This window comes from Panthera uncia, assembly GCF_023721935.1.
Source record: "Panthera uncia isolate 11264 chromosome E2 unlocalized genomic scaffold, Puncia_PCG_1.0 HiC_scaffold_19, whole genome shotgun sequence".
Lineage (NCBI taxonomy): Eukaryota > Metazoa > Chordata > Mammalia > Carnivora > Felidae > Panthera > Panthera uncia.
The window spans coordinates 30,611,440-30,671,374 of NW_026057588.1; the positions used below are offsets into that span (position 1 = coordinate 30,611,440).

A 59,935-nucleotide genomic window follows, 5' to 3' on the forward strand; every position below is an offset into this window, starting at 1 on the left:
GAGTTAGGGGTAAATGAATGAGTGGAGAAATGAATGAAGCCCGATAGAACGAGGGTCAGAACTGCAAATCTGGGCTAGCCTGCCCGTAACAGAGATGTAGGAGTAAGGGTTGGGGCGTGACCTTTCAACCCTGAGCCGGCCAACTGGCCGGCCATCGCGTTTGCCTGTTTGCCGACGGCGGCAATGCGCTGAGCAGAACATTCCCACTTCGTTGACGGAGAAACTCTGGCAGGGTAAGTTTCAATGGCCTGCGGCAGATGACAGAGCCCGTGCTGACTCGGGTCGTTTGCTCTCCCGGCCCCCTCTCAGACGCGACTCTGACCCCAGTTCTGGGCGTCTCGCTCTCTTCCCGCGGTGGGAAGCCAGAGCCCGGTGGCCCCCGGGAGCTGCGCCTGGCGCGCCGGTGCGTGCTGGAAAGGGAGCGGGCACCCGGGTCCCCGAGTCGCCCCCCGAGCCCGCGCCGCGCCCCCGCCCCTGCCCGGCCCCGGCCACGCTGTCAGTCTCCATTAGCGCTAACAGGCTCCAGACGGAGCGGGCCCGGCGCGGGCTTAATGCAATCGGCGCGTTACCTGGGGCGCAGGCTACATTACCAGCCCGGCCCCCGCCCGGCGCGGCCAGAAGCAGCCAGCGCGCGCCCCGCCGGCCGCCCCGCGCCTCCCGCGCTCCTCGGGCCGCGCCCGAGCGCCACGCGGCGGAGCCCAGCCCCGGCCGGCGCCCCACAGCCCGTCGCGGCCAGGCGGGGCACCCGGGACCGCGGCGCTGCCGGACACGTGAGTGCGCCCTGCGCGCCGCCCGGCCGAGGTGTGCCGGAGACCCCGGCTGCGTGCGCAGAGCGAGAGCGGTAGCGACTTTGAAGTGCGGAGGGGTAAGTGTCGGGAGGCTCCTGGGGCTGCCGGAGGTGGCACAGATCCCGAGCTGGGGGACAGGGGGCAGCCAACGGCACGGGCAGGGTCACCGCCCTGGGAAACCTCCGCCTCCGCGTGTCCCAACCCAGCCATTTGGGGGCGAGAGGGAGCGGGCGAATGAGGGAAGCGCTGTGGGGTCCGGGACCAGACCCACAGGGCCGGCAGGGTTGGTCTCCAACTCTAAGTTCCGTCTCAGTTCCGCGCCACTACCGCTCTTTCCAAATTTTACCAACAGACGCGCGCGAGTCTGGGGGAACCCTGCGTCCGCTCGGTGCGCGCGCTGGCCGCTCTATCCCCGCGCTCCCGGGAGGTCTCGGGAGGCGCATGGAGGGCGGGATGGCCTAGTGACCACATCTTTTCCTTTTATCCAAGCAGAGCCTCGGCGCGCTCCCAGTACGGCTGACGTTCCCCTCGCCAACCGCACCCATGCTTCTGGCGCGGATGAAGCCGCAGGTGCAGCCCGAGAACGGCGGGGCGGACCCGGGGCCGGAGCAGCCGGTGCAAGGGCGCAAAGCCGCGGAGCTGTTGGTGGTGAAAGAGCGCAACGGCGTCCAGTGTCTCCTGGCGTCCCGCGATGGCGACGAGCAGCCCCGGGAGACCTGGGGCAAGAAGATCGACTTCCTGCTGTCAGTGATCGGCTTCGCGGTGGACCTGGCCAACGTGTGGCGCTTCCCCTACCTCTGCTACAAGAATGGTGGCGGTGAGCCCCCTGATGGGCTGGGGTTTGGACTTGGGAGGCTACCTGACCGCAGCAGTGGCCAGGACCGGGGCCGGGATGGAGGAGCTGGGATGCGCGGGAGAAGAGGAAGCACGCGAGCGAGTCTGGAGCGCAGAAGGGTCTGCACGGGGCTCACGGAAACAGAATTGGAGTCCTCAGTGGAAAGGGGAAGTGGAGGCTTGCCCCTGGACAGTGATAGGTGCATGAGGAATGTAGGTGATCTTTTGATGGTTCGCAAGAAGATTTGGAGAGCTCTGCAAGGGGTGCCAGAAGTGCACAGGATGTGACAGCCAGGCACACAGTGATCCTAACTCCAGCACTTTGAGTCTTGGGGCAGGGACCTCTGGGCCAGAAGGGGAGAGAGGATGTGGGTTCCCTGAAGGCACTTGGGAGGCCTTGCACTCTTGGGGACAGAGACTCTGGAACTGAGACCCACAAAGAGAAGCTAATGTCAGAGAGCTCCACTGTCGTGTTGGTGCTTGTTTTGATGGAGGGGCCGGAGTGCACAGTCTAGGTAGGAATGGGTCTTTAGGGACGAAGAACTGGCCCGATGCTTGAGGCAGGTGAAGCCTTTGCCCCCTGCAGCCGCCTGGGGTCCTTGGCTCCGATGCAGGGTGGAGTAGGAGAGGGGCCTGGAGAAAACTCCAGTGGAAGTAGCGAGGCTCTCTCCCCTTTCCCGTGCAGGGTGACACGATACCCACTTGCCTGGGATGCAAGTCTAGAGACCAACTATAGCCCAACCAAATGGCAGAGCCTTGGAAGAAGCAGCTTGGGGGGACAGGACACAAGGTCCTAAGACCCTAGCTCCTTCTTGAGGGCCTTTGCTCGTGGGTGCCTAAACCACACCAGTCCTGCGCTCCTTTGCTAGAGTTCAGGGGTGCCCTGAAGAGAGCCTGGAAAAATGACAGGAAGGAAGAAGTTGGCACACGGGGGCTCAGCTCTGGAAACTTCTCTCTATTCCCTGGGCCATCCCGCCTGGCAGTAACTGTAGCTCAGGACTCCAGGGGCTCAGAGGGAGGCAGGGCAGATGTTTCCTTACCTGGAACCAGGTAAAGGGAAAGCTTGTGATCTGCCCCATAGGGTCTGGGACCCAGCTGTTTGCTTCAGTGTTTGCTCTGGACACTTGCTTTGGTGGAGAAATGGGAAACGTGACCCAGAGGTGACACTCTTCCGTGTTTGGCTGCTGTGGCCTCTCAAGAGTCTCTGGTCAGGTGTAAGAATTCTGGCCCTTTGGACCCAGGAAGGGAGGAGATGCAGCTTCCGTGTATTTTTAGCAGGTGGGGAGGTGATGAATGGAAGACAGACTGAGAGACCCTGAGATGTGCCATCCAGCATGACCTCAGTGACCATCTGAGACCGTGTGTCCCCAGACAGCAGAAGCCTCTATCAGTAATCAGCAATATTTACAAGTTCCCCCCTGGTGTGAGGCACAGTGCTGGGCTCTGCCGGGATCACCTAGATAGATTCATCACCACACCTGCCTGCCAGGAGCTTCAGTCACCTGAAGTGTCATACGCCATCCCCACGCCACTGCCACTGTTATAAGCGTTGGGTGAAACTCCAAGGATCCCAGATGGCCAGCCACACACATCAGCTAGATGGATATTCTGGGGCCCCGCAGACACCGTGTGCTCACTTGGTCATTGCCACCAATTGTGACCACCTGCTGCCTGCAAGGTGATATACCAGGGGCTCAGGGCACAAACATAGCCGATTTGTCACAGGTTCCAATTTGTAGGTAAATTTGGCCAGAAGCTCCCTCTCTTGGGTCTGCTAGCCCTGTATATCACCCACCTGCGTTGTTCGGTCATTTATTGCTTTGTGTATCTGTCACCCACACAGACTGGGGCACATTGAGGGCATAGACTGTCACTTCTTCCTCCATTTCTAATGCCCAAAGTAAAGTCTAGATCCTAGGAATGCGATAGAAGGTACCCAACAAACTTCTGTTGAGTGAATAAATGAATGAAAATGGTCCAAGTCCTCAGAGACCTAATGCCTATCCAGAAACACTGACTAACCCAGAGAGGCAGCATGCGCTGGGAGGGGTGGGGCCAGCAATCTAGAAGTTAGGGGCCTTGGCCGTGGAGTCCCGGGTTCCAACTTCTGGCAGTGTGATTTGGGGCAGCCTCTGAAGCCTCAGTGTCCTCATCTGTCAAATGGAAAGAATGGCTTTCAGCTCAGAGGATAAGGACGTGATGATATGATAATGCCGGTGGAGAGCCAGGCAGAGAGCATGGCCTTAGTAAAGGTAGCTGCTGCTTTTCCTTAACAACATTTTGATGACGTGTGACATGGGTGGGAGAGGTGACAGGCGCTCTAAAGGCCCGAAGAGGGGCTGCTTGGGAAAGATTCGGAGGTGGACTGTGCTTGGAGCACCGCCCCAAGGAAGGGAAGGGAGGTGCATGGACAAGCCTTGAGAAGAAGATAGGAGGCATTTTATTCGAGAATGCACGTGCGATCATCGCAGAGACTAGGAGTGCGGGCTGGCGGGAGGGCAAGCCATCAGCGATAAGGGCGGAGAGACAAGTTGGGGCCCGGCCCCGGAGACCTTGAATGCCAGGCTAAGGGGTGGAGAAGTTGTCCCAGTGAATTTCCATTTCTGGCTGGGGTGGCCATGGATGACACAGGGGAGCGAGGCAGCCTCCCATTTCCGTCGCAGACTCGAAGGCAGATCCTTTTCTCCTCACCCCTCTGGGGGAGCTCAGCTGGCCCCTTCTGAGCTTGATCTCTGCGGAGACCCCCTGGCTGCTCCTTGGGGATCAATTCTTAAATGTAATTCTAAAGTCAGCCCCTGAGATGGGCAAGCAGGTTGGCAAGCAGCCAAAAGACCCAAGTTTGAATCCCAGCTCTGTTTCTGTGGGCACAGCCCAGCCCGTCGCTACGCCCGAGTTCCCCACTACAGCTGGAGGTGAGCATAGGTGACCCCCAAGACCTGTCCCTCTCCAAAGACCTGGCTCGGCTCTGCACTTAAGCCCGGACTCACCCGCCCTGTTTATTTCATGGCCTGTGTTCTCCTCTGGTGCCAGTTTACCAAAGTAACCTCCGCGCCTGGCTGCTCACGCTGGCCCATACTGGAGGGTGTTTTGAAATGGTAAAAGTGCCAGGAGTTTAGGCCCCCGGCTAATACTTTCTGAGTTAATTCCTGGGAAAGATGAGCCTGCCTGAACATCTTCGCATAGGCCAGCTGCTGGGACGCACAGATACGGGAAGCTGCCGATGGGGAATGCCTTGAAATTTCCAGGGTTCGGAACCTTCTCAAACGGAGTGCCGGGCAGTGGGGCTATTTTCAGGGTGCTAGATACTCCCCCTGCACCGGTGGTGGTCTTGGGCCTGGCCGCGCTGATGTCCGGGGAGGCGTAGGCAGATCGACCGGGTCCCCATGTCTGCCTCCCTGCCAGGGAAGGGGTCTCGGCAACGGCCGCTTCAGTTTGAGACAAGTCCTGTGCCGTCAGACACATGGTCTCTAGGTTCAGACAGACTCACGTTTGCATCTGAGCCTGACACTTCCCGGAAATGTAGTCTTGGACTCCTCCTCTCTGGGCGTCAGTTTTCTTGTGCAGAGAAGGGGAAAGAGTATACTTTCTCATCAGCAGGGTGATGACGTGTGCAACATAGTGGGGGTTCAATAAATGGACCCGCACCTATTATTGTTATCATTTGGTGATTTTTAACCGCAGGCTAGACCCAGTGGCGTCCTGGTTTCGGAGGGAGCAGAACTAATTCTAAGGAAGAACTGAGGAAGGGGAATAAGGCTGGAAATTAGGCACGTCTGGGTCACGGGAAAGCAAGAGGCAAGACCTAGGCTTTGTTCCAGGTCCTGGCAGTCCAGCCTCGCCCCACTGCACTTTCCTCACCTGGAAAAGGGGGATTAACAGTCCCGCACCAGGTCCCGTGAGATGTGGTTCTGGTCCCGGATAGGGTTCTCCTCCTTTCCTGAGTAAGCTGAGCATCTCAGGTATGCACAGCCCGTGGGGGGCAACCCTCTCGGCCAAAATATCTGGACTTCTGGAGGCTGGGTGTGAAGCGTGGCTGGTACAGAGGTCAGAGGTTTGCAGACTCAATGCCCTCACCTCCGGCCTGGCTGTAGGAGGCCGTCTACACCCTGAGCTTGCCAAGCCTGACCCTGACGCTGACGGTTCGGCTCAGGTACACATGAGCCGGCCAGCTGGCGTGGCCCTCCGCTGACGAGTTTGCAGGAATGAGGTGCTCATCGGGGGCTAGAGCTGAGACTTTAAACCGGGGTCATCAGCAGGAGGGGGCTCACTGCTCTGAGCTGGCCGTAAAAGATCTAGAGAAGCTGTTTCCAACAAGATGGGATTTCGTGGGGATAAATGCTACACCCTGTCCTGTGGTCCCAGACCCAGCTGCCTAACTAAGGATTAGGTCACCATGCAAGTAGAGGAAGGCCCTGGGGATTTCATTAGCTGCATCCTCCCTGTGACTCCCTTCTGGGAACCATTTATTTAACCAGAAAACATTTCCGATGTGCTCATCATATGCCAGGAACGTGGAGATGAGCAAAAGGCAATCCCCATCTTGAGAGAACTCTTAGTCTATTGTAAACATCCTTAAAAGCTAACGTCATTTGGGGTTCTGTGATTGGAAGTATTATATCCCAGATGAGGGGGATGAGGTTCTACTGATCTTTGTGAGTTGTGTTGCCTTCCAAAATACAGTTCTGAGCATCCCAAACGCCCTCTTATTTGTTCATTTTGAAGAGACCAGAATGGAGATAGGAAACGAGAACCTTCAAGGAGCTATATGGAAAGCCCCAGAATTCTTAATAAATATCAGGTCAGACCCTGCAAAGTTGACAGCAGAGAGAGAATCGCCCCATGCAGAGGGGAGCCCCAATGCTAGTCTCCCTGCTTTTAACCCCCTTTGCCCTCCTTAAGGGAGCAGGGGTGTTAATCCGTCAGGAAGTGGGCATTTCTCCTTGCTGGGGATGTTCCCGGGTCTCAGATTGAAGGCCCGGAGGTCAGCGGGAAGCCCCTAAAGTGACCGTGCTGCTCGTTTTGTGTGGAACTTCCTCCCGGAGCAGCAGGCATTTCTGCAGAGGGGTGCACCCGTGCTCCTGGCCAATCTCAGTAAAAGTCAGGAGGACTCAAGAGCTGCGAGGCTCCACTTGGGCTGAGGTTAAAGGGATCCTGGGGCCAGTGGGCAGGGGCAGATGAGTCTCGGGGAGGAGGAAACATGAGTGGTCACCGCATGGTTCCAATACCCTACCCTGGGCAGAATCTGTGTTGACAAACACGAATGATCTGGGCTTCGTTTATTGTAAGAAGCGGAGTGTTTCTCTAAAGAAATGGCCGTGTGAAGCCAGCTGTTTAACTGGCAGAGACTTGGGGGTGGGGGTGGCGGGTGGCCCTATGCCCGACACCCAGCGTGCACAGCATTGCTTTGGACAAGACTGATCTGTTCCATTCTCCATGGTGCGAAGGACAAAAAGAAGGTGGAAAGTGAAGGCTGCGGGGGAGGGATTTGGGGAAGGCGAAAAAGCAGTGCCGGCCAGAGGGACAGGTCGGCTGCCAGGTTCAGCAGAGCCTCAGCTGGCCGTGGGCACCTCTGAAAGGGGGACGGCCACAGGGGGAGTAACCGGCCTCACTCGGGATAGGGACATGAAGGGTCCGGGGGACCGCCTCCACGTCCTCCTGTGCTGGTGAGCCTCCAGCAGGCATTCGGCGCTGTGCTCCGTGCAGGACCCGGCCACCGTCCCCTGCACAGGCACTTGTCAACTTGGCGATTTCCAGTTTACAAAGTTGCACTGTGCGCGCTCTGCGGTGTGACGGTGGGATGTGATTCCCGTTTACAGAGCGCCTGCTAAGCGCCAGGTAGTTACTTCTCCTCCATCGTCTCCAATTATCACAGCAAACCAGAGATGCACTGGCCAATTCTCCGGCTCCCCAGACCCCAGCGGGGTGTCCTACAATTCAGTCCTGACACTGGCGACCGGGAGTTGGCAGACCCCTCAGGTTAAGGACTCAGTCCCGCAAGACTGCCCCCACTTCAGATGCCACCCATGGGTCTCAAGCTGTCACCTGTGCTTCTGACCACCTGGCTATAAGTCAGGGGTTTCCATGATCCTCTCTTCAGGTCAGTAATGTGCCACAGCAGCTCATAGAACTCAGGGAAGCACTAACTTACATTTTCCAGTTTGTTATAAAGGGTATGGTAAAGGATACCAATGAGGAGGTGTATGGGGCAAGTTCTGGACGAGTCCTGAGTGCGGGAGCTTCTGTCCTCATGGAGTTGGGCTGTGCCACCCTCCTGGCATGTGCTGATGTTCACCAACCTGGAGGTTTTCCAGGTTCCGTAGTGCAGAGATTTTTATGGAAGCTTCATCACGCGGGCGTAATCGATATTAGCTTTATTTGTCTCCAGCCCTTCTTTCTTTCCTGGAGGTTGGAACCTGGGGCCGAAAGTTCCAAGCTTCTAATCAGGGCTTGGCTCTTCTGGTGACCAGCCCCCGTCCAGGAGCTCACCGGGAATTGTCTCATTAGAATGAAAGATACTCGTATCACCCAGAAAACTCCAAGGGACTTAGGAGCCCTGTGTAAGACATTCCTATCACCCCCACTCAGAAAATTACAAGGGTTTGGGGCACCTGGGTTGCTCAGTCGGTTGGGCATCTGACTCGTGATTTGGGCTCAGGTCATGGTCTCACACTTGGTGAGATGGAGCCCAGTGTGGGGCTGTGCACTGACAGAGGCGTGGAGCTGCGTGGGATTTTCTCTCTGCTCCTCCCCTGCTCGTGTGTTCGTGTTCTCTCTCCCTCTCTGCCTCTCTCTCTCTCTCTCTCTCTCTCTCTCTCTCAGAATAAATGAATAAACATTAAAAGAGAAGAAGAAAATCACAAGGGGTTTTTAAGAGCTCTGTCTCAGAAACCCAGAGCAGAGACCAGATATAGTAAAACCTTGGATGGCGAGTAACTTGTTTTTCGAGTGTTTCCGCAAGACGAGGCACACATTTCTAAAAAATTTTAACTTGATAAAGCAATGATGTCTTGCAATACGAGTGGTACGTGACGTTGAATGTCACATGATCACAACGGAGCCAATGATTCGGAGCCAATCGTTCTTCTCTCTCTCTCTCTCTCTCTCTCTCTCTCACTGCGGGATTATAGGTAATCGTCTCCTAGGCTCAGGTGCTCCGTCTCAGGCCGCAGTGTTTGGCAGAAATCAGTGACTTTTCCAGAACGTTGGAAGGTGCCCATGACTGGCAGTAGTGTATTTTTGTCCCTTCAAAGCACCGATGGACAGTCCTTTGCTTTTCTATACAAGAGGAAGCTTAGGAATGCTTGGCTTCCTTCTAGGTCATTGGATAAGCTCCTGGTTAAAGTCGTGCGAAAAGAAAAAGATTCCATTGAGCCGATAGATAGCAGAGATTCTGTTAGGGATAGTGAAAGTCGTCCTACACAGTAACCCTCCTCTCTCCCGTCTCCCTTACACCAGCCACGAAGGTTTTCCAAGGTAAGCGCAGGTTAATCTGTTTATTTTTCTTTATGTTTTGAATTTTCTTTCTTATTTTGCGTCCTATTACCATATTGTAATCATTTTTATATGAATATTTTGGGGCTGTGGAATGAATCATCTGAGTTTCCCTTATTTCTTATGGGGAAATCCGCGTTGATATACAAGTGCTTTGGATTTGGACACATGTTTCTGGAATGAATTATGCTTGCAAACCAAGGTTTTACTGTATCCATATTCCATACTGTGTCACAGGGGGTCTTCCCCGGGCCCTGTGCTTTAGACAGCCCTGCTCCGCCCTCTTTCCCTTCTCACCGAGGCCTGCCCACCGAGAACACTGCCCCCCCCACCCCCGCCACCACTCCAGATACCGGTTCCCAGTCATTCCCTGTGCAAACGCCCCAACCTCCTTCTGGGTCTGAACGGGCCTCTCGCTTCATTCCTTCTGTAATGTGCACAGGCCGCAGGCCCCAGGGGAGGCCAGAGGCCTGTGGTCTGCAGGGGTGTGGACAGAGCTTAGACATGTGTGTGCAATAGTCCATACATACGTGCAAAAGGCCTTGCGTGTCCCTGGACAGAGCTGAGGTGGGGCTCCCCCCTTCACCGCCCCGTTGTGGCACAGGGCTCTCAGAGGCGAGGGCTCCAAAACGGAACCTTATGATAGAACAGTTATGAACGTGCACTTGTCGAGGCACGAAGATAGAGCATGTTTGATTTAAAAGGTGCAGGCTGATGGGTCATGTGGAAAACCGTGGCCATGTGCGGTGTCCAATGCCAGGGCCACCTTGCCCCCCGGCCCCACCCGCGTGCCTGCCGCGAGCAGCACCGGCTCTCATGCAGATGTCACCCTCTCTTGTGCCCGCCCTTATGTCTACTATGCCTTCAGGGTGTTCAGGGCGAGGGCACAAATCTGGCTACTCTCGGCATTGACCGAGGTTTTCTTGGAACTCTGGCGAAAGCCGCAGCCACTGCCCATCCACAGCTGAGCCACGGGCACCGAGGGAACAGTCCCACGAGTCTTCACTTCTTGATATATCAGGCTGTGGCCAGAAGGCACAGCTGGAGGCATCTGGCCCTCAGCAGACTGGGAAGTGGGTTCCCTGAGGGACCCAGCTCTCCTTCCTGCAGCCCCTCCCTGGTCACACTCTCTCCAGCTCACCCCAGATTCCCAGTGGGCCTCCGCCCTTCTGCCTCCTGCTGAGGGCCCTGCAGACATTCCCTCCCCTTTCCTGAGCTCCTCTCATTTGCCCTCCTCATCTGCCCCAGCGCATCCCACTCGGAACTTGGTGCCCCTGGGCTTCACTTCCTGAGGGCTTGGCATTTGTACAGAAGATTCCAGAACCCCTCTCTGACCAGTGCGGTGCCTCTTTAATGGTGAGGTTGCAGGCAGTGTGCCCTGGGCTAGCAGTGATGGGACGGATGCTTTCCTTACTAAATTCATCCGAAGGCCATTTGTCAGAGTCTCTTACGGCCCACAGGTCTTTCCTCGGGTGTTCGTGTGTGTCACTGTGCAGAAGGGTCACGAGTGTGCACGGGTGTGCATCTGTGTGCGTGCATTTGTGTGAAGAATGCCAGGAGCTGAGAGCCTCAGGAGATATGCCCTGTGGGTGCTTCTCTGGGTCTGTACACCAGGACCTGCGTAACCAGAGAGAGCCTTCCAGAATCAAGACAGGATTGTGGGCTGTGGCGTCTGAGGTTCTCAGCTCTCAGACCCTGTGCAAGGCCGGTTTGCAGCTGGTACTGCCACGTAGCAGGGCCTTGGGGATGTGGTGGTTATGGGCCTTGCAGGGCAGTAGCTTCTGGAAAGTTTGCAGTCCAGCCTCAGTTTCCCAGGAGCTGCTGCGGGGCTGTTTCTAAGCGAGGCCTCCTCGGCTGACCTCAGGCATCCCTGAAACCCCTTTCTGGCTCTCCAGCCCTGCTCCAGCTTCCTCCAGATCTTTCTGCAAGGGGGCTTGGCCCAGCCAGCTGGTCAGTGTCTTCTTTCGGAATAAGGCACTGGCCCCTGGGCAGCTTTCTGGTTTTTATGCACACTCAGCTGCTCCATCATTCTGGAGTGTTCTTGGGCTGTTTCCTCCTGAAGCAGTGGCTGGGCTCACATCACAGGCGCTCACAGAGAAGAGCCTCGGGCTCGTGCAGACCTGTCATCCTCCCTCCTAATCTCCTCTGCTGGCACTCCCAGCCAAGCACAAGAGGAGACGAATGTCCAACTGGGCAATTTACCTACCTGTTGTAAACCTGTTGTAAACCTCCGGCCACCCGGAGGTTTGGAGTGGGGGACATTGGCCCGAGTGAGACGCCTGGTTAGTTGGCTGACATTGCTCTTTCCCTTCGCTGTGGAAAGGAACGCCAGTGCCAACATCTGAGCCGTGAGCCCCGCTCTTTCCTTCCCCGCCGTCCCTCGGGCCACCGACCTCAGTCTTCAGACCTATTCAACAGTCAGATGCGTCTGTTTCCCCTACTCTCTGGCTCCCGTCTCCCGAGGGCAGTAGCAAGGCGGTGGGAGACGGAGTGGGGCTCAAAGGGATGTCCAGATTATTCTAGTCTGGACAAGCAGCTTAACCTTTCTTAGCCTCAGTTTCCTCATCTGTTGAGTGGAAGTAGCGGTAATTACGTCTCAGGGATGATTTCAAATGAAGAATTACATAAAAGCTCAGTGTGTGGCTCGTCATATAACAGATGTTCACCAATGTCACCATCACCACCACCACCAACTACCTCTGTCACATTACCAGCGTCCGTTCCATCGCCACCACCACTACTGCCAGCACCGTGGACAGACGAGAGCTCAGGTACCAGGTCGGCCCTCTCTGCGTGTGGGAGAGGGAGAAGGACAAGGTGGAGTCTGAAAGCAAGAAATGAGGAGGGGACGAGAGAGGGTGGCACGTGGGCATTCAAAGAGGTCCAGCAGGGAGCAGGGGATGGGGTATTGGACCAGTATATATGACCAACTGACGAGATGGCTAAGCTGGCCCCAGATCCCCAGTTCCAGGACAGCCTCCCCTCTGAGACCCTGTTCAGCCTCACGTCCCTCACTGAAGCTGGAATATTCTGGCGTCTACAAATTATGTTGGGAATGGCTCTGGAGCTCTGGAGGCAGGCAGACCTAGGGCCAAACCCCAGATCCATCACTTACTGGCTGGGTGACCTTGGTCAAGTCACTGGATTTCTCCAAGCCTCAGTTTCCCCCTCCGAGAAATGGGCATAGCAGTTGCTACCTCAGACTTAGGGTCGATGGGATCACGGATGTCCAGGGCCCAGTGCCTACATGATACGTAGGAGGGACTCACTTCCTGCTAGTGTCTTTCCTGTGCCCACAGTGCTGGTCCTTCTCTTGCTTCGGAAGGGACTGGATCCCAGAGCACTGGGGCCGACACTTCACGCTTTGTCCTTAAGATCCCTGGGCTTCCCGAGGAGCAGCCCTGGGAAGAAAGTGGGGGCTCAGCCTGAGTAAGTGAGACTGGGTGAGTTTGAACCTGGGGTGCCGCGTGACTTTGCCATAATTCCTCGCTAGCTTGGAGCCTCAGTTTCCACGTCTGGAAAATGGAGATAGCAATCATCGCTGCATCTTAGGGTCACTGTGAAGGTCGAAGGAGACCTTGCATGGAAAGCACCTGGAACACGGCACAGGATGTTATATTCCTCCTGCTACTGTCATTAAATATTTCCCGGCTTCTGCACTTTCCTGGTGTGGGCGGGCCAGAGAGTGTTTGGTTTCCAAGGCTACTGCATCTCCGCCAAAGGCCAGAGGCGGGGACGAGTGTGGATCTGGCCTGGCCACCTCCAGCTGCGTCAGGAAAAGGAGCTGGCATTTTGCTTCGGTCACGCTGGCAGCCTGGGCTGACATGGCACGTATCCCAGTGAGTCACCTAACGGCGTCAGAGCCCGGTAAGCTCGCCCCAGGCTGCCGGACACGCTGAGCATCATCTCTGAGACTCACACACGTCTCATCCCAGCAGGAATTCTCTTGGGGATGAGTTGCTGCCCATGGCCAGGGGCTCTCACTGGTGTCTGCGATGCTCTGGGTGGGTTTCTTCCCTGGTCAAACGCTCGCTCTAGGGATTATTTGCCTTCAGTCGCCTGTAGCAGGGGGAGCCTGATGCGTTCGAAGACCTGAATGTGAATCCTGCTTCTGTCCCTTACCAGTAGCAAGAACAGGCCTGATTCAACTCCCTTCCCTGCCCTCAGTTTCCCCCGGAGGTGGGGGACATAATGACCCTGTCTGATCATGTCTCTGAGCAGCTGTGAAACTAATAATCCAGTGAGATTGTGTTTGGGAAAGCCCCATGTGACCTGAAAATGAGACAAATATAAGCAAAGTTAGAAACTCAATCGTGTGAGGCTTTGGGCACTGTCTCTCCCTCACTGATGTCAGTTTTCTGACCTTTAAAAGGAGGGTTTGGGGCAACTGGCATTCCCCAGAGTGGTGATCCATGAAAGAAAAGGTTCTGCATTTAAATGAAGTTGGTAAAGACTATACCTCTAAGCGTCTTCATGGTGCTTCATAGTGTGTGCCTATGTGTATCCAAGGCCAGAAGAATCCTGCCAGGAACAAGCTCGTTCAGCTTTGATTAACCCAGATTTTACTGATTTGACCACACAACCTCATTATCATAGTGATGGTTTTTCCTGGTCCCACAACAATTACTGTTACTGTTACTGTTACTGTTAGGATTATTTGTCTTGAGTGCTCTGTGTTAAATCTATTTCCCTACCACAAAACACCCCTTGGGAAGTGGCCGGGGAGCAGATAACTGAGGACACTTAGGCTCTGGTAGACATTGATCCAAGCAGGTGCAGGGGGCAGACGCAAGGCTGGCCAGGGGTCCAGGGAGTCACGCTCTGCCTCTGTGTCCTCCAGGTGCCTTTCTGATCCCGTACACCCTGTTCCTTATCATTGCTGGGATGCCCCTGTTCTACATGGAGTTGGCTCTGGGCCAGTACAACCGAGAAGGGGCAGCCACAGTGTGGAAGATCTGCCCATTTTTCAAAGGTAAAGGATGGGTGCAGGGGAGTCAAGCAGTGTCCAAAAGATTTCCTTGGTGCCCCTGGAGAAACTGCTCCAAAGCTGGGATCCGAGGGGTAGACCAGCTCTCTTGTGGGATTCGTAGGTATTGGCAAGGTCAAAAGCATCCACCATTGCAAGCTACACGGAGAGCCCTTGGTGTGTCAAGGCCAGCTTAGCCTAGAAAGTCTGGGAGCCTGGGTACCAGTCCAGCCTCCGCTGCTGACTGACCAGAGGGTGTCTGTTTCCTGTATGGGAAATATTTACAAAAGTGCTAGAAGTACTCAACACATGCCTCTACTCTCCCCTCTTGCTCCCATGGCAGACATGATAAATAGATCGTAGACCTTTCTGGGCTCAGCTAGGAAATTGTCTCACAGTCCTGAATACAGCAGCCACGACTAATCGATCACATCTGGGACAGGTGATGAAGCCTGCTTGCATTTGGGACTTGGAGCACATCTGGGAAAAAATAGCCATAGCAACTGCCATTTCTTGGCCCCCATATGTCTACGAGAAGGGTATGGAATCAGAATTTGTGTCTCCCAAGCACTGCTTAGTGAACTGGGCCCGGGTGGCACTGAGGGCCAGTATGATCCTTATGAGCCTCTTCTCAGCTGGCACCTGTCTCCCGACTGCCTTCTACTCAGTCGTGTAGTAGACAGAGGCTGGTAAGAGGCTTATAAGACGTGTGTATTGGTTAGGACTTTTTAGTTTAACTTCCAGAAATCCCGCTCAAAGTGGCTTTCATGTAAAAAGAATTTTTGGCTTATGATATGGTTAAGTCCAAGAGTTTCTGCTAGCTTCGGGTACAGCTTGATCCAGGTCCTTGAACAGTATTATCTGGAATCTCTCTCCACCTCTCTCCGTCTGAAGTCGGTGTTAGCATCCGTCTCAGGCATATTCTTCTCAGGTGCTAGCAAAACCGGCCATTAACAACAAGATTAAATCCTACCAAGTTTACCAGTGACAGAATAAATCGAAAACACCTTTTTATCATCAGTAAAGATCCCAGAGAAGACTCTCCTTGGTTTAACTTGAGTCGTATGTTTACCTATCAACCAATCCCTATGGCTGTGGGGAAGCAGAACTCTGGTTGGCCAGGCCTGAGTCGTGTGTCTACAGCCAGATCAAGGAAGTGAGGGATTAGCCTCACCCAAACCTCACATGCTAAGAACACTTAAGGCTACTCCCTTAATCAATATTGCACAGGCCAAAAAAAAAAAAAAAAAAAAAAATGTCTACTGTAGACAAAAGCCCTAGAACTGGCTAGCCCAAGAAGAGCTTCCGGCATATTCAGGAAGATGAGATTGGTCCACGCATGGAGCAGATGGTTGAAAGGAGGGCCCAGAGAACACCCAGGACTGAAGTGCTAATCAGGGACTGCTTGTTTGGGGTTTCCCAGAAGCACGTCCTGAGACAAGGATTTGTGGAGGGAGTTATTTGGGGAGTCGATTCTAGGAAAGACTGTGAGGGACAGAGGGGAGGGTGTCAGCCAATAAAAGGTGTGTCAATCAAGCCTGTTCCACCATGGAGCAGGGGCCCATCCCCCTGGGAGAGACTGTTAGCATGCCTCCCGCTTACTCGGCCCAGGGGGTGAGGGGTCTGGGATACTCACACTCTGGTGCCTCCATACACTCCGGTACATATGCTCTGGCTGCTCCCTGGGGACATTGGGGTCCTGACCCTTCTGGCCTGCCTGAGGAGTGGGCAAGAGAGACAAGAGAGAGCACTCAGGCGAAGGGGTCGTGGGCTCCCAGGGCATGGAGGTGAAGCTCTGACAACCTGCTGCAGAGAAAGAGGGGCGTAGGGGTTGGGTCGTGCCATGGTTGGAGCTGGCTCCCCGAGAGAGGTGGCTCTGGGGCTGGGCCCGGGGAAGCCCGCGCCTGATCCCTCTCTGCCCCCGCCCAGGAGTTGGCTACGCTGTGATCCTCATCGCCATCTACGTTGGCTTCTACTATAACGTCATCATCGCCTGGTCTCTCTACTACCTCTTCTCCTCCTTCACCCTCAAGCTGCCTTGGACCGACTGCGGCCATGCCTGGAACAGCCCCAACTGCACCGACCCCAAGCTCCTCAACAGCTCTGTGCTGGGCAACCACACCAAGTACTCCAAGTACAAGTTCACGCCGGCAGCAGAGTTTTACGAGTAAGTCATCGACCTTGTCCTATTCACTCGGGCGCACCGAGACCTGTGCGGGGCAGGACCTGGGCCGACCACTAAGGGAAACCACCCCGGTCGGCATTTGTAGGGGGCACTGAGAAGCCACCACAGGCCTGACCCTGGGCTGGGAGCTGAGGATACAGCCCTGGCCAGGGCAGTGGAGGACCCTGTGTTCCGGCCCGGGAGAGTGGGGGTGCGGGGAAATACCCTAGTAAACATGTAAGGAAGCAAGAACGTTTCTCTAGAGAGTCGACGTGCTCTTCAGGAAATAAAACACATTTTAGGGAGTGTAGGTGCTCTTAAAGAACGAAAACCAGGTATATGGGGGGAAAGGACCATTAGCTCGGGTGGCCAGGGAGGGCTTGTCTGAGGAGGTGACATGAACACTGATGAAGCCAGCCAAGGGAACATCTAGGGGCTCAGCCAGCAGCTGATGGAACTGGAGCTTGAACCCAAATGGAACTGGTCCTGAAGCTGCCATGTGGCCCACCTGCGCTGCTGTCCCTCTGGGGCTTCCAGGTTGAAGGTTGTCGGTGAAATTCAGAAAGCGAGAAGCAGGCCAGCTATGTGCGGCTCGGGGGAAGTATGTGGACCATGTGTGCCTGAGAGGCACTGACTGGTGGTAGAAGACAGAATGTCTTTTTTAAAAAGACACGTTTTATGTTGAAATCATTGTAGATACAGAAAAGTTGGGTAAGTAACATGTAGAGCTCTTGTACACCCTGCATTCAGTCTCGTCTGTCGACACCTTATATAACCCTAGTGCAGTGATTGAAATCTGAAAATTAACGTTCATATACTGTTAACTAACCTGCTAAAGGCCTTTTTTCAAATTCGTCTGTTTTCCCACTAACGTCCTTTTCTGGTCCAGGATTCAGCCCAGAGTGCCACATGGCATTTAGCTGTCCCTTCCCCTTAGTCCCCAGTCTGTGAGAGTTCTCTGGTCTTTCCTTGGGTGTCATGACCTTGACACTTTTGAAGAGTACTGGTCAGTTATTCTGTGAATTTGGCCTCAGTGTGGGTTGGTTTGCTATCTTCTCCCGATTAAACTGAGGTTAGGCATTTTTGATAAGAATACCATAGAGATGATGCTGTGTCCTTCTCAGTGCGCCGTATCAGGAGGGACACGATGCCTCTTATGGGAACCTTGGGGATGGGAACCTTGAGCGCTTGGCTAAGACGGTACCTGCCAGCTTCCTTCTGTGTGGAGAGACCATTATTCCCTTTGTAATTAACAAGTGTCTTCTGCGGGAACCTCTCGAGGTTATGTAAATATCTTGTTTCTCATCATCCTTACCCCACATCCTCAGCATCCTTCAATGATTCTTGCCAGCAAAGATTATTATCATAGCGTTTGCTAATTGTGATTTTCTGTTCCCATCATTCCCTCTAGATGAATTGATTGGGATTCTTTTGTAAGGAAGAGTTGTCCCTTTCCCCCTATTTATTCCTTCATTCTATCATTTACTGATGCATTTTTTTATTGAGATATAATTGATGTATAACTTCATACTAGCTTCAGGTATACAATAATTTGACACATGTATATATTGCAAAATGATTCCTACAATAAGTTTAGTTAGCATTCATCACTACCCACAGTTACAAATTTTTTTTCCTTGTGATGAGAACTTTCAAGATCTGCCCTCTTAGCAACTTTCAAATATACAGTAGGATTGTTAACTGGACTCACCACGCTGTACATTACATCCCCATGATTTCTTTATTTTATAGCTTCTGGAAGTTTGTACCTTTTTACCACCTTCACCCAGTTTGACCACTCCCACCGCCTGCCTCTGGCAACTACCAGTTCGTTTTCTTTATCTTTGTAAAAAATTTTTTAGTTTCCACGTATAAGTGGGATCCTATGGTATATGTCTTTCTCTGTCTGACTTATTTCGCTTTGCATAACGCCCTCCAGGGCTGTCCATGTCGTCACAAATGGAAGGATATCCATTTTTTTCACGTGAATATTTTATGTATATAGATAAATTATATATTTTATATACACTTACATAAATTTTATATAAGTATAAAAATATTGTATATTACATATATATTTTGTATTGTGTGTATATATATATATATAATACATATATACACAATACATATATACAATACACCATAGTTTGTATGTGTGTGTGTGTGTGTACGTGTGTGTGTATACATATGTGTATATCACACTTTGTCTCTCTGTACACACACACACACACACACACACACTCCATCGTTTTTATACATTCATGCATCCATGGATATCTTGTTTCCATGTCTTGGCTATTATAAATAATGCTGTGAACACAGGGGTGCAGACATCTTTTTGAGTTAGTGTTTCCACTTCCTTCGGATAAATACCCAGCCGTGAAATTGCTGGATCAGCTAGCAGTTGTATTCGTAACTCTCTGAGGAGCCTCCATACTCTTTCCCACAGCGGCTGCACCCGTTTGCATTCCCGCCAACGGTGCACGAGGGTTCCTTTTCTCCACATCCTCACCAGCTCTTGTTACCTCTTGTTTTTTTGATGGTGGTCATTCTAACAGGTGTGAGGTTCTGATATCTCATGGTGGCTTTGATTTGCATCTCCTCCGTCGTTCATTGACATCTGTACGGGCTCGCGGAGAGTTGTTTTACTCTGTGGTTTTCATCCAGAACCGTCAATGTTTATTTGTGGTTCCCCTGTCATCCTCAACTCCATCCTTTTTTTTTTTTTTTAATTTTTTTTTTTAACGTTTTATTTATTTTTGAGGCAGAGAGAGACAGAGCATGAACAGGGGAGGGTCAGCGAGAGGGAGACACAGAATCTGAAACAGGCTCCAGGCTCTGAGCTGTCAGCACAGAGCCCGACGCGGGGCTCGAACTCACGGACCGCGAGATCATGACCTGAGCCGAAGTCGGCCGCCCAACCGACTGAGCCACCCAGGCGCCCCCTCAACTCCATCCTTTTATGTCTTGAGGTCAACTTGGTTTTGGTCACCTAATGTGAAAATGTTTGCACGTCGGGCTCTTCAGAATGCAGCTTGTGTTGTCTTTTTTCCTCGGGCGGGGACAAGCCCCGTTTTAACAATCGAGACACAAGTGTTCACAGATAAGCAGGAAGTCCTGTTACAGCTGTGGGGTGGGACAGGGAAATCTCACCGGGACCTCACTCGTGAGGCGTACGGGGTCTGGAGTAGGCTGTGACAAGCTGCTCTGTAAAAACCAGAGAGCAAATATTTGAGGCCTTGAGGAGCATGTATGTCTCTCGCATATTCTGCTTTGTTTCATTTTATCCTTTCCAAAGACAAAGACCATTCTTAGCTCACAGGCTATGGCCTGGACTTGGCTTGGGGGCCACGGCTCGCCGACTCCTGGTCTAGAGCAGTGCTGCCCTGCGGTGATAGGAATGTTCTCTATCTGTGCAGCTCAAGAGGGGGCCACGTGTGGCCAGTGGAGCCATCGAAACATGGCCAGTGTGACTGAAGAGTTAAGTTTTTAAATTTTATTTAATCTTCATCAATTTACCTTTAAATAGCCACATGTGGCCCGTGGCTACCACGTTGGATAGTTCTGGTCCAGAGGATGAGAAAAGACAGATTCATAAAAGACAACATGCGAGGACCAGCTTCCTTCAGTGCTATGGATTCTCTACTCCAAGGCCCTGGGGATGCGTCCTGATTGTCTGGAGACTGGGCTTATCCTAGGCCAGTTTCCATCCCTTCCATCTCAGGGCAGGAGGGCCAAAGAGATACAGTTTGGTTAAAAGTGGCCTCTGGAGAGCCTTGTGCCTCCTGGGGCTTGGGAAATTAGGCGCTCAGGGCCTAGGAGCTGCCCTCAACGAGCCAGTGCCGAGAACTTGCCGGTCCCTGACCTGCATGTCCCCTCCACTGTCTGTGTTTCCTGTGGGCTTCCAGCAGACATGTGCGAAATGACATAGGTGTGGGACTTGGAGGGGAGAGGGTCCAAAGTTGTCATCAAATGCAGATTGAAGCACATCTGAAACCCCTCGAGGACTGAGGCGTTGCCGTTGCTTAAAGCAAACATCCGTTTTGCATTAACAGTGTTATCCCTGTCTCCCTCCCCATCACGCACGTGTGTCCAGCTTTCTGCTGACTTCTTTGCATGTGTTATTTCAATTTAAGCCTCACCCCAACCCCACGAGGTTTCTGTAACTACCCCCTGCCTCCCCAAGTGCACGCACGAGGAGGCTGTGAATATAAGCACTGCCCCAGGGCCCCAGGGCCCCACGGCCAGTACTGCACAGAGCCAAGATTTGGGCCCAGGCAGCTTGTGCTTATAGGACAATGGGCCCAGGCAGCTTGTGCTATAGGCCGTGAGTGAACACCTGCCCCTGCTTTGCCCCTGGGACCCTCCCTCTCCCCACCCTAGCCCCTGCTTTGCCAGGCAGTGACATCCAGAGCCTGCAGTCCTAACCTCTGGGTCGTATTGGATTCGAGCCTTTATAAATGGCCATGACTACTCAGAAACATTGCCACAGTCACAGCTAACCTTTGTCCAGCCTAGATTATGTCCCAGTCACTATGCACAGTGCCTTTTCACCCTGACCACCGTGGCCAGTCTAGAACTATCATCGTGTCACGAAGGAGGAAACAGGCGCAAGCAGGAAACGACTTGTCCAGGGTCATGTAGTTTAGAAGTGACATTTGGAATGGGTTTGAACCCAGGAAGTCTGGGTGGAAAAGCCAGGCTCCCAGCCCAGCGATTCAGAACCACCCAGAAACATACGAATGCCTGGACCCTGCACCCAGAGACGCCAATTTCATCGGTCTGGGTGCAGCCAGAACATGGGGGGTTTGGCTCCTCTGGTGCACCAGCTCCTCTGGTGATTCTACTGTTCGGCCGAGGGTGACAACCACTGTCCTGACCACTGTGCTCTTCGGTCTCAGACAGAGCAAGATTTTTCCTGCTTCAGGCTGACATCCCAGCAGTGTCCTGTTGTGGGGCCATCTTCACTTTTATTTATTTATTTTTTTAATTTTTTTATGTTTTATTTATTTTTGTGAGAGAGACAGAGCGTGAGCAGGGGAGGGGCAGAGAGAGAGAGAGAGGGAGACACAGAATCCGAAGCAGGCTCCAGGCTCCGAGCCGTCTGCACAGAGCCCGACGCGGGGCTCGAACTCGTGAACCACGAGATCATGACCTGGGCCAAAATCAGACGCCCAACCGCCTGAGCCACCCAGGCGCCCCTCCTTCACTCTGCTTCTGAGGAGCGGGGCCTCAGAAAACCCCAGAACCTTTGGGGAGCTTGCGGATGGAAGTTTTAGGCCTCCTGACTTTATGAGTGTGGTTTTGGACCAGGAGGCGGCAAAGGAGCCGGGACAGAGGGTGCTGCTGATACGTTTAATTGGTTCTGTGCTCCCCCCTTCATCATCTCGTGCTAGAGGAAAAAAACATGACTTTTCTTTCTGCTCTGGGCAACCCTTGTCCTTGTAAATTAAAACGGAAAACGATAGCGTTGATCGTCTCTAGTCTAGTCATTATTTGGTTCCTCTTCTGACGTCCTCACGGCCGGCAGGTCTGCCCCGGCAGGAGAGAGAGAGGCCAGTTGGGTTTTGAGACACGGGTCACTTCAGTTACAGCCCTGAACTCCCTCCTGGCTCAGATGTGAGCAGAATGTGGTGGACAAAGACACCGGTCTTCCGTGCGGGACCTGGGGACTTGGGGCATGCGGCGGGGAGCGGCATCCGGGGCGTATTTCAGCAGCCCCGTGCTCCGCAGGGCTCGCCGCCTCCCCCGCCCCCCACAAGCCTCACAGCACCATGAGCTGGGCACCCCGGATCTCTTTCCACCCAAGACCCGTTTCGTTTTCGGAGGTGGCGGGGTTGGAAATGACTCCTCTCTCGCAGATAAGAAGGTGGCGGGTCGGGTTTTCGGCAAGTGGCAGGGCTGGGATCCGAAGCCAGGTCGTCTGGATCAGGGCTCTCACCCCACACCCAGGCTTCTCCGGTCTTCCTCCTCCCGCCCGACGAGAGTCTTGGGGCCGTGGGCCGGGGACCCGAGTGCAGGCGTCTCTGCAGGTAGACGGCAGCCCATTTCGCGCACCTCTTTCTCACCCTGAGCTTGCTGTCGTGTGCTTTGCAGTCCGTAAGTCATGAACTGCAAGTGGATTTTTCTTAATGGCGCATGGCCCTGGTATCTAGATGTTTCTGCTTTAAGAGAGTCACCCCGTCTCAGTCTGGGGAGCCAGCAAGTGGGACCCCCGGTGCCAGCCCTGAGGAAGGCTAGGTCGTTTCTTCTCTTCCCTCAGAGCCCGCTGGCCGGGGTCATTGCCATCTTGTACTCATTTAGGCTGATGGATTGGAAAAACCATCCAAGGGAACAAAACCACTATTCTCCCCAGGCTCTGGGCCTGAAGCCAGACAACCCGCAGCTAAAAGAAACCCTGACGCTCTCTGGAACTTTCCAAAGGGCACCCTTGGTGAACATGCTCCGGAGACAGAAAACTTCTACCCCCTGCCTGTTCCTGGTGGGACAGAGACGCTCCCTCCTCCCCGGCACCAACCCTCTGTGCTCAAATGTCAAGTAAGAAACTGAGCCCGTTTGGCCCGCGGACTTTGGAAAGCCTGGACCAGATACTTCCCGATGATTCATTTTCATTAAACTGCTGGAAGAGTCCAACAAACCCAAGTTACTTGTACTAAACCCCTGAGGCTCGGGGCCTGCTGGGGAGAGGCTGGGGTCACATTTCTTTTCCTGGGAATCAGCTCAGGAGTCTGGCCTTTACACTGGCGAACTCTCTAGACAAAGCCTGCGAGCCTGACCATGGATTTCACACGCGCGTGGGGGCATTTCAGCCATCCGGTTGGACACGCACTCACGTCATTTTAGCAACTTTCAGGACAAGTACAGCTGGTCCGGTGCCTTTTTCTCATGCTTTTAATAGTCAAATTGGCCAAATGGTTATTGACACCATTCAATATTTGGCCCATGAAACAATGAGGAAGGAGAATTAAGAGTCAGGTGGGTTCAAGACCTGATTCTAGTTCTCTGTCAATTTTTGGATGCACCCACCTGCTTTCTGTCCTTTCCCTTCCCTTTCCTTGAGCTGTTTCTCCTCTCCCCACACCTACCCCCCCTCCTTCTCCCCTTCCTCTCCCTCCCCTCCCCCTCTCTCCTCCTCCCTGTCTCTCTCTCAGGACATAAGAGAGGAAACTAAGTCAGGACATGATTTTGAGTTGAGACCAGCAAGGGGAGAAGTTTGCCAGGCAGACAAATTGGGCTGGGAAGTGTGTTCTAGGTGGAAAGGAACAGGAAGTTCTAAGGCCCAGAGCAACCAGAGCCTCATATGCTTGAGAAGTGACAGTGGCTCGCTGGGGCCAGAAGCCCAAGGCAGGGTGTGGTGAGACAGGGGAGACGCTGGGCAGGGGACAATTATGAAAAGTCTCAGGTTCTGAAACGTTTATGTTTTTATCCTTTAGACCAGGATTTCCTAACCTCCGCACTTTTAGCATTATGGGCTGGGCAATTCTACATTGGGGCAGGGCTGTCCTGTGCATTTGGGATGTTCGGTGACATCTCTGGCCTCTGCCCATGAGATACGGGCAGCGTCTCCTCCACTCCAGATACGAGAGCCCAGACATTGCCAAACAGCCCTGGGGAGGCAGTGGGAGCCACTGTTCCAGGTGATAAGGAGCCCTGGAAGACTTAGGGGCAGGAGACTGACAGATTAGAAGGGCAGATCAGACAGATGGATTTAAGGGGCCGTGGCATGGGGAGATGGGGAGACTTCTATAGCAGCAAGGGAGAGAATGTGGGTCTGGCCTGGGACAGGGCAGCAAGGGTGGGGGGTGGTAGCAGGCCAGGAGGCGGGATTAGGACGGGCTAGACACTAAAACCGATTGCATGGGGGAGGGGGGAGGGTGCTGATGCTAGGTGAGTCCTTTAAAGCCATGACGTCTGGCCTGGGGGCCGCAGGGATAGGGGCCATCTGGGGAGGGGACATATGGGCCTTTGTGGACCACACAGCTCTGCCCATTCGTTCACACTTGCTCACTTGCAGATAGATGCATGTGCCCGCCCACACCCCCTCTGTCCATCTCTCCTTCTGCCACACCTGTGCACCTCCTCTCAGCTCACCTGTCCTCCCGCACTCTGCAGAGAAGGCACCGGCCACCCCTCAGTGAACCCGCCAGCTGACTCCCTCGGACTAACCTAACTCCCCGGTCATTTTGGGGGCACTCCTTAGCTCCTTTGGGGACACTCCTGCTCCTGGAAGGCTGGGACTGGATCATGATCATTAGAGTTACCATTTGTTGAGCATTTCCTGAGTTCTAGGCATTGTCTACATTCTGGAATTTAATCCGCACGAGAGCATTTTGCTGAAAAGGAACAAGGCTCAACAGGGGGAAAGTCGACACCGGGTTTTGTCGCCCGCTACCCCGTAGGAGCTCCACGTGGCTTGTCTGCGGCCGTGTCACGGGCCCCCAACCCTCTCCGGCTCACAGAAGATGCGCAGAATGAGTTTGCGGAATCAGTGAGAGGGTTCGGGCCACCCCATCACTGGTGGCAGGGCCAGGGTGGGATCCCAGGTCTGTCTGATCCCAGTTCTGTTCCAGGTTCTTCTATTTGCTTTCACGTTCTTGCAAATAATAGACATCGGTCTTGAATGGATGAGTAAATGATCAAATGAGTGAATGAAACACGCCTCCACAAATTTAAATGGTGGTGGCCTCCACAGATTTAAACTCCTGCCCAAGGATAAGCTAACCGAGTTTCCAGACTCAGGGTACGGGTTTCCCCACCAGGGTAGCATCTTCCGGTGCCTCTGCTCCCAGCGAGTGCGGCCATCTATCTGCCTCTGATTCTGTGGGCTCCTCTGAGACCCAGGTGTCCAAACTATTCCAAGCCTGCATTTTTTAAGCTGCTCTGGAGCCTTTTCTTCCCCTTAGGCACAGAAAGCCAATTTTATTTTGCCAGGAAAGTAAAGGAAAACCTGTAACTCAGGTTTGTTGAGGGGGCCTGTTGTTCAAGGGGTCTCAGCTTTGGCTGCCCAGTAGAATCACCTGGAGAATTTAAAAGATGCTGGTGCCCAGGCCCGTTCCCCATGGGTTCTAATTCAGTTGGTTGAGAGGGGGGCCCAGACGTCAGTAATTGTCACAAAGCTTCTCTGTGTGATTTTTTTAAAGGTTTATTTATTTATTTTCAGAGAGAGAGAGAGAGCAAGAGAAAGAGAGGGAGTTCACGAGTGGGTGAGGGGCAGAGAGAGGAGAGACAGAATTCCAAGTGGGACTGGAACTCACAAACTGTGAGAACACGACCTGAGCCGAAATCAAGGGTCTGGACGCTTAACCGACTGAGCCCCCCAGGGGCCCCTCTGCGTGATTCTCATGAGCAGGTTGAGAACCCTGTTTTGTTGATGGGCCTGCAGGTTACATTCTCTGTACCTCGTATTTCTCTTCTGGAGGGAGGGAGTGAGGAGAAAAAAGAGGGAACGGAAGAGGGGTGAGGAGGGGTGGGAGAGAGAGAGAGAGAGAGAGAGAGAGAGACAGAGATACAGACAGGCAGAGAGATGGTCGACTACAGCTGGTTTATACACTGTGGGCGTGTGAACTTTTGCCTTTAGTGTGACCTTCTTTTGCGTGAAGGCACTACTGTGGGGAAGGACGGATGGCGAAGCTGCCTCTGGCCTGTATCGCTGGTGTGCGCGTATCAATCAGCCACTTTCTGAAAGGACCGCTGGCCGAGAGCAAAAGGCCCTGCAGGACGAGACAAAGGGAAGTTAGGTTCCCGCGTGGAAAGTGGCTGGTTGCCCTGGACGGTGTCAAAGGGTGAGGACTCCCCCAGGTCGGAGGAGGAGCTGCTGAGAGGTGGAGTGAGGGCGCGGGGGAGGCTGACCCTCTGTCCTTCCCGGGTCCTCTTGCTTTAGAAGCTGGATTATTGAATTTAGCAAGTGAGGTGGTGAGCACGTGTCCCTGATCCAACAGTCTGCTCTGAGCTAACCAGGCCTGAGTGCCAGGCCCAGGCTTAGCACTGCAGACCCGGGACCCAGGATGGCTCGTCCACCCTCTCACCCTGGGAGAACCTTGCATGCGGTCAGCCCTAACGCCTCAGGGGCAGGCATGGCCTGGGGAATGAGCCAGGAGCCGCAGGAACTGGGAGGGTTGAAAGGCCCGTGCCGGGGGTGATCACGGAGGCCTCCCAGAAGAGGTGACATTGGGGCTGGGCCTTGAAGGGTGTTGACAGTTTGCAGCCTCTGAGTGTGGAGTGCTGTGGAGGGCAGGCAGGGACCAGTTCTGGGTGCCCCTGAAGCTCCCTCCGCTCCCGATGCTTGTCACACTTTATTGGGACTGTGCATTCAATGCTGCCTCGGTTGCTACACTGTAAGCCCCCCACACCAGGCACCAGGTGCAAGGAGTCCGCACTGTGCTGCTGAGGCCCGGGATGAGGCTGTTTACAGCAGGCACTCACTAAGGAATGAATGACCGGGGTGCAGATGGCTCTGCCTTACCAAGCTGTTCCCTCTTCCACAGAAACAATTCTGCTTTCTTTGTCTTCCCCGGTCTGCGGTTTCATCGGTTGGTCTTCCTTGACGTTTGGTTAGACCCTAATGACGTTGATTAGCCGTGAGCAGCCGGTCATTTTGCGTGCGATTCTGTTTACCGTTTCTTCACCGTAGATTGTGTGAGAGACCCCGCCCTTCTCAAACCTCATCTGTGTTTTATTTGTTTTCCTTACTCTAACCCCGCTATTCTCAAACCTCATTTGTATTTTATTTGTTTTCCTTACTCTAAAATAGGATATGCCATATTGTAGGGGAGTGCATGTCAGTAAGGGACGGTTCCAGAATGTCACAAGCTGAACACAGCCATGTTCCCAAGCACCCAGACACATAACTGACCGGCGTCCCAGAAACTCCTCCTGTGTCCCCTCCCGTTCAGTACCCGCATCCCCACCCTGGCTGCACCCTTCCTGACTTCTAACACCTTAGGTTACTTTGGCCCGTTATGGTTTGTGCGAGCGGAATCAGACAGAAAGTCCTGACTTCCTCAGGTTCGGCGTTCACTTCTTTCTCGTAGGATTGTACGTGAGGGGCTCATCCACAGACAGCCGGTGGTTTTGTAATATTCCATTTTATGAACATATCATGATCGATCCGTGCTGCTATTGATGGATATATGAGTATTCTCCAATTTGAGATTATTGTGATTAATGCTGCTGGGAACATTCTAGAACATGTGATTTGGTGAACATACGTACACATGTCTACTGAGTGAATACCCAGGAGTGGACTTGCTAGGGCGCGGGATATGCACGCCTTTAGCTCTTAGATGAGAAACGTTTATTGTCATCTCAGTTTCTGGACCAAGGGATTCGTAAACTCAGCAACATGAAAACTTTGGACTGGACAATTCTTTGTTGTCGGAGGCCGTCCTGCCCGTGAAAGGACGTGAAGGCTGTCCCGTGCGTTGTAGGATGTCCCTGGCCACTATCCTCCAGATGCGAGTAGCACAGCCTCCGGACTTTTCCTGTTATTTCCATCTTCTCTCCAGGGCCAGGCATGCAGGTGGCACTCAAGAGATTTTTGTCACACTGAAAATTTTTGTTGTTGCTTACAAAAGACAGCCTGGAGTGGGAAGACCCCCCAGATGGTTTCCTGGCCCAGGGCAGGATGGCGTCGAGCAGGCCCAAACGATGCAGGGCAGGGGCCGGGGGTGGGGTGGCCCAAGGCCGGCTTCCGTCAATGTGCGCTTTCGGGGGCCGGCCTGTGGTCAAGGCCTCGGTCACCCTGTGTGACGACACCGTCTTCCCTGGTCCCCTCTCCTCCTCCGGGCAGGCGTGGCGTCCTGCACCTTCATGAGAGCGGCGGGATCCACGACATCGGCCTGCCCCAGTGGCAGCTCTTGCTGTGTCTGATGGTCGTCGTCGTCATCCTGTTTTTTAGCCTCTGGAAAGGAGTGAAGACATCAGGAAAGGTAATACCTTTCTTTCTCTTTCCGTTCGGAGGTTGGCCGGAAAACAACAGTTATTTTCTAGCTATGATTAGCTGGTTGGTGAAAAGAAAAGGCGGACGTAGAAGGACAGAGCCTGGGTCTGCCCCCACCCCAGCTCTGCCGCTGGCTAACCGGGAGACCCCAGACAAGTCCCTCCCCTTCCCCAAGCCCAAGGCTCCCCAGCAGTAGGGTGGGGGGGTGCGTCAGGGCTCCCACATTCAAGCCAAAGCTCCCCGATAGCAGAGACCAGGGAATGGGACACCACAAGGGGCTCAGAAAAGGCCTAAAGCAACCTATTGACGTGTGATTGATAAATCATGAATTCTGGCCCCAAACTTGAGGCAAACTTGCATCCTTCCCTGGAACGTAACCATTTCCTTCACTGTAAAAATCGGTGTGTGTAGTCTGGCACAGTGCTGAGTGCCCACAGGGGTCTAGGTTTCCTGGGGAGAGGGGCACAGGGTAAAATGACGTAGGAGGGCCACGGGAGTTGGCGTTTTGTCCTGGGTGACCCTTCCTCCTGTCCCCTGTATTCAGTTCCTCGGGGTGGAGTGTATCCGCTTCATGATCCATGTTGATTCTGAGCCTGGGGAGCATCATGAGAACAACAACCCCGTTTGGGCCCCGTGGGGTCCACGTGGAACTTCACTGTACCAAAGAGGCTGTAGTTGAAAAACGCCCTTTCCCACGTTTTGATTGGCAAATGCTGTGTAACAACACACCCCAAGGTGCCGTGATGTACAGTAACCATTTTGTTATGTCTCATGACCCCGTGGGTTGACTGAGATCAGTTCGGTGGGTCTGCTGCCCCACGTGATATTGCCTGGCTGCATATCTGGGGGTTCGGCTGAGCTGGAGCGTCCAAGATGGTGCGTGCTCATGGACGGCAGTTGGTACTGGCTGGGAGCCCAGCTGGAGCCGTCAACCAGAGCATCTTGGGCTGTTTCCACGTAGCCTCTCCAAGCGGTCTGGGCTCCTGACAGCATGGCACCGAGTTCCAAGAGCAAGTTCCAAGCAGACAAGCCCCAATGTGCAAGTAGCTCTTCCAGCCTCTGCTTGCATCATGCTTGCCGTTGGCCCGGTAGCCAAGATAAGTGCTGTGGGAAAGCCCAGCGTCGGTAACGGAGGGGACTGACACCGGTGTGGGTTCACTGGGGGTCACGAGGCAGCAATCTACCATAATCAGGCAGGTGGGGATTGGTGAGAAGCTTTGTTAGGCGAGTGATATGGAAAGTGGCGTGCATCAGGGTATTCCTGAGTCCTTGGTATCCTAGAGTCCTTGGTATCCCTGGTATTCCTAGAGTCCTTGGTAATGCCATTGAGAGCAGAGATAATGGCAGGGGTCCAGCAGCCAGTGGGGATGAAATCTGTCAAGAAAGGCTTGACGTGGAGCTTTCTATCAGCATGTTGGAGACCCAGTGTCTGCCCCAAGGAGGAACCCAAATAAAATGCGGACCGGAGCTGGGAGCAATTCCGAGGTAGGGCAAAACCAGGCTAGGACCACTACCATCCCGACACCCGGCACACAGTAGGTCTTCAATAAATACTAATTGAAGGATTCGTGAGCAAAGGAGGTTAAGTAGGCAGAAAGAAAGAAAGGTGGGTGGATAAATAAGTTGGGGAGGCTCATGAAGTGTTCTTTCGAATTCAGCACAACTTACTAAGCATTTATGAACACCTACTATGTGCCAGGCTTGATGCTAGTGATGCAAGAATAGACCAGACAGATTCCTTCTCCAGGTGCTTATGGTCTTATGTGTGTTACGGACAGACATAGGTCAACCAGTCCCACTAGTTTCTTGAGTCTTCATCCAGAGACATATGTGTGTCCCCTCTAAATAAACAGTGATGGTCGCAAACTGTGCATGCTATTCTGTGTCCTGGTTTTTTGTTTGTTTGTTTGCTTTTGCTTTTTGTCTTTTTTACTGTACTGTGGAGATACTTTCACATCCGGGAGTCAAGATGCATTTTAGTTGAAATACAAACTGGATTTTTCAGCTGTCCTTATATCGATTTAGCAGGTCACCACGGTTTTTTAACAAGAAAATGGCCTAGATCGTAACAGAGTGCATTGCATGTAGTAAAGGAAGAGCTGGCTGGCTTGCAGAATTTGGATTTCAGCCCTAGCGATCCACACATTGGTGTGGATTTCGTCTCGGTGTTCAAGATTTTTTCTTACCATGAGTGGTCAAAAAAGTGAGAGATGCTGCATCAAAATGAGCTCTTGGAACCTGACAGGGGCCGTAAAGACCACGAGAAAGTGACATTTGGCCCAGGTCTCTAAGGACAGGAGCAGGTAGGGATGGGACAGAGGGAAGGGGTTTTCAGTGGAAGGAACTGCCTGAGTAAAGCCACAGAGGCACGGAAGCCCGGGCCAGCCTTGTCCAGCCTCTCTGCACCTTTCCTGGGTATCAGGAGAAGGGCTCTCCCGGCCTCTGCGGGTGGCAGAATTGCAAGATGCATGATCTTTCCCACTGCTTCTGGCCTGAGCCTGAGGCCACCACAGCCTCTAACATTGCATCCCAAGGTTAAGTGCCCGACAGCCATCGCCGAAGTTGGTACAGCCGGCCCCACCTAGGGTAGCACTTGCTGGGAGCAGAGTGTGAGTTGTTTGCAGGGAGCCGGATGATAAGAAAGAGCACAGCTGAGCCCGCTCAGTTCCTCCGCACCTCCTTTAAGGAGGTAAGCCCTCCCCTTCAGAGTGTAATGAGTTGGGGCGGGGAGGGGGGGATATTGCCCTAGGGAAACCCTCCACCCCACATTTTGTGTAAATCCCCCCAGTGTTCTGGCCTCTGGTGGCTGAAAGGGAAAAGGCCCCTGGCAGTCCGTGGGGAGGGAGCTTTCCAGAATGGGAAGCTTCACTCAGGACGTTCCTGTGCCCCGTCTTGAATTGCTTTTATAAACTAACTCATGAGAAAATCAAGAGCATTGCGTGTATCTGCCCAGACTACATCTGGAACGGGACGGAGCTGTTCTTAGCAGGCTTCCACAGCCACAGAGATGGCCCAAAATGAGTTGCAAATGTTCACACTTCCTGTCTTGGCAAGTGAAGGCTCTGTGTCTGGGAGGAGTTGTGACTCCATGGGACAGCTATGATGGTGGGGGGCAGGGCACGGTCTGAATCAGGGAGAGGGGCTGCCCCAGATCACACACACACTGACCTTGGCCCATTGACCACCTCGGGGTAGAGGGTAGAGGTTTGAATGGGGAGTTGGCCCCCAGGGAGTCACTCTGGAAGCACGGGCACTGTTGTTGGCAATCCTGGAGTCCTGCCTGCCCCCCTCCCCGCCCCCCATCTCATGAGTCCTTAGTTGAACTGACTCTTAAACCATAATCCCAGTCACCGAGCCCCCTAAATGTCAGACCAGAAGGCACCTTCAGGCCATCTACTCCAACCTGCTTGGACACACGGGGAAGCTGAGGCCTGGAGGGGGACAGGATTTCACCACAGTCTCTCGCGTGGCTAAGACTTGATCCTGGGTCCCATGTATACACTGGAGTGAGTGATCGACAACATAGCTTTGTGGCCAGACCACCTGGGTTGGAGTCCGGGCACCATCGTTTCCTGCTGGGTGACCCTGGAATTAATGCTGCTCTCTACTGATATACTTGTGCCAACCTCCAGGGCCACTGGGAGGATGGAGGAGAGGTCCTTGGTACCACGCTGGCAGATGGAAATTGATCAATAAATGATCTTCATCCTGCCTTTGTCTCCTTCCCCAGCACCCCTTCCAGTGCTCTTTCCCCACCTCAGAGGACTAAAGGCTCCGTAGACTCTGTGTGCATTGGAGGGAGGCGTGGGCTCGGGCTCCCACCTGCTCTGTTTACATATTGTACTAAGTGTTCAGACATCTTGGGCTCCCCTAGGCCTGGAGATAAATCAACACAACAGAACTGGCTGGGCGTGGCCACCATGCACTGCCCACTGGACTGCCAGGCTATGGGCTGTTTGGGTGGACGGGAAGAGACAGAACACCTCTCAAATTCTGGCAAAGTGTGGTGGGGTTGGGGAGAAAACTGGAGCGATTAATAAAAAGCCACCCGAGTTTTAGAATTTTTATTTTTAAGAATTTTTAAATTTTTAATATTTCTTTTTGAGAGAAGGAGGGGCAGGGGGAGTGGAGAAGGGTAGGGAGAGAGAGACACACAGAATCCAAAGCAGGCGGTAAGCTCTGAGCTGTCAGCACAGAGCCTGACTCCGGGCTCGAACTCACGAATCACGAGATCATAACCTGAGCTGAAGTTGGATGCTTAACCAACCGAGCCACCCAGGCATCCTGAGTTTTAGAATTTTTAAGTAGAAAGGTCATTTTGTTACTTGGAAGTTTCAAGTCATGATTTTTTTAAGTTTACTTATTTATTTTGAGAGAGAGGGAGAGAGAGAGAAAGCAAGAGCTAGAGAGGGGCAGAGAGAGGGAGAGAGAGAATCCCAAGCAGGCTCCGTGCTGCCAGTGAGGAGACCAATGCGGGGCTCAAACCCCCAAACGGTGGGATCATGACCTGAGCCAAAACCAAGAGCTGGACGCTTAGCCAACTGAGCTACCCAGGCACCTGCCCCTCTGGTCATTATTCTACCCAAGTCTTCCCGCTAATGGTTCAATACAAGCTGTTCCTCGCTTGCTTTAGTGACTCGACTGGACCCAGTATAATGGAGAATATCATTTGCATAGGAGCAATGAATGTGCTACAATTTTTATACCCTGGTGTTTTCTCATGTAACATCAGTACATACTCCTCACCGCATGAACCTTGTAGGTCTTCATTATTAGTGCAACTGTCCCGAAAGCCCAGTTCGGAGGGTCACACATTCGGAATCAGTAGAGGCTAAATCAGTGCAGTGTTGTGGTGACAAAGCACGGACATTTCTCATCTCTGTGTTAGAGTAGACTTCAGTGGTGACCCCGAGCAGTGCTTCTCAACCTTTAGTGCCCATAAGAATCACAGGGAGGGCTTGTCAAAACCCAGATTTCTGGGTGTCTCCTTGAGAGTCTGACTCCGTGAGGGTGGGATGGGAGTTTGCATTTATGACAAGTTCCCAGGCAATGCTGATGTCTGTGGTTCATGGGCCTCCCCTTGATGTAGGCAATCCTTTGCCCCATGCCTGGATCTCTGGCAAGATTTTCACACCTTCAATAACAGGGACCGTGCCGTCTCCCTGGGAAGCTCATTCTCTCTTTAGAGAGATCCAGTCATTAGAAAGTTCTTCCTTTTATAGAGCGAAGATCTTCGTTGTGATTATCAATCATTGGTTTGAGTTTGGCAGCCTGGAGCCAGACAAATTCTAGCCCCTATGCGTAGAAGCACAAGGTGGGTGAGAAGCTGGATTTGAGGCAGTGGAAAGCAGCGGCCTCCCTTGGGGACTGAGGACACTTGGCCCAGACAATGGGCTGCTTGTCTGTCTTTTCATCTCCTGGTCCCAGATGGACCAAGTCTGGCTTCTTGTGGCCAGAGATGCACTGCCAGTTAAAATTTGGAGAGCAGAGATGACAGAGCTCAGGGTACAGACTGGGCACATGTTAGTATGAGCTCGCAGTCGGCCAAGGATCTTTTCACACAAGATTTTAGGCAGCTGAACTCACTACCACCTTCCATTCTGAGAACTTTCAATAAGACTCAGATGGTTTCGCTTTGAATACATATGCATGGACAAGAGAAGTTCCCCTTTCTTGATGCTTGACTGCAGTCAGGGTTACAGCTCAGTCATGTCCCCATGGTCCTTGTGTCCTGATAGGTTCCAAATTAAATCCATGTTGGAGCCTCAGACATGACGAATGAGTGCTGCCTGCACATCCCCTGGGAGGTGCCTTGGAGTCAGACCCAAGGACGTTTTTTGATGCGTGGAGTATGGTCTCACCTGGCCTGCAGCTGTGGACGTGAAGTGTAGGGGAACACAGCAGTTAGGACCAATGCAAGGATGTGTGAGGGCTCCTCCTGTGCCTGTCACCAAGGAGTTAGACCCATGTGTTCCAGTTTAGGGGAATAAATCCAGGATTAATGCGGAGCCACCCAGATGCAATGGTTTCACTTTCCAAGGCATGTCTCCCTCCTTATTTGTTTCTGGCAATTTGTCCTCCTGTTGCTGCACTTTTGAAAGAGAACGGAGACCTAAATCCTATATCCACAAAGACCACCACCCCCCCCATAGAATCAGGGAACAATGGAGGAACGGCTGGATAACATGAAACAAGATGCTGATTCCTCTTCTGGTTCCCTCAGAAGACATGACCAACCACTGATGCGTTTAGTTATTCCCTGCTCAGTTGCTCGTTCATTCACTTGCTCCTTCTTTCATTTGTTCTTTGACTAACTCGGTCATCCACTGACCCTCAGAATTATCACTGACTCACTCATCCATCTACTCACCCATATGCTGAATAATTCACTTACCTAACCACACATCTACCACTCAACTGTCTACCCAACTATATATCCAACCATCCAACCATCCAATCATTCATCTATACAACTGCCCAATCATCCATCCATCCATCCACCCATCCAATCATTCATCTGTACCACTGTCCAGTCATCCATCCATCTATCCAACAAATGTTTTTTTAAGCATTCATGTATGCCATGTGCTGGGGGTACAAACTTGAAAAATATAGGGATTTTGCTTCCAAGGAGCTCCTGGCCTAACAGGAAAGTCAGACAGAGAGGATAAATCCCAGTCCTTCAATGTCGGTATGGAAAACAGAATTTTGTTTTTCATATCTCAGTTTTTGGGTTGAGCCCATTATCTTTCTAGGCCAGCAAAGAACTTAACCTGTGGTCATGTTTCAGGGCTTCCATATTCTCCCCAGGAGTGTGTGAAGATTCTGGGGACTGCATAGTGCCAGGGCTTGGGGAGGAGGGACTCTCTGGTGTCACGTGTCCTCTTTTGTTTCAGCTGGGTCTTCTTGGGTCCTGCCTAACCCAGCCCTGAGCACATTTCACAGTCTTCTTTCTCTAAGGCTCTCCATGGCTGCACCTGCCTATGGCAGTGATTTTTAAACCTTGACTGCACATTGACATCACGCGGGGGGAGAGGGGGAACTCATAAAACATACTAAAGTACAGGCCACACTCCAAGCCAATTAAATCAGAAACCCCAAGGATAGGATCTGAACTTTGACATTTTTAACTATAACTTCCCCCAGAGTATTCTGATGCGTAGTCAGGGGTGAGAAGGGACAGTGAGGTTTGTCATCGTCCTAAATCTGTCCCGAGATAAAGAATGGCCAGAGAGCCTTCTTTCTGCTCAGCCACATCTCCCTTCTCGGGCAGTGAGTTGGGAGGAGATGTTTGAATGAAGAAAGAGGAGCCGGAGAGAGGCGGGAGGGAGGGAGGGAGGGAGGGAGGGAGGGAGGGAGGAGGGAAGGAGGGAGGAGGGAGCAAGGGTGGAGAGCATTAGACGTGGGTGTGCTTAGATCTGCCTGGGGCAACTTGAAGGGGTCAGTAGAGGCCGCTCATCAAAGGGGAGGCACCGGCTACCGTGAGAACCTAGTCTTCGTCCCGGCTGCCCCCGCTCCACGGCCGTGCTACCCCGGTGTGCGGACTCTCCCACTTGGTCCTGAGCCGCGGGAGCGGCCTCATCCCGAGAGGGGGCTTGTGGCACGCGTGAAGGAAAGAGTGGGGAGGGCATGGCCGGCCCCCTGGGCGAGAGCCTGACCCCCACCCCACCCCCAGCGTGGCAGTGGAGCCCGGCTCTCACAGCAAGCTTGTCCGCCTCCAGGTGGTGTGGATCACGGCCACGCTGCCCTACCTCGTGCTGTTTGTGCTCCTGGTCCATGGCATCACGCTGCCTGGTGCCTCCAACGGCATCAACGCCTACCTGCACATCGACTTCTACCGCCTGAGAGAGGCCACGGTCAGTGACGAGGGACCACGCACCCGTGGGTCAGGGTTGGGGAGGGGTCTCGGCGTGGGCGGCCGTAGGCCACCTGGTCCTAGGTCTGCCATAAACTTGTGGCATAGCCTGGGGTGGAGGGTGGACCCTTCCCTCTCCCTGCTGCTGCTTCTCCGTCTGACCGACGCCCATTTGATTCGCCCCTGCTGGTCTCCCAGCTGTGATGGCCCGGGATTCTGTGGCTCCATGTGGTGTTCTGTGCAGAACTTTCCAAAGGGAGGCAATGCTCTGTCCCGGGTCCTGCCACCTGCTCTGGCCTCCTAGCCCACCCCAGCCACCCCAGCCTTAATTCCCGCCTCCAGCCCCCAGCCCTGCCTCTGCTGCCATCCCATGATGTCAGCAGAAGCAGCAGCTGCAGCCACAGGGCGCTCTGGACCCCGCTGACTCTCCCCCCACCCTGCCACAGCCTCCTCCAGCTCACTGTCCTACCCAAAGACACGAACGCGGAGTGGAGTCCGCAGCAGTGGAACGAGGCTGGGATCAGAGTGTTGGAGGTATCCGGTGCCTTGAGCAGCTTCCAGCCGCGGCTGGGATCATTTCCCCCTCCTCCCTGAGGCCGGCCTCGGGGACAGCAGCTCAGCATTGCCCCTCACTCTTCCCAAAGGCTTCTTCACACTCTGTCTGAACCCACAGCGATCCTGGCAGGTGGGAGCCACATAGGCTTAGGAGGGACGCAGCTTAGTACTCACCTCCCATAGTGATAACGCTCCAACACACCACAGTGTTACAGTCCAATAACCCAGAGGGAAACCCATTTCCTTAGTCACTGTCAGAAAGATAACAGAGCTTAAGACCCGAACCAGTCTTGTAAATTGTGAAGCAAGCCGGAGTTCGGTTTGTTCTGCACCCGTTTAAATATCTTGTCTTTGTGACGCGTAGACGCTGAGCCCATATGCTGTCTCAGGGAGCAGACCCGATCTCCTCCGTCAGATTGCCTCTCTTGTTACACCTTCGGCTTGCAGAGTAGGGGAAGCCTAGGAGACGTGAGGGAGGTCCAACCCGCGTGCAGATCTCTGCCCGAGTGAGCTGGGTGTAATTCCCCCCCGACCCCGTGCGGGTGAGGAACTGGCATATCAAGAGGTGAAAATGACCAGGGCTAGAAGTTGGAGGGGGGCTCAGATCTCCGGGGTTCCAGCCATGTGCTTTCATCACCCAAAAGATGGGAAAAGTAACTCCACTGGCCCCCCGAGGAAGTCACCGCGGTCTGCGGGCTGGTTTTGAGACAGTAGGAGTCCCTGTCTCTTTTCTGAAGATGCCGTCTCTGTAACTCCTGAGATGTTCATACCCTTTGCCCTCACTCCATCCACATTCTAGCCTAGAACCGTGAGTTTATAAACTTTCTTTGGAAGTCAGGACATCAAACTGAACCAGGGAGTTCCTCCAGGGTGAGCTCATTCGTGGCCACCGAAGGCAGGAGCTGCTAGAGGGACCGCAGGCCTCTCTCCAAGGTCGCTTTGTGCAAGTTTCCGGGGAGTGACGTGGCTGCCCGTCACTGGTTCCGACCTCGTTTCCTCAGGTCTCAAGAGCATCCCTGGGGCCCGCCAGCCATCCCGGAGCAGTGAGGTGGTGCTGTTCTGTAGGCAGCAGAGGGTGATGGCTTTTGTCTGCTGTTTCAGGTGTGGATCGATGCGGCGACTCAGATATTTTTTTCCTTGGGGGCTGGATTTGGAGTCCTGATTGCATTTGCCAGTTACAACAAATTTGACAACAACTGCTACAGGTAAGATCCTTGTTGGGGCTCTGGAAAACTCTAGATCTGGGGACCGACTCCTGCAGGGGTGGGAAAGAGGGTTCCAGTCTGGGGCGAGTCCACTCTTCTTCCTCTGTCAAATGAGGCAGGGTGGACTTTCCATGAACTGCAGAGTGGGTGACCTCTGACATGGCCTAAGGGGGTCCTAGCGAATGCATTTTAATTCGGGACACCTCTTCAACAGGCAAGGTGGGTGCTGGGAAAAGTGAGGCCACAAGACCTGGGAGGTCATGGGGACGGGTAGTTGGGGCAGAGGAGCACCGTGTGCCTTTCAAGAGCAGACAACACCGTCCGGACGCCCAGACAGGCAAGGACTGGTCACATGGGAGGTGCGGGTCTGGCAGGGTCAGAGGTAAGACTGCAGGGTGGACAGAGAAGTCTGTATGTGACCCCAGAGTCAAAAGACCACGTTCCACGTTCTAGCTCGGTTCTAGGTCAGCAGTTAACACTGCCTCCCCTGGGCCCAGTGCCGTGACAGTCTCGGACTTGGGCACAAATTGGGCTGGGTCCCCCACCCGGCGAAGGCTTAAGACAGAATCACACTGGGGCACCTGGGTGGCTCAGTCGGTTAAACATCACCGACAGTGTGGAGCCTGCTTGGGATTCTCTCTCTCCCTCTCTCTCTGCCCCTCCCCTGCACACTCATTCTCCCCCTCAAATGAATAAACATTAAAAAAATAAAAGAGACGCCTGTGTGGCTCAGTCAGTTAAGTGTCCGGCTCTCAATCTCGGCTCAGGTCGTAATCTCACGGTGCGTGAGTTTGAGTCCCGTGTCGGGCTCTGCACTGACAGTGCAGGCTGCTTGGGGTTCCCTCTCTCCCCCTCTCTCTCTGCTCCTCCCCTGCTCGAGCTCTTTCTCTCTCAAAAATAAATAAGTAAACATTTTTCTAAAAGACAGAAGCACACCATCCTCTGGTGCATGACATAGTGGGATGGGTGCATGCCAGCGGGCAGGCTGTAGGCAGACCAGGGAAGTGGGGTGGTCGGCAAGAGCATGGAGGGGAGTGTGAGGTGAGCCTTGCAAGATGGCTGGGGAGTGTGACCGAGGGACACAGAGTGGAGGGCACGGGTGGTGGGGAGACGCCTGAGCGAAGCCAGGGAGGTGCTGTGTCCATGGGCCAGCAAGTCGACTGGTATGTTTTGTCCTAAGACTGCATCATGGAAAGGAAGGCAGGCAGGAAGGTTGGGTCACTTTTTTTTGAAGCTTATTTATTTATTTTGGTAGAGAGAGAGAGAGAGAGAGCACAGGCAGGGGGAGGGGCGGGGGCGGGGACAGAGAGAATCCTAAGCCGGCTCCATATCGTCAGTGCAGAGCCCGACACGGGCCTCGAACCCACAAACCACGAGATCATGACTTGAGCCGAAGTCAAGAGTCGGACGCTTGACCGACTGAGCCACCTAGGGTGCCCCAAGGTTGGGGCATCTTAATGAAGCTCTTGAAGGCCTTGAAGTCGAGAAGCACGGGGGAGCTACAGACAGTTGGTGGAAGTGGAAGGCGGGGCATGTGATTCCCCAACAAGAGCTTGCTACCAGCCCCTGGTCCCAACGTGTTTCACCCGAAAGCTGTCAGTCCGTCTCCTGCACCTGCATGTCCTGACCCGCTGGGGCGCCGGGGTCCCTGTGGCGGCAGGGAAACTGGGGGGTGGGGGGGGTGGGTGGCATTTGAAGCAGCCATTGCGTATCCAGTGCGGGGCTCAGGGAGCAGGTGGGGCATCGGGTGACGTGAGTGAACGGCGCTTCTCTCCCCCAGGGACGCCCTGCTCACCAGCACCATCAACTGTGTCACCAGCTTCATCTCTGGGTTTGCCATCTTCTCCATCCTTGGTTACATGGCCCATGAACACAAGGTCAACATTGAGGACGTTGCCACCGAAGGTGGGTGGGCAGACGCAGCCCACGAAGGGCGGGGGCTGTGGGAACGAGAGGGCTGGGCGTGGAGGCTTCCAAATCTTCCAGCTGCCGCTGAGGCTGTCAGTGGGGAGTTCCCGGCAGTCCTGGCCCCTGCTTATGTAACGGAACCTTCCCTGAGTCGGGCTAGGCAGGATCGATTTTGGAGCTGAGCGCTTGACATCCCTTCATTAGTTCTCACACCGCCGTGGGTGGTAAAGTGTTAATCGGCCCACTTTACAGGTGAGAAAACTGAGACTCAGGCTGTGTGAGCTGCCCAAGGTCACCCAGCTAGTGAGCAGTGGTGCTAGTGTTCAAGCCCTGAGCTGTCCGACTCTGGAGACTGGCCTTCCCTACTGTTTTCTCGTAGTCTTATGGCCACAAAGAGGTCGAGGCCCGGGAGGGAACTCTAATGGACCCCGAGGACCACAAACTTTTCAGAGTAGGAGGCTCCCTGAGGGTGTGCGGGCATGGGCCTCGCGGCCTGGAGCCTGGAGCTGCCCGGGCCAGGCGCTGCTCTCTGGCCTGGCTGTTTGAGGTCAACCTCCCCGGGACCGTGACAACCTACGAGCTGGATCCAGCTTCTCCTGTCACCCGCGGACCCTTGGTTGCTCTGCCTCAGGTGACTGGCCAAGTTCCGCGGGGCTGGCTGGGCTGACGGCCTCAGCTACCCTTGTCCCATCGGCAGCTCCGACCAGCGGGCCCAGCCGCTGACGAGGTCCTCGGTGTTTCTCACAGGAGCCGGCCTGGTTTTCATCCTGTATCCAGAAGCCATTTCCACCCTGTCGGGATCCACATTCTGGGCTGTCGTGTTCTTCATCATGCTTCTGGCTCTGGGAATTGACAGCTCGGTAAGTGACCCTGCTCGGGGTACCCCACCACACACACGCTGGGCCCGACCCTCCCCATCCCCCAAGTACTCAGCCTGACGTCCCCGCTTGGTTACCGGTTGTTTCCAGAAAGCCCTAATTAAATGCAGACAAGGCCTCACTCAAAAAAAGGGCAAGACTTAGGCCAAGGTTAAGAACCAGTAGAAACGTGATGGCATCACAGAATTCACATCGGAAGAGACCTCCTCGGAGCCAGCCGGGCGCCCTCCTCTCACACCTAGGGGAGCTGAATTTGGAGGGGGCCCGGATGGAACTTTTCTTCTCTAACCAAGCACCCTTCCCATTATATTTCATCACCAATGGCCGACACAACACTTTGAGTCTCATTAGCTTCTTAGTACCTTTTTTGTTAACCCATATGTGAGATTAGATTTCCGGACCTCTTTATGTCTGTGTCCACCTTCGGTACGTCATGCCCGAAAATTTGCAAGAAGTCTCTGCGTAGGGAAGTGCGTTGAGAAGGATTCTGAGGCTGCTTCCAGGCTCGTAGGAAGGAATACTGATTTTGATTAACACCGTCTGCCGAGGGGACAGGGGACACGTATAGGTAGAGAGTGACAGCGTGTGCACCTCTTATCTGCCATCCCAGGCTTGGGGGATCACTGGAGTGAGCACATGATTATTACTCATATGAGACCCTTTCCGACTCTGAGAGTCTGGCGTGAAAAATCCTTGTCAGAAAACGCTGCCTCAAGTTCCAGCCACCGGAAACGCTCTTTTGGTAGTTGTTTCCAGAAAGCCCTCTGCTTATATGCAGGTAGATTCCATGCATGAGCAGTTTGGCATTTTACCCCCTGCCCTCTTCCTGGGCTAATCAGTACTGGCTCAGGCCAACTGCGTGGGACCGGAGACAGGTACCTGTGATCAGAGGGACACAGGAGTTAACTTTCCAGCCTCCCCCACATAGTTTGGGAGTTCTGAGTTTGGTTGAGGACAGGGCAGAGTGGGGTGAGGATGAGGAGGAAGGCAAGGCCGCCACCAGGGTGCCCGTGTCTCCTGGGCTTTGGGAGGTCCCAGGGAGCTGGGGCCTGGGACCCAGGTGCGGGCAGTCTCTCATCCATGCTCCTCGCCCTGCCTGGCTCCGTGCAGATGGGAGGCATGGAGGCCGTCATCACAGGCCTGGCGGACGACTTCCAGGTCCTGAAGAGACACCGGAAACTCTTCACATTTGGTGTCACCTTTGGAACCTTCCTTCTGGCCCTGTTCTGCATAACCAAGGTGAGGAGGGGCTGGGCCCTGGGTCACCTGGAGCTCTGGAGGCTGCATTTCAATCCAGTCGGGCATCCCCAGCCTTGGAGCTGGGGTGGGGAGGGCCAGGGTGAGCTCAGCGGGGAAGGGAGGCAGGACCTCAGCCCTGCAGCCTGATCCCCTGGGGCTAACCCCCCAGTGTCCTCAGTCTCCCGCCTCTGAGCCTGAAGAATTCCAGGCTACTCTTTCAACTGCTTATTTGTTTGAGGGGCAGCCAAAGTCCCTGTGAAAGCCCTGTCCCATTTGCTGGCTGAAATACCCACCCTCAGGCCCAGGGACTACAGAAGACCTTCAGTAGAAAGCAAATATGCAACATGGAGACAGTGGAACCACAACCCTGTCACCTGCCTTCTCAAACAGGGTTCTGAGCCAGCGGGACAGGGGGCAGGTGAATTGGGGTGGATGTGGTCCGTGGCCATTTCTGGCCGGGATGGCCTCAGGCTTTGTCTCTCCGTGCCCAGGGTGGGATATACGTGCTGACCCTGCTGGACACCTTTGCGGCGGGGACCTCCATTCTGTTTGCCGTGCTCATGGAAGCCATCGGAGTCTCCTGGTTTTATGGTACGAGCAGGGCCCTGGAAAAGCCTCACCCCCACCCGCAGAGGCAAAGGGGCTCTCCTTTTCCAGCGCGGCCACGGCCTGATTCCAGAGTCGAGCAAGTAGCTTGTCAGGGAATAGGTCTTCCAGCCCCCAGCTCATCTTTGCATGAATTCCTTTTAACGGGAGGCTGCAAAGCCCCCCAGGGGCACCCAGTGCCAGCTTTTAGCAAGGGACTCAGGGAGCTGCTGATCCCCAAGCCGTGCAATTCGTTCTAGAGTGAGATCGCCGCATTTAGCAAACAGAATACAAGACGCCCAGTTAAACTTGAATTTCAGATAAACAATGAGTAATTGGTAATTAATTTACTGTTAAGTATGTCCCAAATATTGCATGGGATGGAATTAAACCAAAATCTCTTTCGTTATCTTTCTGAAATTCAGATATAACCGAGTGTCTTACTGTTTCTCTGATGACCTTATTCTGGAGCTGAATGGGGAGAAAGCATTACAAACTGTCAAATGTGTTCTGTTTTCTTTTTTCCCCACGTGTCGCATCAAAGAGTTAATCCACGTGAGTCTGGACATCACTGTTCGTTTTTTTTTTTTTAATGTTTACTTTTGAGAGAGACAGAGAGAGAGAGAGCGAGAGAGCGAGAGAGAGAGAGAGAGAGAGAGAGGATGGGGGAGGGTAAGAAAGAGAGGAAGACACAGAATCCGAAGCAGGTTCCAGGCTCCCAGCTGTCAGCATGGAGCCCGACGCGGGGCTCGAACTCACGAACCGTGAGATCACGACCTGAGCCGAAGTCGGAAGCTTAACCCACTGAGCCACCCAGGCTCCCCCGTCATCACTGTTCTAAAAGACAGGGAACAGGGCAAAGTGGCAGGCTTGGGAGCCAGGCCGCCCTGGCTGTGTTACCTGGAGCAAGTCCCCTCTGCTCCCGGAGCACTGTGTTCCCCCTGAAAAACAAATCAGAATGGCACATAAAAGGTGATACTGTTTTTCTTAACTTTTTAACTGCAATACAGTCGACACACAGTGTTACATTAGTTTCAGGTGCAAGGCATCGTGATTGGACACCCCTGTCCATTACTCAGTGCTCCCCAGGAGAAGTACAGTCACCATCTGTCACCAAACAATGTCACTACAGTACTGTTCATTATCTTCCCTGCACTCATGACTTACTTATTTTCTAACTGGAAGTTTGTACCTCTTAATCCCTTCTGTCTGTGTGTTGTATCCCTTTCCCGCCTGGCTCCCCTCCAGCAACCACCAGTGTATTCAAGAGTGTGTGTGTTTTTTTCTTTGTTTCTTTTTTACTTTGTTCCTTTGGTTTGTGTTTTAGATTCCACATAGAAGCGAAGTCATATGGCCTTTGTGTCTCTGTGGCAGACATGGTGACCTCTAGGTCCGTCCGTGTTGCCACAAATGGCACTTGCTGGGTGTCTCTTCTTCCCTGTTCTTCGCCAGCCACTGCCGGCGCCCGGGGCTCCTAAGTGCCAGCGTGTCCGAGCCTTGCCCTGCTGCCCCCTGGGCAGCCTGACTCTCAGGGGAGGGAAGCAGGGGGCGGCCCAGCGCTCCTCAGGGACCGGTGTAACAGCCTGCCCTGTGTGTGCACAGGTGTGGACAGGTTCAGCAACGACATCCAGCAGATGATGGGGTTCAAGCCAGGCCTGTACTGGAGACTGTGCTGGAAGTTCGTGAGCCCCGCCTTCCTCCTGGTGCGTACCGTGTGGCCCGGCCTTCCTGGGGAGAGGGGGCTGTGTCTGGGCTGGGGGGGCGGGGCGCGGGGATCTTTGCTTTGCGGGTGGAGGTTCTGGGGAGCAGAGCCCGGGTTATGCAGAGGGGACACTCAGGACACTCAGCCCCGCCGTGGCAGGGGCTCCAGGGGGGCTGTGTGCACCACCACTCGGCCCAGCTCCAGGGTCACCTTGCCACTCCTTTTCTCTGTTTCTGGCTCCCTTTGTCCCCTTTGGTCATCATTTGCTTGCTGAATGAATTCCTCCTCCTTCTCTACCTCCTTTCTCTTTTTCTCTTGCTTTCTTGTCTCCGTCCCCTGGCCCCTCACTTCCCACGGATCTTCCACTGCCTCTCTCCCACCCGCTTCCTCTGTCCTCTCCCCGTGGCTCCCCGTCCTGCTCTGTCTTCACGTCCCTCCTCCTGTCCCTTCCCACTGCCCGCTGTCCCGCAGTTTGTGGTGGTGATGAGTGTCATCAACTTCAAGCCACTCACCTACGATGACTACATCTTCCCGCTCTGGGCCAACTGGGTTGGATGGGGCATCGCGCTGTCCTCCATGGTCCTGGTGCCTGCCTACAGCGTCTACAAGTTCTTCAGCACGCGGGGCTCCCTTCGGGAGGTAAGCTTGGGGCCGCCAGGCGGTGCGGGGGACAGGACGGGAGGGATGTCCCCGGTCATCCCCGATGCAACGGGAGAGGACAGACACGAGGACACGGACCCCAGAGCCGCCACCACGGCCAAGTCGTTTCCCGCCCCCCGCCCCCAGTTTCCACACTGGTACCCTGGGGATAGCGCTATGGATCTTGAGAAGACACAGGAAGCGCTCAGCACAGTGCCGGGCACAGAGGACACGTTCAAGGCTTGCTGCCCACTGTTATGTCTGTGTCGGGTGCACACATGCTCTGACTGCACTCAGTCCCTACCGATGTTTATGTGAGGAGGTGACACTCAGGTCTGTCGTGTCCCAGATGCCCCCACTCTCCCAGTCTGAGCTCACTGTGACCTGATCATCGAAGCTTTTACCTGCCTCCTTCCTGAACCCGACACCTTCCTCTCTTACTTGTACGCGTTGTGTGTGCATGTGCACGGAGAAAGGTTGAGGGAACGGTGCCTTCACTCTCAAATTATGTCTGTCCTATTTCGTTGATAGGCCTTTTCTTTCATAAATAATGGTGACGGTCTTTTCCTAATGTCCTTACTTCGGAAGATGAAGTTTCATTCCTTCATCCCTTCATGCCCTGACTTTCCAGCTATTTGGTGTGAGTCTACACGGCCCCAGCAGTCCGCTGGGCACCAGATGCAACTCCCCAGAGCTCACATTCTAAAGAGGGGACAGACAGACAAATGAGGGCATCAGGAAGCGGGCCACACAAGGGCTGGGGGAAGAGGGTCCCAGGCCGGGCTTCTCTGTCCCCTCCCCCGGCTCCTTGTGACATGTTTTCTGTCCTTGAAATCCCACATCCAGGAGCCTCCGGTCACCGGGAGGGTCTGTGCTCTGTCAGCGCATCCTGGGCCTGAGAACCACGATCTGCTTTGCGCTTTTTATTTGTCACACTGTGGGAGCAGGGAGGGCGTCCCACCTTGCAGGGATCGGTCATTGATCCAGATGCCTTCCCGAGTCCCCGCCCTGTGTCTGCACCCCAGGGAGGGCTGCCCTGATCCCCAGCAACGCTACTCCATCTTCTGGGCCCTCGTTGTGCTCCGAGCCTGTCCTCTGCAACATTTCAGCTGTGGTTTCGAAATTGCCCGTGTGCTTGTGTGTTCCCCAAAGCACAGACCGTGTGCGTCTCCTTGAGCTCTGCAGCCCCAGGGCCTCACCTCGTGTCTGACCACAGTAGTCGACCCCATAAACACGGACTAGACCAATGAGTCCGTGTGAACCGACCCGGGCCACAAACAAGGACAGTGTGTCTTGTGTGGACCTCACACGCTGTCCTTGTGGGACTTCAGGGCCAGAATGCAGGTGGCCTGTGTCTGGGCTGCCGGGAGGTGCTCCTGGGCCCGGCTGAGGCCTCCTCCCCCTCCCCGTCTTCTCACAGAGGCTGGCCTATGGCATCACCCCGGAGAACGAGCATCACCTGGTGGCCCAGAGGGATGTCAGGCAATTCCAAGTAGGTGCAGGCCGGACCGCTCTGGGCGGGAGGCCGGACCGTTCCAGGCGGGGGGCCCTAGCTGCCCCCCACTGTATGCTGGCTGCACATACCACATGCTACAAAACCCTGAGCAGCTGTGGGGCTATCGTCCCAGGGGTGTGGTGTCAGGAATGGCAGAGAGGGGCCTGTCCCCTGCTTCTACTAGCTTCCAGCTGCCCCTCTGCTCCTTGGTCCTGGGAAACCACACGTCCAGTCTTTCCGAAGCTTTATTTCCTCTCTGTAAGTTGTCACCCTAGGCTGGGGATCTCTTATCTCGCAGGATGAGCCACAGGATGGCCTAAGTCCTTTAACTTTAAAACCCTGGGGGTTGGGGGCTGGGGGAGGGTCCTCGTGAGCCCCCTGCTTCAGACTTGCTGTGCCACTTTGCGAGGCTTCCTCGCCCTTTCTGGGCCCAAGTGACGGTTAGGGAGTCAGCCTGCACGTTCTCTGGGGTCTTTGGAGGGAGGGGCTGTGTTCTCTGCCTCCCCGTGCTTCCGCTGTCCTTCTGGGCCCCGGGTCCTCTCGTCCCCACCCGCCTCTGGCCTTGGCATCACGACCCTGCCATCTTCCTCCACAGCTGCAGCACTGGCTGGCCATCTGAGCCCCAGGGAGGGACCCTGCCGTGCCGACGTCCAGGTCCAAGGCTTTGCTGCCACCCCGGACACAGTCTTGGGACTCCTCTCCCGAAAGATGTTCTCTCCATCCCTACCCCTCTTTCCCCAGTTACAAATGATTTAGTGACCTCGTTTTTATTCACCTTCTGTTCATCTGGCCCGGAGGCTTTGAGCTTGGATTGGAAAGTCTGGAGGGGGAGGAGGAGGGGAGGGAACAGGAAAAGTGACTTCCATCGAGCCCCTTTTGTTTTGGGAAAGCCTCACCCACCCTGGGATCTGGCCCAGGCTGAGCTCCATCCACGGCTCGGGCAGAATTCACCACTACCTTGCTTGCACTTTGGGGCCACAGGAGAAATCCCGCCTGCCAAATCAGAGAGAGGATGTCGCTTTTGGCCAGATACCATAAAACCGAACACAAACAAAAAGGCCGGCTGCGTCTGGGGCAGGGGATCCTCTCTCTCTCTTGCCACCCAGTCAGCATTCTGGTGTCTGAACCTTGATCAGGGAGCGTGGCTTGGTTTGTTCCGGTCATCAGTCTGGATAGATGCTTTGGAGGCTTGTGAGAAGAATCCTTCATGGTTAGTTTTCACTCTGGCTAAGCTGAATCTGATTTGTGCGTGTTCTGGAACATTCTTCCAGCTTCTGGTGGTCAGAGGGTCCAGAGCCATGGATGTCACGAGGCAAAATGTAGATGAGCCGCAGTGAGGAAGTTTTGCAGAAGTACCAGATGAGCTCATAGAGGCCACGTGCAGGTCTTTGTCTGTCGGGCACATGGGGCCCAGAAACCCATCTGTGGCTTCTGAGATCTTTCTGGGGGACTTGGGACAGGAACCCAGCGAGGCCAGAAGTGTGTCTGTACTATGGAATTCTCTGCCGTCCTCACAGGGACAGGTGGATGCCCAAGGGCATCCTGATAGGCTGTTTGTTTATCTGTTGTCCGCAGACACCTGCAAAGGTCTTCCCTGGGAATCCCACCCAGCACGGACCAGGGCTCTCAAGTGGTGGGGAGTTGGCCCTGAAAACTCCCTTTGTCTCTCCTGATGGTCTTAACTTGGCATCTGAGGGCATGGTGGAGCCAAGCAGGTAGCAACCTGGTCAGTCAAGTCGAGGGGAAAATATTCTGAGCTGAAGGAGCAGGATGATGGTTTTAGAGAATTTGCAGGTTGACTTCTGATACACATTTGCAAGTGCGCCCTCTGGTGGTGGTGGTGGTGGTGAGTTTCAGCTCATTCAGAGAACAGATTTGTAGTTTGGGAAGTTGGTGGCATCTATTTGGGGTTTCTGTTTATGGTTTGAGTCTCTCATGCCTTCCTTGGAAATCTAGATTCAGAGGTTCTTGTTGTGACTGAGGAAGCCCCTATTGAGGAATCTTGGGCCATAAATAAATAAATAAATAAATAGGCTGCTCATACTGGGAGTGTAGGAAGACTCACATCCAGAAGGTACTTTGCATAAGACTGGGGTGTCCCTGAGCCCGATCAATCAATCATGCAGTTTGTGGAAGAGGGTTATGTTGGGGGCGGGGGGGTGGTGATGGAGCAGGGAGGTGGTCTTCTCTCTGAAGGTCCTGAGATTTCCCTGCTAAGTCAGTGTCCTTGGGTCATTTTTTGGAGAAAAGTGGAAGAATCAGAAGACTTCTGATATTTTTATGTAAAAAGGCCAGTTCAAAGGCTAAGCCCAAGTGGCAGGTGTCTTGGACTGCTGTGGAAGGCGGGGCCTGAGGGCATCCAACGGAGCTGAACAATAAGGTGGGGGCGAGGGAGATGAGGGAAGGGCGACCCATCACAGGTGGGATCTGGTCCCATAAGCGACTTCAAATCCTCCCGTGAAGAGTAACTCCTCCCTAGGTGTTCTAGTCGTTTTACACACAGTCCCTTCATCCCTGTCACCTCCCATCTTCCCAGCAAGGATTGCACGGCTGGTTTCTGTCCCATTTCCCAGGTGGGAACACCAAGGCTCAGTATTTCGGCCGCTCTTGTTCAAGTTTTCTCAGCTCCTAAGGGATCCAGTCAGACCCTCAAGTCGGATCCCGTGCCTCTTAGCCCAGAGCACTTTGAAATCCCCAGCACACTATGGTTTACCCCACCCAGGGCTGCCGTTAAAAAATAAACAAAACCCAGTCAAGTGGCCAGGGAGTGTTTCCTAGCAAAAGAGCAATGTATTGGAAGAAGGGAAGAGGGGAGAGGGCGTCATTTGTTCACAGCTGTCCCCTTTTTGATGGACTCAGTCACTCTGGGGAACAGCAGGGCACGAAAGGCAAGTCTACTTGGCTGAAACGAGGGCAAGCAGAAAGAGCCTGTGTGTGTGTCAGGACAGGGGCACGCTTCAGAGGGAACCTGCAGTTTTCTCTTTCCATCTGCATGTGGCCCTTCTGCCTCCAGACATCTGTCCCGAGGGTGAATCAGAGACGCGGTGCTAGCTGACCCAACACCAAACCAACGCCATGGTGCTGCCTTGTGTCGGGAGTCGGCTCCTGAGCTTGGGGTGAGGGGGGTCTGGCCCCGAGCCCGGGCCCCCCCGGGGGGGGGAATGGGGGCCCCAGGAAGCCCTTGGAAGTTCTCATGGAGGTGCTGGCAGGCCTTCTGGGCTCACCTTCCACCCACACTTAACGGAGGAGGAGTATGTGCTTTATCCTGAGTAACATTTGACTTCTTTTTTGTGGCCTTTTTTTGATAGCAGAGGTTACCCGAGATAAGGGTGTTCCTGTGTACTGTATATGACACTTTTGCTATTTTACCGGGTTTTTAAAGAATTATTATTTTCCATGAAATGTAAACTCTCCATTTAAGACCATCGCCTTCACATCTACTGGATGTCTAGTCATTTCGCGACCACCCGTCAGTGGATCGTCATTCTAGATGCAGATGAGACAAAGGAGAAGGGAGCCGCCAACTCTTGCCAATATCCTGCTGAGTAAAGGTCCCCAAAGCTGCCTTAATTCTCAGAGGGCGCCCCTGCCCGGTGGGGGGGAGGCTGTCTCTGGCCGTATGATCCATACGGCGGCCCTGGTGATGTGAGACGGAAGCACTCTTACCAAAGACGTCATTTCCTAGCAAAGAAGCCCACGGAGCTCATTTCGTATGTTTACGTCCTTTGAAAGCCAGGGGATGGGGAACAGAGAGGAAGCGCGTAGAAACAGCACAGCTTTCAGAGTCTGCAGGGATCTGGGTCTACCGCTGCCCAGCGGGGTTCCTAAGGAGGGGTCTCTTCATCTCTCTGGGCTTCAGCTTCTTTGTCTGTAAAAGCAAGGGTCAGATCAGATCATCAAAGGTCTCATCCAGTTAAAAAATGTTCCGGTCTCCACGACAACGTACTTGTGCTAAATTTACAACGAGGGAAGCACCTCGCTGACTGTGAGTCTTTCCAGAATGATCTGGTGGCCAATAACCTACTGAGTAGAGAAATGTCAGGTTTCTGGCCTCCAGAACTTTGATTTTTCTGGACATTCAGTAGTTCCTCCTTCTCCAGTATTTCTTCCACTGGTGCCAGAAACACTTGGTATTTAAAAATAAATAAATAAATCCAACCCATTTGTGCTCAAGATCTTGAGGGTAACATGTGAGGCCCCGGTGAGTCCCAGGATCCACAGCTGTGTGGGTATCAGCATATTTATTGCCGCCATGTCAGAAACCACCGAAACACTGGTGAACGTGAAGTTGCTTTTGGGGTACCCGCCCTCAGCCCTCTGTTTCTCCACTTCTGTGTAAATAAGGATTGTCCCAGTGGTGCCCTCTCTGTGTCACGGACTGTTCCCATGTCATGCAGGTGTCTGTGTCTGGTGTGGATTTATTTTAAAAGCTGTTCTCTTCATGGAAAAATCAGTGTACAGAATAATAAAGGAGAATTTCCTGTGCCGTGTATCTAGTAGTGGGTTCTCTCGGTCACGAAGGTAAAATGCTATGAATTATGTAAGGCAGATGGGAGTGTCTGTGATCAGCCTCCAGCTAGTAAGGAAGAGCTTCTGGTCAGAGTGGTCCACTTTTCACCCAAATAACTCTTTTTATAACCCATGGAACAGGAGACTGGAGGGGGTTAAATATGTAATCCCAGCTCTGAGATTGACACGTATGTTTATTTTTTTTGATTGATTGAAATTGAAGCCACTAACGTAGTTACATTGTTTTTATTTTTTTTTTTAATGTTTATTTATTTTGGAGAGAGAGATAGAGCACATGAGAGTTGGGGGGGGCAGAGAGAGTGGGGGACAGGAGATCCAAAGCGGGCTCTGTGCTGACAGGCTGACAGCAGGAAGCCCAATGAGGGGCTCGAACTCATGAACCATGAGATCATGGCCTGAGCCAAAGTTGAACACTTAACTAAATGAGCCACCCAGGAGCCTCCATTGGTTTTATTTCTTAAGACATATTTTTAATGAATAACTCTGTGTCCAAGTGACACAGAGTTATCTAGTTTTGCATTCCATTTCTAGGGCTGAATTCGATTGAATTCAATGCACAATCTATTGCTACACTTTCCTGGGGAGAAGGATACATTAACGCGTAGGTCCTTATTGCTAAGTACTGTCATTATTGGGGAAGGTGTGAGCTCACATTAGGATTTTCAATGCAAGTCAACAAGCAGACACAGTGACATCAATATAAATGAGGTATTGACAAAAAAAAATCCAGTCTATGTCTTTAAATATGTAAAAGGCAGTCAGGGATGGGTGGTAAACCACTCACAAGAAGATTAGACCAGAACGGAGAATGGGCTGTTGCTGGAAGTGGTGAGCTCCCCATCACTGGAGACATGCAAGCAGGCAATGTCTCTTGGGTAGGTTATGGAGGGGACTCGGTGTCACATAGGGGCGGGGGAGAGAGGGTGCACAAACTCTAAAGGCCCCTCCGTGGAGCTTCTTTTGGGAGAATCACGAGCCCAACCTCACGCAGCAGCGGTAGGACAGGTAAACACACATACCAAGGGTCTCGAGGTGAGGACTGGTTTGCCCTGTTGAATTGCAGCTGGGCGGACATCCCAGGGAGGGTTTTATGATTCTGACCATTTGGTTTTGACTCCGAAATCAGAGTTGGGGTTTATTATAGTGAATCAAACAAAAGGCAGTCATGCTTCCAGCCTTCCGTTTGTGCATGCTGACATTTAACGAGTGTCTGCAGCCCTGCGGGTGGAGCGGAGGGAGGTTGGGTCAGAAGCTGAAAGGGCAGCTCTTCTGGGGACGGTGGGGCACCTGGCGACCCTGGCTGCCACCCTGTGCCCTAGGCTGACAAATGTGGTAGGAGAAGACTCACCGGTGAGCCTCACTTTGGGCAACTGCTAGTCTTTTAAATTTTCCCCAATTTAATCACAGCTTTTGGGAGGGACGTAGCTTCATTTTTATCTCTTTCCAAAAGCACTGATATGTGTCATCTCTCTCTCAGGGACTCAATTTTTCCATCTGTATAATGGGTCAGGAGTTATTAAAACTGTTTATGGATGGACTTGAAAAATGTCAGAACCTTTTGAAATGAAACGCAAATTTTGTCTTCGATGAGTTTGTGTCTACTCTTCTGGGAGACAGAATGCACGTGTCCTTCAGAGTCTCAGATGTTTGAGACTCATGGATATATGTGCATATAAGCTTTGGGGGCCTCCCTCTTCTGATGATACACGGTGTTGGTCTCTGGTCACCACCCCCAACCAAGCGAACATGACATAATCCATCCCACCATCCAACATGTCATTTGTTTTCCTGACAATGACCCTGTGAGGTGAGGTAAGGGGCAAAAAGAACAATGTACCCACTGGACAGATGAGGAAACTGAGGGCTCGGGTTGAGAAGTGACCCACCCAGGGACACACAGCCACTGAAGGGTGAGTGTTTGCTCTCTGCATTATGGGGTGTCCTCTGAAATTGAGGTGGGGGAGGGATCAGTTCCAACAGGTGCCTTGAGCTGTGGGAAAAGACAGTGGGGCTATGAGGACTTGAAATTCAGGTTGAGGATACGTTGCAGGGGACTGAAGAGGATTTTTTGTCACACAGTCTCTAGTAGGGTAGTCAAGGTGTATCTGGATGGGTCAGTATTGTTAGGAGTCAAGGCTATGGAAAAGTTTCAGAGCCCACTAGGGACCAGCTACTCTGATGTTAGGACCAAGTCACATTAGAAAAGTCAACATTAAGCACTGGTTTCCCCATCAATAGAGAGAAAGGGTTAGGTTAGGTGATACTTTGAAGTCCTTTCTGGTTTTGACTCTACGAGATATCTCCAGAAGCTGTCACAGGGCCTATGGACTAATTCACACTAAGATGTGAATGACTACCTTTCTAGGCAGACACTAATAAACAGAGGTGTTTGCTGCTGCCTTTCATTCACCCTACAGATTTAGTGCAGGGGTCAGCAAACATTTTCTGTAAAAGTCTCTGTCACAACTATTGAACTGCTATTATAGCATAAAAGTAGCTTTATTTATGAAACATTTGGGGGGCCGGATTTGGCCTGCAGTTTATAGTCTGCTTGGGTCTGGTGGAAAGAACAAAAGGTTTCTTTAGCAAACTGGACCTGGGTTTGAATCCCATCTCTACTACTTCCTGCCGTGGAATCCTGGAGAAAGTTAAATAAGATATGTGAGGCTTTCTTGTACCTGAAGGGCAGGAATAAGTGTGCATAAGAGAGCTATGCCCGGAGGATCAGACAAGACAATGTGCACTTAAGAGTGACATCCCGGGAGCCGCAGTGGCTGGATCCAAACCCTGGTCCCATCACTCAATAGGGCAAAAAACTAGAGTGAGTCTCCTCAGCCTCCTCTGCTTCGGTTTGTGATTTCTGCCTGAGTGGCCACTTGGTGGGGCCGTGGGGAGGACTAGACGTTAGTATTATGTTCAGGATAGTGTCTGCTCCATAGCTTGTGTTCAGGGCAGATCAGCTCCATGATGAGCGTCTATCTCCTCCCCCTCCCCCACCTCTGCCCATTTCAAAGGCAGCCCAGTTACTGTTGGGTTTTCCTGCAGCCAAAACAGGGTCTCTGTTCCTTTGTCCCCTCCTTCAGATGCTGCCTCTGAGGTTTGAACTGGGTCTGGGTAGCCAAACCCAAGTCTCTCTCCCTGGGCCCCAGTGCATGTGACCCCCCCCCCCCCCCGGGCAGGAAGTTCAAGCTTCGGGAAATGCCAGCGTCCAACAGCCAGCCTTCTGCAGGACCCGCCTGCCCCACAAGCCCTCTGCTGTCAGCCTCCATTAGACTGATAGCACGGGAGAGGCTCCCCCAGCCGGGCATCAGCTCGGGCAGCCTTGACCTCAACTCCAGCCCAGAGGAGGAGCAGACAGAGGTGTGGTGACCAGAGACTCCTGGAAGAGCTGGCAACTAAGTGACTTCTGGCGTCCTGCTTCTCAGCTCCTGGCTCTGTCGGCCTCAGGCCTGGGAGGGGCTGAGCTGGGCCAGACCAGCAGGGCATGGAGGTAAGGGGGTGGGCTGCAGGAAATCAAGGAAGACCATCTCTGTCCCCTGAGAAGGCCCAAGCAAAGTCCATTGCCTGGACATACCCAGGGGCCACAAATGGATCGTTTCTGTAGCCAAGAATGACCCCACACACCCTGCAGCTTCGGGCCCCAGTCCAGAGTACCAGCTGAGAATGGGCAGACTCAGAATCAGAAGAGGAGAGGCCTGAAACACGCCCAGCCCCTGGCCGCAGGAAGCCTGGTGCAGACTTGAAGGCCATGGTCAGCCCAACATCGGGGCACCTACCTGCTGTCCACCCGAGCATATTCCCAGGTCCGTGCTAAACTTCTTTTCTTGCGTCACAGCCCCCCAGGCTCCCCGGTAGTTGCCATTAAGCCCTGATCCGCCATCTGCAGTCACATGACAGTAATGACACCCTATCAGGAGAGAAGAGTGGGTGGTGGGTGGTATCTGAGGCATGCTCACAGGTAAGGAAGGGCAAGGCAACTCCGACATTTTAAATGAGCCGCAGAGTCAGATCAGGGAGCATCACAGCGAAGATTAGAATTGTTAATTAGTTACGTTTAGAGCGGCCCCACTGAAGTTATGGAATTAGAAGGGAAACAGGGCACAAGGAGTCCCTGGGTTTGTTAAAGAGAGAATGGAGCCCTCCTGGTCTCACACCATGGATCCCCTGAGGTGCTGTGACCTTAGGAACAGCAGCACCTTGGACAAGGCCAATGCACTGAGTTGACATCTAATCAGCCAAACATTGGCTTATCCAGTGCCAGTTACTGTTCCAGGTGCTTTGCAAATTTCATCTCATTGAATTCTCCTGATGAGGCCAGGAGGTAGTATGATTATCTCCATTTACAAATGGGGGAAACTGAGACACAAAGAGATGAAATAACTTACCAGTTGGTGAAACTGGGGTTTGAACCCAGGGAGTCTTGTGTTTGTCTTTTTTTTAAATTTTTTTAATGTTTATTTATTTTGAGGGACAGAGCACAAGGAGGGGCGGGGACAGAGAGAGAGGGAGACACAGAATCCTAAGGAGGCTCCAGGCTCTGAGCTGTGTGCACAGAGCCCAATGTGGGGCTCGAACCCACGAACCGTGAGATCATGACCTGAGCTGAAGTCAGACGCTTACCTGACTGAGCCACTCAGGCACCCTGGGAGTCTTGTGTTCTTAGCCACTCTGGTATGCCATTGTCTCTGGGCCCTGGCCATACAGGCATAACATGATTCAGCCGGTAGGGGCATGGTCCTCAACTAGTTCCAACACCCTCTTCGTTACAAATAATCTGTAATCTGTACACACATATGTAATTTATATACACACATTATATATGTATATATACACACAAACATATTTAAATATGTATGCATTTAAGTGCCTCCAATGTGCTAGGAAGCAAAAGACTTGCCCAAGGTCACTACAGTAAGAGAGTTCATCTTGAACAGACATTTCCTGGCTCCCGGAGAAAATACCTATGCTTTCTCTGAACACACCTTAATCCCATGCTGTCTGGTTCTTTATGTCGGATACAGGTTCCACTTGGGTTCCCTATCCTTATCCTCTATATGTTAGGATGACAATATAACAGGAATCTACGTATGGTTCCTTAACAAATGAGATTTTTCTCATGCTCTTGTGACAGATAGGCAATGGGTCAGGGAGAGACATGTTCCTCAGCAGGAAGAAGAGAAGTGTCTGCTCTCAGAGAAGAACTTTAGTGAGGGTCTCTGCCCAGACATGCCCAGTAGCCTGGGATGACTGTGGAGACACTTAAGAAAAGTCGTCAAGGATGTGGACTATTTGTAGCTTTCCGTTTCACCATCCACATCCATAGCATGTGGTTCTCATGCTCATGGGTGGCGGGGGAGGGGGGCAGGCAAATTCACCTGCAGACATCTTGCCCACCTTTCAGGCAGGAGGAGGGGAAATAAAGAGAAGGGGCAAAAGGCAGAGGCCAGCTGTGTCTGTGATTCTTTACTCAGAAGCGTGGGTCTCCTAGAACCCTACCTGGATGTCTGCCTGTATCTCATGGGCCAGATCCATGCATCATGGCAATTTCTAGCTATCAGGGTGTCTGGAATTTGTAACTGGGTACATTGCTGCTCTGGACAAAATCAGTGTTCTCTTAGGAAGAAGACACGAAGGATATTGGGAAAACACTGGTCATTGCCTCCTTTCCCATGGCTTCTTCACCCCTGGAATCCATCATCTGCTGAGAACTGTGGGGGCCCTTGTGGAAAGCACCAGGGTCTGAGTGGCCGTAGATAAGGGCTTCTCTGTCCCATGGGCTGAAATCAATTACTCTCTTGGACTCAGGGCTGAGGTCTTGCAGGGTGAGAACAGGCAGACCTGGGGCTGGCTGAGCAGGTGGGGATGTGTGTCTGCTGACAGAAGGTTTCCGCCCATCCCAGGTTCCCGCTTACCTTCTCTGGCCTGACCACACCTTAGGAACAGAGGAAGCGGATTAAAATAGAATATGGGCGCTGTGGCCGCCAGATGGCACCAATGCACATTCCTCCTGCAGAGCAGAGGCTGAGAGAAGCCAGGAGGATGGGGGTCTTTGTTCTCTAGACCCCCCTCAGAGCCCATCCGAACCTTCCATACTTCCCTGAACCAGGGGAGCAGAGAGTAGTTTTTGTCTGGATGAAAAGATCCATTTGGTTTTGTATTGTTATCTCTCGGGTGGATTTATTTACTCTTTCATTCATTTATTCACTGATGAAAACCCTACCTGGTCCTAGTGCATACCAGGGAGGAACTGGACTATACAAAGAAGGAATAACCCTGTCACTGAGAAACTCTCAGTCTGATAGAGGAGGCAGATGGTGTGCTGATCAGGAAACATATATTAAGCACCTACTGCGTGCTTATTTTTAGCCCGCTGGGGTCTCCCCAGTGCCTTCAAAGTAAACCCAGACTATCCTCATTTCATTTCCCCTCTCTGTTCTGGTCACCCTATACTAGCTGCAGATGTGTACCCAAGGACACCCTGTCCCCCTGGGCCTCATCCCTGGGCCTTTCCCCATCTCTCTGAAACTGGCCAACTCTTACCTGTCCCTCATGGTATCGCCCCTAAAAAGCCTTTCCTAACCCACCCCTCTCACCAAACTTACCACAATTTGTTGAAATGAATTTTCAGGGGGCCAGCAACTTTGGGGACAGAAGACAGCAACCTCCGATATCTATCTCTCCAGTGTCGAGACGAGTATCTGGCACATGGTCGGCCCTCAGTAGGTGGTGGGGTTTACAGAGATGAGGGGGACAAGGAAGGCCATCTCAAAACCTGGCAGAGAAATCATGCACAGAACCCCACCTGGGGAGATCATAGAGTGCCCTGCAACAGGTGATACTTGAGCTGAGTCAGGAGGAAAATTCCAGGTCATGAGAATAGCAAAAGTGACAGCACAGATGCACGCAGGACTACAGGGGACACAAGGATCTGAAGAAATTTGCAGTGGAAATTTCCAAATAGAAGGGCTGCAGAGGCAAGTAAAATCTAGAAGATGAGGGCCTTCCCAACTTGCAATAGGGAGGTGGAACTTTTTTCCAGAGGGCAATGAGGAGTCATTAATAAGTTTTAGATAGGAGTGGAGCGGATGTCCATACTTGGGTGTCACATAGTGTATTAGGAAGTGACTGCTGTGGAACAAACCGACCCAAAGCTTAAAACAACAGCCGTGTATTCGGCTGAGGGGTCTGTGGACCACCCAGGAAGGTCCGCGAATCTGGCCGGCCTCAGCTGATCCTGACTGGGCTCACCCAAGCGTCTGAAGCTGTGGGTCGGCTGGAGGCCGACTGGTCTTCGATAGCCTCTCCTGGGATGACTCCCCTCTGTGTGCTGCCTCATTCCTGGGCAGGCTGGCCTGGGCTCGTTCACACGGCAGTCATGCGGGTTCAAGACAGTGTGTGAACACGTGCAAGACCTCTTGAGGCACAGCATCACTTCTGCCATATTTTATTGTTCAAAGCCAGTGAAGAGGCCAACCCAGACTCTTTATGAGTGGAGCTGCAAAATCAGACGGCAAAGGATGTGCATAGCAAGGGAAAACCAGGGTGGCCGTTCAGATGGATCACCCTGGCTCTATAGCACAGAGGAAAAAAGGCAGGGAGGCTAGTTAGGACTTTCATCAGCCCGGATGAGAGGCAAAGGACAGACGCTTTGCAGAGAAGTGCTGTGCGAGTGGAGTTTTCCGAGCACTTCTGAGGTGCCCGGGACTGGATTCGTTCTGTTGGAGGCTGGGGAGACCACCAGGGCCAGGAAACATTTCATCTCAGTTTGAAGTAGGAATAAGACTTGAGGAGCTCCTACCCTAGCTGCCCCTGCGTGGTTAGGACTCTGGAGGCGCCAAGAGACCAATCCGAATGCTGCCCCTGAACGTGTCAGCTCAGGCGTAGTCACCGCGGTGGGGACAGAGTTGGGAGTCTCAGCCCCCTTACAGTCCTGGATCCCTCCCGGAAGCAAGTGCGGCTATCTGGACACCGCCCACCAGAGGGCAGCAAAGAACCGCCAGTCAAATGGGTGCCTTTGGCCGAATCCGATGAACTGGAGAGGTCAGGACAAGCCCAGAATAGTTTTGAAGTTTCCTGCTTACAAAGGAAGGATTGCTTCGCACTTACGGGCTCCAGCTCTAGAGCCAGACTGCTAAGGGCCACATTCCAGCTGCGTCACCAGGATGGGCTTCATAGGTGCGAGACCCGTGCCTTCACTCAGGACTCTAGGCTCACGGTGGCTTTAAAACTCTGCAGTCGCCATCTTGAAATTCTTAACAATTTTTAAATAAATAGTCATTTTTATTGTTAATAAAATTGCACAGCAAATTATGTACGTGGTCTTGTCTGTCGCTCACTAGTTGAGTTTTCTTGGGCCTTGTGTTAACTTCCATGGGGTTGATAGCAAGCATTCACCTCAAAGGGTGTCTGTGAAGATTATCTGAATTAATATAAAAAGTACTTTATTATGAAGGCACATAATAAATATCCAATAACTTCTAGTTACTGTTATTATTATAGGATCCAAAGGTATAATCATCAGATACCTGAAGGCTGACGCCCACCTTCACTTTGTAAAGTTCCATCCAACCACCATCTATCAACCTGTCCATCTGGTCTCATTGCCTGGGAAGGCCTATAATTATTTATTTATTTATTTATTTAGCAATCTTCAGGAACCTGGGAACTCTCCTTTATTCGCTGGCTTATGCCATCCTTCCATGCACATATTCAGCACACACACTGTGCAGGGCCCAGGAGACATAGAGACTCGGACAAAGAGTCCTGCCTCGAAGAACTCACGGACCAGGTCAGTGGTTCTCAACTCTAGCCGCACACCAGCTAAACATAGGGAGTTAAAAAAAAAAAAAAAATCCTGCAGTCCAGGACCCTCCCCCGGACAAAGGAATTAGAATCAGGATGGGGCCTGGGCAACGGCATTTTTTAAAAAGTTGTTCAGGTGATTCTAATGGGCAGCCAGCACAGATATGCTAACGATAAATCCTGAAGTGATCCAGGCTATAGGAGGGGTTCAGACAAGTTGCTGGATGAGATGACCTCAGGGAAGGGCCCGGAAGGATGCTGTGTACATTGAAGAAAAACTGCGGATCTCTGGAAGGGTCAGTAAGGGCCACATGATGGTGCCACAGGGTCACCACGACACCTCCTTTCTCCACCACTGCAG

General features: G+C 53.1%; 1 protein-coding gene across 1 annotated transcript; it reads left to right on the forward strand.

Moving 5' to 3' along the window:
* Positions 1-1,241: 1,241 nt before the first annotated feature.
* On the forward strand, positions 1,242-46,861 carry SLC6A2 (solute carrier family 6 member 2). The gene is made up of 14 exons (XM_049621214.1): positions 1,242-1,605; positions 13,954-14,085; positions 16,009-16,246; positions 28,032-28,170; positions 35,903-36,037; positions 37,693-37,796; positions 39,577-39,701; positions 40,452-40,564; positions 41,693-41,821; positions 42,313-42,412; positions 44,009-44,109; positions 44,580-44,747; positions 46,168-46,239; positions 46,838-46,861. Exons 1-14 carry the CDS (start codon positions 1,332-1,334, stop codon positions 46,859-46,861), a joined length of 1,854 nt encoding a protein of 617 aa, XP_049477171.1. The 5' UTR covers positions 1,242-1,331.
* The last annotated feature ends 13,074 nt before the right edge of the window (positions 46,862-59,935 follow it).

What these genes read in the sequence shown, in the direction of transcription:
- SLC6A2 (XM_049621214.1), top strand. Translation starts at nt 1,332, where the DNA reads ATGCTTCTGGCGCGGATGAAGCCGCAGGTGCAGCCCGAGAACGGCGGG. An exon ending in CGCGGGGCTCCCTTCGGGAG is followed by an intron (nt 44,748 to 46,167) that starts GTAAGCTTGGGG and finishes GTCTTCTCACAG; the next exon opens with AGGCTGGCCTATGGCATCAC. An exon ending in GGGATGTCAGGCAATTCCAA is followed by an intron (nt 46,240 to 46,837) that starts GTAGGTGCAGGC and finishes CTTCCTCCACAG; the next exon opens with CTGCAGCACTGGCTGGCCAT.